The following is a 71,464-nucleotide window of genomic DNA, read 5'->3' as shown; positions in this document are numbered from 1 at the left end:
GTTGGTCTATTGCCAGGGATGGCCTGGCGGATATCCGTAGGTGAAGCTGGGGTCGTACTGTGACGCAGCGGCTATCGCCGCCTGAGCTGTAGCGTGGAGTCGAGCAGCCTCCACTCTCCTTTCGTACTCATCTGCCTCCTCTCTGGTAATAATATATCTTCTTTTTGCCTATGAATCAAAGAAAGCGGGAGCAGGAAGAGCAATATGGACTACACGACGTCTGTCACAGATTAGTCGATACTGGAGAGGTGGTTCAGTCCTCTCAACAAACTAGTGGGAAACCATAGAATCAAAATCTAAATAAGAAGGGGGTAACTCCATGTCACCCTCACGAATGTCTACCTCAAGAAAATTAGCTAAGTGGGTTGCATAAATTCCTCCAAAGAAATCTCTGTTGTGTCTATTCTGATGCAACCTGCGAGCTACAATGGCTCCCAAATGATAAGATTGGTCTCCTAACACAGCACTCCTGAGAATACTGAGATCAGGGACACACATGTGACATGCTTCATCCTTAGCATTTATACATCAACCTATAAAGAGAGCAAAATAATGTACAGCAGGAAAGTGAATGCTCCCTAAAGTGGCTTGTGTTATATCTCTAGATTCCCCCACAGTTATTCTAGCAAGAAAGTCTATATTCAGATTTAGGGGGATCCCTGACATTACCCCATGATGGAAGTTTGCAAGCAGAAGTGAAATCCTCTAAGTCCATGGTATAGGATTTGTCATAAAGGTCAAACATGACTATAAGAGAATTTCATGAAGTTGAAGACTCAAACCTCCTCACAAATGAACTTGTGAGATCATGATACTGGGGGCATTTGTCATCTTCAAAGTCCTCAAGACCGGTGTTACTCAAATATGCGCTAAATTCTTCTTTGATTGCCACTTGATTCATAAAATTTTCCGACGGCCATTCACAGGGCCTCACAGGAGCGTTTCTTGGTGGTTCCTCGTCAGCATCACGTATTGCAAGCCTGGGACCTTGCTTCCTTGAATGACCACCTTGGAACATCCTCCTAAGCATATTGTTTCCTCTGAAAAAATTCTGAAATTTTTAGTAACTTCAAATAAAAGTGAACCAACTTTAATAAAATTGATAGCAACAACTCCCACAAGTGCCTAGGGCCTATATAAAGCGTTGAAACTACTTGGAACCATATAAATTTGACATGCAAGCTCAAGAACATGGTCACCTATGCAGCACAAATTTGCAAAGAATAAAGCACTAGAAAAAAAACTAATTGGACCAATGGAGGAGTCACATACCAAGGAACAATCTCCCCAAACAGTTTTGCGAGAGGTGCTTTGAGCAAGGAGATCGAAAATCACAGCAACGGGGGCTGGAACTCGTGCTTGAGTTGGTTTTTCGTGTTTGTGTGAGGCAGAGGAAGAAGATGGGTGCAGGAATAAGTGGAGGAGGGCCACCGTGGGCCCACGAGGCAGGGGGCGCGCCCAGGGGGGTAGGGCGCGCCCTCCACCCTCGTGGCCATGTGGCAGCTAACCCGTGGTAATTTTTGCATAGTAAATTCTCAAATATTCCTGAAAAAATCATATTAAATTGGCATGGCATTCTGAGGACTTTTATTTTCAGGATATTTTAGTATTGCACGAATAAGTCAGGAAACAGACAGAAAAATATTATTTTACTTTATTTCTACTAAATAACAGAAAATATAAAGAGGATATAGAATGTTGTGCTTCTAGTTTCATCCATCTCGTGATCATCAAAAAGAATCCACTAACAAGGTTGATCAAGTCTTGTTAACAAACCCATTCCGAATAATCCCGGAACCGGAGAAATTTCGAATAACACTAAGTTACCTCAACGGGGATATGAAAATCCCCAACAATAAGAATATCATACTTTTTCTTGACAGTAGGGAGAGGAAATTCGAAACCTCCAAATATTATCGATGGAACTTTTCCAATAGAGTTTATACTATAAACTTGAGGTTGTTTCCTCGGAAAATGCACCGTGTGCTCATTGCCATTAACATGAAAAGTGACATTGCCTTTGGTGCAATCAATAATGGCCCCTGCGGTATTAAGGAAAGGTCTTCCAAGAATAATAGATGTACTATCATCCTCAGGAATATCGAGAATAACAAAGTTCGTTAAAATAGTAACGTTTGCAACTACAACAGGCACATCCTCACAAATACCGACAGGTATAGCAGTTGATTTATCAGCCATTTGCAAAGATATTTCAGTAGGTGTCAACTTATTCAAGTCAAGTCTACGATGTAAAGAGAGAGGCATGACACTAACACCGGCTCCAAGATCACATAAAGCAGTTTTAACATAACTTCTTTTAATGGAGCATGGTATAGTAGGCACTCCGGGATCTCCAAGTTTCTTTGGTATTCTACCCTTAAAAGTATAATTAGCAAGCATGGTGGAAATTTCAGCTTTAGGTATCTTTCTTTTATTAGTAATAATATCCTTCATATACTTAGCATAAGGATTTGTTTTGAGCTTATCAGTTAATTGCATACACAAAAAGATGAGTCTAATCATTTCAGCAAAGAGCTCAAAATCCTCATCATCCTTTTTCTTGGATGGTTTCGGAGGAAAAGGCATGGGTTTCTGAACCCATGGTTCCCTTTCTTTATCATGTTTCCTAGCAACAAAATCTCCTTTATCATAACATTGATTCTTTGATTGTGGGTTATCAAGATCAACAGCAGGTTCAATCTCTACATCATTATCATTACTAGGTTGAGCATCGACATGAATATTATCTTTAACATTATCACTAGGTTCATGTTCGTCACCTGATTGAGTTTCAGCATCAAAAATAGAGATATCATTCGGATTCTCAGGTGGTTCAGCGATAGGTTCACTAGAAGTTCACAAGGTCCTATCATTTTTCTTTTTCTTCCTTTTAGAGGAACTAGGTATATCAATATTGTTTCTCTGAGAATCTTGCTCGATTCTCTTAGGGTGGCCTTCAGGATACAGAGGTTCCTGAGTCATTCTACCAGTTCTAGTAGCTACTCTAACAGCATAGTCATTTTTCTTACTATTCATTTCGTCAAGCACTTCTTTCTGAGCTTTAAGTACTTGTTCTACTTGAGTGGTAACCATAGAAGCATGCTTACTAACAAGTTTAAGTTCGCCTCTAATATCAGCCATATAATCACCCAAGCGCTTAATCGTAAAGGTATTCTGTTTTAATTGTCTACCAAAATAAGCATTAAAGTCGTCTTGCTTAAACATAAAGTCATCAAACTCATCCAAGCACTGACTAGCAATTTTAGTAGGAGGGACTTCAGCTTTATCATATCTATAGAGAGAATTTACCTTTACTACCTGTGTCGGGATATCGGGAGGTTCTTCATTAAATAAGTAATTGAGATCATATACTTCTTCAACAGGCAGTAAATTAAGACCATGTATTTCTTCAATAGGAGGTAAATTCTTAACATCTTCGGCTTTAATACCTTTTTCTTTCATAGATTTCTTTGCCTCTTGCATATCTTCGAGACTGAGAAATAGAACACCTCTCTTCTTCGGAGTTGGTTTAGGAATAGGCTCAGTAATTGGCTCAGGAACTGGCTCAGAAGGTAGCTCGGGAGGTGCCCAATTATTTTTGTTTGCCAACATATTATTCAAAAGAATTTCAGCGTCATCCGGTGTTCTTTCCCTGAAAAGAGAACCAGCACAACTATCCAGGTAATCTCTGGAAGCATCGGTTAGTCCATTATAAAAGATATCAAATATTTCAGGTTTCTTAAGAGTTTGATCAGGCAAAGCATTAAGTAACTTGAGAAGCCTCCCCCAAGCTTGTGGGAGACTCTCTTCTTCAAGTTGCACAAAATTGTATATTTCCCGCAAAGCAGCTTGTTTCTTATGAGCGGGGAAATATATAGTAGAGAAGTAATAAATCATATCCTGGGGACTTTGCACACAACCAGGATCAAGAGAGTTATACCATATCTTAGCATCACCCTTTAATGAGAACGGAAATATCTTAAGTAAATAAAGGTAGCGCGATCTCTCATTATTAGTAAACAGGGCAGCTATATCATTTAACTTAGTAAGATGTGCCACAACAGTTTCAGATTCATACCCATAAAAAGGATCAGATTCAACCAAAGTAATTATATCTGGATCAATAGAAAAATCATAATAGTCCTGATCAGGAACACAGATAGGTGAAGTAGCAAAAGCAGGGTCGGGTCTCATTCTATCTCTAAGAGATTCTTTACTCCATTTAACTAGCAACCTCTTAAGTTCATATCTATCCTGGCAAGCGAAAATAGCTGCAGAAGATTCAACATCAAAAAGATAACCCTCAGGAATAGAAGGCATAGGTTCATCATCACTAACATCATCGTGTTCAGGTTCAATAATTTCTCTTTCTCTAGACCTAGCAATTTGCTCATCAAGATATTCACCAAGTAGCACAGTAGTATCAAGCATAGAAGTAGTTTCATCATAAGTATCATGCATAGCAGAAGTGGCATCATCAATAACATGCGACATATCAGAATCAATAGCAGTAGTAGGTTTAGGTGTCGCAAACTTACTCATCATAGAAGGAGAATCTAGTGCAAGGCTAGATGGCAATCCCTTACCTCCCCTCGTTGAGGGCAAAATAGTAGTTCGATCATCTTTCAAGTTCTTCATAGTGTCCAGCAGATATAAATCCCAAGTGACTCAAAGAATAGAGCTATGCTCCCCGGCAATGGTGCCAGAAACTAGTCTTGATAACCCACAAGTATAGGGGATCGCAACAGTTTTCGAGGGTAGAGTATTCAACCCAAATTTATTGATTCGACACAAGGGGAGCCAAAGAATATTCTCAAGTATTATTAGTTGAGTTGTCAATTCAACCACACCTAGAAACTTAGTATCTGCAGCAAAGTGTTTAGTAGAAAAGTAATATGATAGTAGTGGCAACGGTAACAAAAGTAAAGACAATAAAAGTAATGTTTTTGGTATTTTGTAGTGATTGTAACAGTAGCAGAGGAAAAGTAAATAAGCGTAAACCAGTATATGGAAAACTCATAGGCACTGGATTAGCGATGGATAATTATGCCGGATGTGGTTCATCATGTAGCAATCATAACATAGGGTGACACAGAACTAGCTCCAGTTCATCAATGTAATGTAGGCATGTATTCCGTATATAGTCATACGTGCTTATGGAAAAGAACTTGCATGACATCTTTTGTCCTACCCTCCCGTGGCAGCGGGGTCCTATTGGAAACTAAGGGATATTAAGGCCTCCTTTTAATGGAGAACCGGAACAAAGCATTAGCACATAGTGAATACATGAACTCCTCAAACTATGGTCATCACCAGGAGTGGTCCCGATTATAGTCACTTCGGGGTTGCCGGATCATAACACATAGTAGGTTACTATAGACTTGCAAGATAGGATCTAGAACACACATATATTCATGAAAACATAATAGGTTCAGATCTGAAATCATGGCACTCGGGCCCTAGTGACAAGCATTAAGCATAGCAAAGTCATAGCAACATCAATCTCAGAACATAGTGTATATTAGGGATCAAACCCTAACAAAACTAACTCGATTACATGATAAATCTCATCCAACCCATCACCGTCCAGCAAGCCTACGATGCAATTACTCACGCACGGCAGTGAGCATCATGAAATTGGTGATGGAGGATGGTTGATGATGACGACGATGACAAATAACCCTCTCCGGAGCCCCGAACGGACTCCAGATCAGCCCTCCCGAGAGAGATTAGGGCTTGGCGGCGGCTCCGTATCATAAAACGCGATGATTTCTTCTCTCTAATTTTTTCTCCCTAAAAGCCAATATATGGAGTTGGAGTTGGCATCGGAGGGCCACCAGGGGGCCCACGAGGTAGGGGGCGCGCCCTCTACCCTCGTGAGCAGGGTGTGGGCCCCCTGGTCTTCATCTTTTGCAAGAATTTTTCTTTATTTTTTCTAAGGTGTTCCGTGGAGTTTCAGGACATTCCGAGAATTTTTATTTTATGCACAAAAAACAACACCATGGTAGTTCTGCTAAAAACAGCGTCAGTCCGGGTTAGTTCCATTCAAATCATACAAGTTAGAGTCCAAAACAAGGGCAAAAGTGTTTGGAAAAGTAGATACGACGGAGACGTATCACTGACTCGCGGCTGGCAGAGTTTGCCCGCGTGCGTGGCCTCGGCCAGCGATGCACTCTCCACTTCAAGTTCGATGGCGATGCCACCCTCTTTGTGAGGGTGTTCAGGGGAGACGGCCGCCGCGTTGGGTGCTGCCCTGAAGGTGACGACGACAGTCGTCTGCCCGTCCTTGGCGACAGAAACGGCGAAGACGAGGTCGGGCATGCGCCCGGCGGTGCCCGTAGCTCTCCGAGCTTCAGCAGCTCCCCTTCCGATGGCAGCTCTTCCAGCGGCGGCCGTGACCAGCCACCGCGCCGTCGTGCTCGCTTCGAGGGGGAGGTGGGTCATCTCGCCGCCACGCCCAAGTGAAGCGTGAAGAGGAGACCTCCTGAGCCCCGGAGGGCGAGGCTGATCTTCTTCTTCAGGTTGCCACCGGTCGAGCCGCACCTATTTTGTTTATCTGCAATGGAAGAGATGTATGGGGCCCCGCGAGGCGTGCTGGACTATCACTTTTAATTACCATGATGTTCCTGTTACCCCCATGGTGTGCGATGTTGCCGCGTGTTCATGCGTAGGAATAACTTAGCTCAGCAGGAGAGCTTGTGGCGACGCTAGCCTCGGGAGGCTCCGGTCAGTGGCCATGCCACGGATCTCGGGTCCTGCAAAAGAAACTTGCTGGGGGGTTAAGTTTCAGTCTTCGGCCGCTGGGGCGACCAGCTCGGGCCTAGTGTTTGCGTTGCGATGCCCGTGGGACATCAACGAGGAGGGGTGCTCCCACAGGAAACTGAGGCCGATGGACCTCACGAGATTAAACCAAGCGACGCTCGCGAGGGTGCCTGCGCATCCTCCCTCGCGAGGGTCGCGAACGGAAAGCAGGCTCAAGCGTAGGGCAGAGACAGGAAATGTGGGCTGGGCGCCGCACAAAACTGAAAGCAACTCCAATTAAAGCCTCAAACAAAGAAGAACTAACCAACTGCACAAAGCAAATGAAAAGCCGCGTCCAGCACCTAATCTAGTCTTCGATGTCTTCTCACCAACGTGGAGATAAGTGCTACCACTGGGCGTGGGCGGGAGCCTCCGAGGCCCAAGGGTGGCACTCCGGAGACTCCGGGGCGTATACAGCCCCACTCATTATTACGTGAGAGTGTCATGGGCGATGAGATTCACAGGCATTCGCCTTCTTCACAGGCACCGGGCCTTTTCCAAAACGGTAATCTTCACAGGCATTCGCCTTCTTCACAGGCACCGGGCCTTTTCCAAAACGGTAATATTCACAGGCATTGGCCTTCTTCACAGGCACCGGGACTTTTCCAAAATGGTAAACTTCACAGGCATTGTCCTTCTTCACAGGCACCGGGCCTTGCTCATGGGTAGAACCTCCGGAGGTGTTGAATGTTCCAGGCGTGCAGGATGGGCACCCCCTCCTGGGTCTCCAAGCGCGCGGAGCCGGGCCTGGAAACATGAACAACCTTGAACGGGCCCTCCCACATGGGAGAGAGCTTGTGCAGCCCTTCCCTTGAGAGGACCCGCCTGAGCATGAGGTCTCCTACCTCAAGGGTCTTGGGGCAGATGTTGCGGCAGTGGTTCCGTCGCAACGCCTGTTGATATCTTGCCGCTCATAGTGCAGCCTCCCGATGGCGTTCCTCCCCTAGCACGAGATCCGTCCCCCACATGGCATCCTATTGCGATTCGTCGAACGCTAGGACCCGCGGGGAGCGACGCTTGACCTCGTGAGGGAGGACGGCTTCAGCTCCGTAGACAAGGAAGAATGGAGTTTCTCTAATTTACTTGGTCACGGTCGTGCGGATAGACCATAGCACAGACTGGAGCTCGTCGTACCAGCCCCTTCCTTAGGCCTCCAGCTTTTTCTTGAAGGTCCTGGTCTTGAGGCCCTTCAGTACCTCCGTGTTGGCTCGCTCAGCCTGGCCGTTGCTTCGAGGATGCACCACTGAAGCGTAGCATATCTGCGTTCCAAGGTTAGCACAGTATGTTTTAAAGAGATTGCTGGTGAACTGCGAACCGTTGTCGGTGATGATGCGGTTAGGCACCCCGAAGCGACTCACAAGGCCCTTGATGAACTTGACTGCGGAGCCTGCTGGGATGGTGCGGAAAGCTTCCACTTCAGCCCACTTGGTGAATTTGTCGATGGTGACGTAGAGATAGCGATAGCCCCCTGGTGCCCGCGGAAATGGGCCCAGAATGTCCAGCCCCCAAACCGCGAATGGCCATGACAGGGGTATGGTCTGCAGGCCCTGAGCCGGATGATGGATTTGCTTGGCGTGGAATTGGCAGGCTTCACAGGCCTTTACCAGCTCGACGGCGTCGTTGAGTGCTGTGGGCCAGTAAAAACCGCTGTGGAACGCCTTGCCAACGAGGTTCGTGATGATGAGTGGTGCCCACAGTCTCCACCGTGTATGTCTGCTAACAACTCCTTTCCTTGCTCCCTGGAAATGTAACGTAGGGACACGTCGTTCGGCCTCTTTTGGTAAAGCTCTCCATCTTGGACGTAGTACGCCGTGGCCTGCCGCGCCACGCGCTCTGCGTCTTCCTCCTTCTCTGGCAGGGTCCCTTCCGTCAAGTAGCTCTTGAGCTCCACGGTCCAACATCCCTCCTGAGGCTCTAGTGCCAGGAGCAAGCGTGCTCCGGAGGTCGATCCACAGGCCGGGGCTCCTGAGGCAGGCGGCTGGGGGAGCTCCGTCTGAGGTTGCGCCCCGCCCGATGGTGGTGGCATCACCGAGGGCTTGGAGAGCCTCTCTTCGAAGACTCCGGGCTCCTGAGGCAGCCGCCTGGACGCCTCTTAGCGATGTTGTCAGCTTCCTGGTTGGTGCCGCGCGGCACATGCTGCAACTCCAAACCCCAAAATTGTTTCTCTATTTTGTGAACTTCTGGTAGATAAGCCTCCATGTGCTCATCTCTCGGCTCGTACACCTTGTTGGAGAATTTGACGAGGAGTTGGGAATCGCCCTTGATGACAAGGCGCTCTACCCCTAGGGCCACCGCAGCTTTTAGGCCTCCTATCAGCCCCTTGTATTCCGCTATATTGTTGGACACCTTTTCCCCATGCTGGAAGCAGAGTTGCACGGTGTAGTAGAGCTTGTCCTGAGTGGGGGCTATGAGCACTGCACCGGCCCCGTGCCATGCCGCGAGAAAGCTCCATCGAAGTACATAACCCAGCCATCCGGCGCTTCACTTCCTGGGGAAAGCGAGTGATCCTTGCCTGCCTCGAGCCCAGGCGCCTCTGTCCACTCTGCTACAAAATCTGCAAGTGCAGCTCCCTTAACGACCCTAGTCGTACTGAACTCCAGCTGAAATGCTTGTAGCTCGATGTTCCATTCGGCGACCTTCCTGTTGAGTTGGGACTCCTGAGTACCGGGTATGCTGAGACACCTTGATTGGATGACCCTGGAAGTAGTGTCGTAGCTTCCGTGAGGCCACTAACAGCGCGAGCAGGAGCTTCTGAGGCATGGGGTACTGCGCCCTAGCGTCCCTCAGCACCGTGCTGACGAAATACACGGGATGCTCGACAAGGGCTGGTGCAGCGATGGCCTGAGGAGTCGAGCGTCCCCTGAGGTGCGAAAGCCCCTGGTTCTTGACAAACTTGTAGAGCCCCCTCGGCCTCGTGGACGCCTCCTTGTTGAGGCGGGCTTGTATCTGCTGCGGGCGTGGCGCTCGTGGGGCCTTCCTGCCCCGGGGTTGCCGCAGCTGGTGCAGTCTTGGTCCAGCGCTCCTCCCGAATGGCCACCAGAGCGGCACTTGCAGAGTACAGTGTGGCGGCGAGATAGAGTAGCAAGGGCTCCTGCGGGCGCGGCGCTACCATCATAGGGGGGCTGGTCAGGTACCTCTTGAGGTCTTGGAACGCTTCGTCGGCCTCCGGAGTCCATTCAAACGGGCCCTTCTTCTTCATCAGCTTGAAGAAGGGCAGAGCACGTTCCCCTAGCTTGGAGATGGAACGCCCCAGCGGAGTTACCCGCCCGGCAAGCTTCTGCATTTCCCTGAGAGTTGCCGGCAGGCTCATGTCTTCAATTGCCTTGACCTTCTCTGGGTTAGCCTTGATCCCCCTGCGCGACACGAGGAAACCCAAGAGCTTGCCAGAGGGTACACCGAACACGCACTTCTCCGGGTTGAGCCGTAAGTCCACTTCTCGCAGGCTCATGAAGGTTTCTTCTAGGTCCTGTACTAGGGTCTTCACCTACCGAGACTTTACCAATATGTCATCGACATACGCCACAGCGTTCCTCCCGAGTTGCCGGCCTAACGCGATGTGCATTAGCCGCTGGAAGGTTGCGCTCGCGTTGCGCAATCCGAACGGCATGCAGGTGTAGCAGTACACCCCGCACGAGGTCAGAAAAGTCGTCTTCTCTACATCTTCGACCGCCATCTTGATTTGATGATAGCCTGAGAAGGCATCCAAGAAGCACAATAGGTCGCACTCAGCAGTAGATTCGATGATCTGGTCGATGCGGGGGAGTGGGAACGGATCCTGCGGGCAGGCTTTGCTGAGGTTGGTAAAATCGACGCACATGTGCTTCTTCCCTCCTTTCTTTGGCACAACGACAGGGTTCGCCAGCCACTCCGGGTATCGAACCTCGCAAATGACTCCCACGGCCTCCAACTTGCGGGTTTCCTGGACGATGAAAGCTTGCTTCTCGGTGGACTGTCGTCTTGCCTTTTGCTTTACCGGGCGTACGTTAGGACATACGTTCAGGTGGTTCTCAATCACCTGTCTGGGGACCCCCGCCAGTTGCTTGGGCTCCCACGCGAACACCTCCTTGTTTGCACGCAGGAACCTCACCAGGGTCTCCTCTTGCTTGGGATCCAGATTGGCGCCTATGGTGAAGGTGGCACCGGAGGACCCGTCCTCGTCGACTGGTATTTGCTTGGTCTCGGCCTTGTCCTGGGTGAACAACTGCTTCTTCTTGGTGGGCGCAGCCCCCTTGGCCTTGAGGGGGTCGGCACTGGCGGGCTGCGCCACTGCGGCAGTCTTGAAGGCGAGCTTGAGCGCATGTAGAGCATCCCTTGCGTCTACAGGTATGGCGAGGACACCACTGCTCACGGGCATCTTCATCAGATTGTAAGCCGGGTGGGTTGCTGCCATGAACTGGGCCAAGGCTGGGTAGCCGAGGATGGCGTTGTATGGGAGGCCGATGCGGGCGACATCAAAGTCGACCAGCTCCATGCGGAAGTTGGCTTGGGTGCCGAACGTCACCGGGAGGCAGATCTGCCCCAGGGAGCCGGTGGGGCTGCCCCCGACGCCCGAAAAGGGCTGGCTGGGCCGAAGTCGCTCCAGCGGCACGTGGAGGAGGCTGAAGGCTTCGACCGAGAACACATTGAGGCTGGCCCCGCTGTCGATGAGGGTCCTGGTGACGGCCACTTGGCAGATAGTAGGAGTACACAGCATTGGGAGTGCGCCTGAGCAAGCGGTGTTGGCGGGGTGATCATCCAAGCCGAAGGTTAAGTCGGCCTTGGGTGACGCCCATCCCGGAAGAGCTAGGCGGCGAGCCTGGGCAGCGCCGACCTGGCGGACGAACAGCTTGATGTGGCGGCACGTGGGTGGTGCCTGCGAGCCCCCTAGGAGCACCGCGACGACTGGAGGCGCAGGGGCCGCGTGTCGGGCGAGGAAGAGGCCGCGCAGTTCCTCCCAGGAGCCCACTGAAGACGCCGGCAGATGGGGTAACCACATGCGTGGGACGCCAGCGAGTGCCATGGGCAGCCAGTTGGCCATGACCCGGCCGTCACCTCCGGCCTTGAGGAGGGTCTCCTCATACGCCAGTAAGAAGACTAGTGGATCCTTCATGCCGTCGTAGCGTGGCGGCACCTCCGGCTTGAACTTGTTTGGCCACTGCACCCGTCGCAAGGCGGGGGTCAGAGCCCGGAGCCCCCGGGGCCCTGGGCCGGCCTCCGCGGCCAGAGCGGACGTCGCGTTTCCAACCTTGAGGGCGAAGCGCGAGGTTGATGGAGACAGTTGCTGACGGGGAGAGCTTCGGTGCACCCCTACCTGGCGCGCCAAATGTCGGATTGCGGGTTCCGGCAGACCCTTGAGGTTCGAATTCTGGGGTGCATGCAAAGATCGCTCCTCTACCAACTCACGTCTCGTCGCCTCGCAAAGGATCTAGGCTACACGATGAGCAACACAAGAGATGCAAGGTTTATACTAGTTCGGGCCACCGTTGCGGTGTAATACCCTACTCTAGTTTGTGGTGTGGTGGATTGCCTCTGGGGCTGATGAAGAACAGTACAAAGGAAGAACAGCCTCATGAGGGGTGTTCTTGTGGTGGTGTTGTCCCTTTGGAGGGGTCGATTCCAGCTGCCTCTATACTATGGTGGATAGCCCTATATATAGAGTGAGAGGCACTGGTCCTCTTTCCAAATATTGAGCGGGAAGGGCGCCCACAATTGGTCATTTTGAAGGGAAACATCTAGTACACTTATCCTGACTAAAGTTGGTCCTCGCCTGTCAAAGACTCTGACGATGACACCGTCCTGGGCTCCACGGTGACCTCCTTTCTGCCATTCTGCTGGTCTTGGTCTTGTTGCACCGAAAGGGTAGCCTTTGCCTGATGCCTTGGCCTGTGCTTACTCCCTTTGCACCAAAGGGGAAACAAGGACACTACGCAGGCCGGCGCCCGCCTGGCCTCGATCGTCATGGCTTGCGTCACGGGCACCTCACGAGGTACCCCTGCCTTGATCTCTCCGCCTCCTCGCGAGCCAGCCTGACGAGGCTACTCCTGAGGAAGCTTTCCTGTCGTCCGCCCCGCGAGGCTTGGTCCCTCGCGAGGGTCTTGAGCTTGAGTTAATGAAGATGGGCCGCACTGGGCCACTGCTTGAGCCACGCCACAGGCCGCAGGCAGGCAAGTCTGGGGACCCCCGTTCCCAGGACGCCAACAGCCCCGGAGCTCGACGATGTCGCCTCGCCGCCGCCCCTCGCCTCCCCGCCGCCCGTCGCCGACCCCGCCTCGGATCCGCCGCCGCCGCAGTGCCCCACCTCGCCGGAGACACCACCGGAGCCACCGGTCCCGATCCGATCCGATCCGATCCGCCGCCGGTTTTTTTCGCTTTAGGTAAAAACCGATCGGTTTTTATTTAAACCCTAGTTTCATTTTTTTTAGATTAGATTGATTTTATTTTCCGGTTTAGTTATTTAGCGAATGTTCGTCCGTACGTTCATTTTAACGAACGGTGTTCACTCATTAGCCGCAGATAGCGAACGTTCGTTCGTTAGCCTGTTCATCAGTTTTTCTTTTTCTAGGGTTTTTCCGCGATTATTTTCGATCGCGATTTCTGCCCTAATTTTTGTTTTAGTTTATCTTTTTGCTTGTTTATCGGAATCTGGCGATTCAAGCGCCTAGAGTTTTGTCTCAAAGCCCTCTTTCTGTTTAACCAACTTAAACAGGTTTTTGCTACTGTAAAATTTGTCTTAATCCCAGATTAGTAAATGGAGTTTGTTTCTTTTGCAGTTTGAGTTTCGTTGCTTCGTTTGATTTGATTCTTTTTGCAAACCGGAGTTCTTAAGTTGAACTTTCTGGTTAGATCTCTTATTTGAGTTTTACCCGTGCTTCTAGTTGAGTTCTTATTGTATGCTTGTTTTTTTGCGATAGAGTACCCAGAGTGCGAAGCGTGCTACTACGAGTCTCTAGGTTTCACGGATCATCAGCAAGGCAAGTAACACATTGATCATACCTCTTTACTATCCAGTTTTATTACATTAGATTAGTCCTCAAACAATTTCATGGTTAGGATTTGATTAATATGTGGGTTTTGGGAAGTAGATGAGGTAGTACCTATTGTCCTGTTCATTATCAAACCTTTGGGAGTTACTTCTACGTTGCTTATATTGCTATGCTATGCTTGTAGACGTGGATTGGGTGAGTGTATCCATGGCAGATGTGAGTATTGTTATTTAATGGTTAACTTAAGGGGGCTACTTTAATACACATCTGTGTGGATTGAGGCACCTGGGGAACCCAGTGTTGCCTGTTTTTTTGGAAATCCCGGGGTACCGTGTGATTCTCCTATGGACCGCCACCCAGGCTCAAAGGGATCATAAGATCATTCATGCTAGAAACTTCCGTGTGCAGCCACAAGATATTATGGGCTCTAGCATAGTTGAGTATGTTGCAAGACCTCTTTCAGTGGGGGGCTAGCAGATGTAGGGGAAAGTAGGTGTAACTGTCCACCCAGAGTAAAGAGTTATTGTTTTAGAAAGACTGTGTCTCGTTTCTCTGACCATGGATGTATTCGAGTCTTGTGGGGACAAGTGCGCAAACCTTTGCAGAGTGTACAAACTAATCATGGTTAGCCGTGTCCCCGGTTATGGACGTTTTGAGTATCTAGTTCTTGGATTATCATGTCGATCTCATCACTCTTAATATAATTTGATTGGGTTTAATGATGATGCTTAATTGGGATTGACTTGGGTGAACCTTCTCAATGTTTAACAACCACCAAGATAGTTAAATAAAATTTATTCATTTTTGTAGGGAAAAATTGGCTTTATACAAAACTGTAACCATAGAGCTTTCCACCAGCCAAATATGCATGTAGTGATAGCATTTATTCTGTTCATTACTCTATGTGTTACATTGCCAGCATATTCCATGTGCTGACCCGTTTCGGGCTGCAACGTTCATGTTCCAGACTTTTCAGACAACGAGTAAGGTGCCTTAGGTCGTGATCTTTCACTCAATGATGTCGTTGGAGTTGATGGACTCACTTTATCTTCCAAGCCTTCCACTGTTATCATATTTAGATGGCCTTAAGCCATATTTATTGTAATAAGTTCTCTTTTGAGACATTCGATGTAATAAGTGTGTGATTGCTATTCTGTTATAAATCTTTCAATTACTGTGCATGTCAGCATTACCGATCTAGGGATAACACTGATGCACAGAGATCAGACTGGTTGAGGTCTGGTCGCTACAAGATGGTATTAGAGCACACACTGATTGTAGGACACGACCACTAAGCTAAAGCCCTGGATCACTACTCTCTTCTCATTTCTGACTCCTCTCCCTTTCCTACTCTTTAGGATGGCGGATGCAAGGAACAAGTTCACTCAACCAGATGAAGATACACCTTTTGGACGACATTTGAAGGAAGTTACTAGATACCTGAACATCGGACTACTAAGTTTCACCGGGACCTACATCGCCACTTTACTAGAAGAGGAGCATTGGATGATTCGAGTTCAAGTTCCAGGAAGGACGTTCATGCCAGTCACTAAGCCCATAGATTTTTCCTTTGATGCACCAACCTGGAGTCTAGGAAAGAGCATGGCAGCCCACATCACCATGGGACACATTGGAGAAGTGTACCACAAGGATCTCAAGGATACTATCTACCAGATTTGTGGGCGCCGAGATGAGCAATGGGAGATGATCGACATCAGGAAGGATAGATCTATTGCAGCTTTCATCCAGGAGTTAAACCAGCACATTTGATGCTAGGAGAACCATATGTCCGCAGGCATGATAGATCTGAAGAAGGCAATGACCAGGATCACGGAGCTGGAGGAAGAACTCAAGTCTACACGCGATGGATATGAGGAGGAAATGACGATACTTGTGGAGAAGAATAATGATCTGAAGAAGAAGCTAGGAATATTCATGGGAGACCCCACACCAGGAGGAGATGACAATGATTCCACTTGCCCGGAGAACTACATCATCATCGACGACACCAACTCAGACCCTGACGATAGAGATGATGACTATATTGATGAAGCTGGAGCAGATATCATGGAGTCTTCGACCGATCAATTTTTCTAGTCGACCACCATAATAGTAGTAGTATTCCCCCATGTATATAGCATAGTCCGAGCACTTTTGTAACGATAGTTAGATCGTTGTATGCCCTTATTTGAATTGATTGAAGTCATATGATTGTGTTTGTCTCATATGCTTATGGGCAGTGTTTTTCTCTCTAGACCTCATTCTATTCTATTTTCTCATCTTTTCTAAACCCTCAGATGCCTCCGAGACGCGACAATGGATTTGCTTTCCCACTAGAGCTCACTCAGTTGATCCAGCAGCAGAATGCATTGATGCAGATACTAGTCCAGAATCAGAATCAAGGGAACAACAATAACAAAAACCCACCACCACCACCACCTCTTGATCACTTAGCCCGTTTCTTAAGGTTGAATCCGCCGGTGTTCTCCAGTAGCACCGAGCCAATAGTTTCAGATGATTGGCTCCGCAAGATTGGAAGGGAGTTGACCACTGCAGGATGCACAGATGCGGAGAGAGTGCATTTTGCCGCACATCAGCTTGATGGACCCGCAACATCATGGTGGGAGAATTTCACAGCCACTTACCCCATCGACAATGTCACATGGGACTAGTTTCAGCAGGCTTTCCATACTGCCCATGTTTCAGCAGGAGCTATGGCAATGAAGAAGCGTGAGTTTCACAACTTGCACCAAGGAGGACACACAGTTGGCCAGTATGTGGATGATTTTAGTAAGTTGGCATGTTATGCCCCAGATGACGTTGCTACGGATGCAGCTAAGCAGGAGAAGTTTCTGGAAGGACTGAATGATGAGCTGAGCATGCAGTTGATGGTGGCAACCTTCAACAACTACCAGGAGTTGGTAGATAGAGCTCTCATGATTAAAGGGAAACAGTAGCAGATTGACAACCACAAGAGGAAGTATGGACAAGGGAAGTACAATTCTGAAGCTCAGCAGAGGCCCCGTTTTACTCCGAACTCGGGAGGACCTTTTCAGCATAACCATGGAGGTCACAACCACAATGGAGGAAGTTCGCACAACCATAGTGGCCCCAGGAATGGGAATGGTAATGGAGGAAGCAACGGCCAGAATCGTTCCAACCCAGCAACACCCGCCAAGAAGGATCTAAGCCACATTACTTGCTATAAGTGCGAGAAGACTGGACATTATGCCAATGAATGTCCTGAAGCTAAGAATGGAAATGGCAACGGAAGCTCTGGGAAGAAGCCAAACCCTTTCAACAGGGGACAAGTGAACCACGTTAACATGGAGGAGGTTGAAGCACAGCCAGATACAGTAATAGGTAAGTTTTTGGTTAAGTCATTTACTGCAATCGTTCTTTTTTATACTGGTGCATCGCATTCATACATATCAAGGATATTTGTGGATAAGTATAAACTGCCCACCAAAGTTCTTAGAACACCTATGTTAGTAAGCTCGCCAGGAGCGGAGTATATGGCAAGCCAAGGATGTTTTCAGATGCCATTGAACATAGGTAGGCATGTTTTCCCCTCAGACCTGATAATCTTGGAGTCGCAAGGTTTGGATGTGATTATGGGTATGGATTGGCTATCGATGTATGGAGGAAACATCGATTGCGCCAGTAAGTCAATTTTGCTCACCACCCCAGAAGGAAGAAGGATTAAGTATGCATCCTGGCATGTGCCGAAGAGAACTCAAGTGAATTCCTTATCAGGAGTTGTACAGGAGGAAGTACCAGTGGTGAAGGATTTCCCTGATGTATTTCCAGAAGAGTTGCCAGGCATGCCACCGGATAGAGACATTGAGTTTTTGATTGAGCTTTTGCCAGGCACAGGGCCAATATCTAAGAGACCGTACAGGATGCCCGCAAAGGATTTGGAGGAAATTAAGAAGCGGATTAAGGAGTTACTGGATAAAGGCTATATTCGCCCAAGTTCGTCACCTTGGGGATCACCAGTGCTTCTAGTAGAGAAGAAGGATGGATCATTGAGGATGGTTGTTGATTATCGAGGATTGAATGAAGTAACGATCAAGAACAAGTATCCACTACCGATGATCAATGATTTGTTTGACCAGTTGCAAGGAGCTAAAGTATTTTCCAAGATCGATCTGCGATCAGGATACCACCAGTTGAAGATTCGAGAGTAGGATATACCTAAGACAGCTTTTACCACAAGGTACGGGCTATATGAGTATATAGTTATGTCATTTGGCCTGACTAACACACCTGCCTATTTCATGAACATGATGAACAAGGTGTTTATGGAGTTTCTGGATAAGTTCGTCGTGGTGTTCATTGGTGATATTCTGGTTTATTCAAAGAATGAAGAGGAGCATAAGGAGCATTTGCGTTTGGTACTTGGGAAGCTCAGAGAACATCAGTTATATGCCAAGTTCAGCTAGTGTGAGTTTGGGTTGAAGGAAGTTGGATTCCTCGGACATGTTATATCCGGAGAAGGAATAGCAATAGACCCCACCAAAGTTGTCACTGTGACAAATTGGGAAGCGCCCACGTCAGTTGGAGAGATCCGGAGTTTTCTTGGACTCGCAGGATACTACCGGAGGTTCATCGAGAACTTCTCAAAGATTGCAAAACCCATGACTGAGTTGTTGAAGAAGGACACCAAGTTCAAATGGACTGAGGAATGTGAGGCTAGTTTCCAGGAGTTGAAAAAACATTTGGTTACAGCACCAGTGTTGATTCTGCCAGATCAGCGCAAGGATTACCACGTATATTGAGACGCTTCTCGTCGAGGACTTGGAGCAGTGCTTATGCAGGAGGGAAGAGTTGTTTCATATGCCTCATGACAGCTTAAACCCCATGAGTTGAATTATGCTACACATGATTTGGAGTTAGCAGCCGTAGTGCATGCGTTGAATACATGGAGACATTTTCTCATCGGAAACCATTGTGAGGTGTACACGGATCACAAGAGTTTGAAGTATATCTTAAGGAGTTGAATCTCAGGCAAAGAAGATGGTTGGAGCTCATTAAGATTATGATATGCGGTTGCATTATCATCCAGGAAAGGCTAACGTAGTAGCGAATGCATTGAGCCGCAAGAGCCATGTCAACACACTCATGACCGGAGAGTTACCCAAGGAGTTAGCAGAGGATCTTCGCGAGCTATGTTTGGAGATAGTTCCGAGAGGCTATGTAGCAGCATTGGAGATTCAGTCTACTTTGATGGATAAGATCAGAGAAGCTCAGAAGACGGACAAGGAGATTGTCGAGATAAAGGGAAGGATGAGCAAAGGAAAAGCTAAGGGATTTCGTGAGGATGAGCACGATACCTTATGGTTTGAGGACCGCGTATATGTGCCCAATGATCAGGAGATCAGGAAGTTGATTCTGCAGGAGGCCCATGATTCGCCATATTCGATTCACCCAGGAAATACCAAGATGTATCTGGATTTGAAGGATAGTTTCTAGTGGACCGAAATCAAGAAGGATATTGTAGAGTATGTAGTAGTCTGTGATGTATGTCAGAGAGTGAAGGCAGAGCATCAGAAGCCAGCTGGATTGCTATAGCCATTGTCGATACTCGAATGGAAGTGGGATAAGCTAGGCATGGATTTTATCACGGGATTGCCCAGGACTCGTTCAGGCTATGACTCGATATGGGTAGTAGTCGATCGTTTGACGAAGGTAGCTCATTTCATCCCAGTGAAGACCACTTATACCAGTGCTAAGTTGGCAAAGATATATATGACCAGGATCGTATGCCTGCATGGAGTTCCGAGGACCATTGTATCAGATAGAGGAACCCAGTTTACCTCAAAGTTCTGGAATCAGTTGCACGAAACTTTGGGTACCACGCTAGAGTTCGGTACATCCTTTCATCCACAGACAGATGGATAGACTGAGAGGGTCAATCAGATTCTAGAGGACATGTTGGGAGCTTGTGTGCTAGATTATGGATCTAGTTGGGACGACAATTTGCCATATGCAGAGTTCTCTTACAACAACAGTTATCAAGCAAGTTTGAATATGGCCCCTTTCGAAGATTTATAAGGAAGGAGGTGCAGGACACCGTTGTTGTGAGATGAAGTTGGAGACCGTCAGTTGTTTGGACCAGATTTGATTAAAGAGTCTGAAGAGAAGGTTAAGCTGATTCGCAATAGGCTTAAGGTAGCCTAGTCCAGGCAGAAGAGCTATGCGGATTCTAAACGCAAGGAGACATTTTACGAAGTCGGAGACAGAGTTTATCTTCGAGTGTCCGCACTTCGAGCAGTTAAGTGTTTTGGAGTTAAGGGAAAGTTAGCACCACATTTTGTGGGACCATACAAAGTTTTGGAACGTATGGGAGAAGTTGCTTACAAGTTGGAGTTGCCAGAAGGATTGCCAGGAGTTCACGATGTGTTCCACGTTTCCCAGTTGAAGAAGTGCCACGCAGAGATGGCTGATATTCCTCTAAGAGATACCGTGCCACTGGAAGTGATTCAGTTGGATAGCGATTTGACCTACGAGGAGAAACCAGTGAAGATTCTCGAGTTTGCTAGCCGAGTCACCCGCAACAAAGTTATCAAGGTCTGCAAAGTTCAGTGGAGCCACCTAGGAGCGAGAGGAAGACCTACGGAAGGATCACCCTCACCTATTTTCTAGCCAACCTGAATCTCGAGGGCGTGATTCATCTTAAGGGGGGTAGGTTTGTAACATCCCAAATTTTCAATTTGGAATGTTATACAGTAGATCATCATTGCATATCATATTTTATTGCATTTTGGCTTGATCCTAGAAATTCTACGCAACTCAAGGACCCATGGAGAGAGTTGGGGATTTCATTATTTTCATATTTGAGTTTTCTCAAATTTTGAAAAAAGAGGATCAATTGGTTTTGATTATTTTTCTTTCCTAATATTTCTAAAATAAAATTATATGAGAGGAGATAAAATGACTTCTCCAAAATAAATGAGATATTAGAGGAAAAATATTAGAATCAAATAAATGTTTTTATTTGGATTTTATTGCAATTTTATTTGAATTGGAAAAATAGCACGTTTTCAAAATTGCATTTTTAGGCCAAGAAAATGTTCATCTTGTTCTAAATATTTTATTTAGATGGTGAAAATTTGTTTTGGCATTTTTAGATTTTTATTTATTTTTCTAGAATTTATTTTCGGTGGAATCTTATTTTAAAAAAAATTGTGCTCGCCCGACTGGGCCAGCGGCCCAGCCGAGCCGGGCCGGCCTCGTCGTCCCGCCCCCGCCAGACCGACTCCGACCGGAGTCCGGCCGAAGACTCCGCCGCCGCCGAGTCCGGAGAGGACTCCTCCTCCTCGTCCCCTTTCCCAAGCCGCCGGACCCCCCCCCCCTTTAAATACCCCAGCCCCACCGCCTCACCACCACCCCGCCACCGACGTCGTCGCCGCTACCTCGAGCCCGACGCCACCGCCCCAAGCGGCCGCCGCCTCGGAGCCCGACACCGTCGCCTCGCCGCCGACCCCGCCTCGGATCCGCCGCCGCCGCAGCGCCCCGCCTCGCCGAAGATGCCGTCGGAGCCGCCGGTCCCGATCCAATACGATCCGATCCGCCGTCGTTTTTTTCTTTAGGTGAAAACCGACCGGTTTTTATTTAAACCCTTGTTTCATGTTTTAGATTAGATCGGTTTTATTTTCCGGTTTAGTTATTTAGCGGATGTTCGTTCGTACATTCGTTTTAACGAACGGTGTTCACTCGTTAGCCGCAGACAGCGAACGTTCGTTCGTTAGCCTGTTCGTCAGTTTTTCTTTTTCCAGGGTTTTTCCGTGATTATTTTCGATCGCGATTTCTGCCCTGATTTTCGTTTTAGTTTATCTTTTCGCTCGTTTATCGAAATCAGGCGATTCAAGCGCCTAGAGTTTTGTCTCAAAGCCCTCTTTCTGTTTAACCAACTTAAACAGGTTTTTGCTACTGTAAAATTTGACTTAAGTTCAGATTAGTAAACGAAGCTTGTTTCTTTCATAGTTTGAGTTTCATTGCTTCGTTTGATTTGATTCTTTTTGCAAACCGGAGTTCTTAAGTTGAACTTTCTGGTTAGATCTCTTATTTGAGTTTTACCCGTGCTTCCAGTTGAGTTCTTATTGTATGCTTGTTTTTTGCGATAGAGTACCCGGAGTGCGAAGCGTGCTACTACGAGTCTCTAGGTTTCACGGATCATTAGCAAGGCAAGTAACACTTTGATTCTTTACTACCCAGTTTTATTGTATTAGATCAGTACTCAAATAATTGTATGGTTAGGATTTGATTAATATGTGGGTTTTGGGAAGTAGATAAGGTAGTACCTATTGTCCTGTTCATTATCAAACCTTTGGGAGTTACTTCTACGTTGCTTATATTGCTATGCTATGCTTGTAGACGTGGATTGGATGAGTGTATCCATGACATATGTGAGTATTGTTATCTAATGGTTAACTTAAGGTGGCTACTTTAATACACATCTGGGTGGATTGAGGCACCTGGGGAACCCAGTGTTGCCTGTTTTTTTTTGAAATCCCGGGGTACCGTAGGATTCTCCTATGGACCGCCACTCAGGCTAAAAGGGATCATAAGATTATTCATGCTAGAAACTTCCGTGTGCAGCCAGAAGCTATTATGGGCTCTAGCATAGTTGAGTACTTTGCAAGACCTCTTTCAGTGGTGGGCTAGCAGATGTAGGGGAAAGCTGTCAGGACCCCGACTCAATGCCACATTGATCTAGCATGTAACACCTCATATCACTTTGTGGCCTCACGCACGGTATCCCCACGGGTGTCGCCTTACCTTTGCCCGGGACCGTTTGCGCCTTTTGGCACACGTATATGATAGTGTCGCTAGCATCCATATGATACGGAGCCCGGGCTGACATGGCTAGTCGTAGACCCAAAGTGGCACAAACTTACAGGGACAGGCATCCATGACCCAGCATCGAACGTGTCGGTCATCAGCGAGTGAATCCGGGCTGTAGCGCTGGGCTAGCAGGACTCTGGTGAACCGGGCTGTAGCGGGCTAACAGGACTCTGGAATTCATCGCGTGACATTTCCCCGAGGGGACAGACACAGGAACAAAGAAGGACACATGCCGGCCAGCCTAAGTGTTCCGGAGCAGTAGCAAGCTACCATGGCTCAGTGGAAACACTAGGAGACATTTCCCGGTAAGAGAGGCTACTAAGGGTAAACAACTAGATAGTCAGATCCAACACATACCAAGCATTTCAATAACATACACACAATATGCTCGATATGTGCAAATACAACATGGCATCACAACATGACTCTACAACTCAAGTATTATCCAATAGGCTCCGAGGAGCGAGATATTACAAACATGAGTCTCATGACCCAACATTCAGAGCATACAAGTCAAAGCACAAGCGGAAGCTCAACATGTCTGAGTATAGACATCTACAAATGAAAAAGGCTGAGAAGCCTGACTATCTACTAGATCCTGCCGAGGGCACAAGATCGTAGCTGAGATACCAAGCTAAACATCGAAGTCCATGCAGTACTACTAGTGAGACTGAAGTCTCTCTGCAAAAACGTAAAATAGGCAAACGTGAGTACAAATGTACCCAGCAAGACTTACATCAGAACTAACTACATATGCATCATTATCAACAAAGGGGGTGGTGGAGTTTAACTGCAGCAAGCCAGCTTTGACTCGGTGGCTAACCTGAACTACGACTGCAAGTAACTCTTTTGAGGTGGCGCACACGAGTCCACATATTCACCATATCAATACACCACTATGGATCCGCTCCCGTCTCCCTACGAGAATGCCATCCATAGCACTCACACTTATCTTGCGCATTTTAGAGTATCCACTTTCACTTGTCTATGAACTATGCAAGGGGTCCAAGTTTCCATATCCGAGGAATCCGGCTATTCGAATAGATAATGATAACCCTACAGGGGTGTACTTCTTCACACACGCTCTCACCACTTACCGCCGTTTACATGACATGTACTCGGCAACCTTCAAGCGGAAGCCCAGCGAGGGTGTCGGCCACAACCTGACTAACCACACAAGTCTCTCGTCCAGGTTTATCGCCTATTCGGGTTCCATCCGCAAGGAGATCCGGCCGGGGTGTCACTCACGGCCCCAAACGATGTGAGCAGGGTTCCCAAGCCCACCATCCGGGTGCCACTTGGTACACCGTGCCACTGTGCCTAGTCTGTCCCAAGCCCACCTGTACCGGGTGCCACTTGGTAGACTACTAACACTACCTACAAACACCAGAAACTAGTTGCAACTCCTGGACAGAGATCATGTTGATTAATAAGTCGAGAGGGGTCGAGTTACCGGAACCCAATGTGTGGTAGTAACTGTTCATGGATCACAAACATAGAACTCAGTTCCTGAGGACGGCTGCAATGAGACAACCCACCATGTACTCCTACATGGCCTCTCACCGCTACCTTTACCAAATCGTGTTCACACACTTAGCTCTCAACGGTAGGACATGTTCACACACCTCCGATTCATTCCCGATGAATCAGACCTGACTCAACTCTAAGCAGTAGCAGGCATGACAAACAAGCATGAATGAGTAGGCACATCAGGGCTCAAACAACTCCTACTCATGCTAGTGGGTTTCATCTATTTACTGTGGCAATGACAGGTCATGCAAAGGATAAAGGGGTTCAGCTACCGCAGCAAGTAACAGATGAATCGTTGTTGTCCTAATGCAGTAAAAGAGAGCAGGAGCGAGGGAGTGGGATTTTATCGGAATGAACAAGGGGGTTTTGCTTGCCTGGCACTTCTGAAGATAGTATAGTTCTTCATCGGTGTCATCGATCACATCGTCGGTACACGTCTATCGAGAGGGGACAATTACCGGCAAACAAGGAAGAACACAATCAATGCAATGCAACAATATGATGCATGATCATGACATGGCAATATGCTGTGGTTTGAGCTAATGCAACTAGCAGCAAGTTAAATGAAGTTGGTTTGAACCCTAGGTTCAAATTCAAACTCCACATGTGGTTATTTAAATGCTATTCAATGATTTGTCCTAAACAGTAGCCATAAGTTGTTCTAACATGCATGAAAATGCCATAAACATATTCTTTGGATTTTTCTGATAATTTTTCATATATAAATTATTTGATTTGGAGTTACGGTTGAATTTCTATGAATTTTAGAAGTTTGGGATATTTTCTGGAATTTCCTGAATAAGAATAATTCCAATAATTGAATTAATGCGTCAGCATCGCGTCAGGGTGACGTCAGTGGTCAACGGGGCTGGTCCAGGTCAAACCTGATGCTGGGACCCACTGGTCAGAGACTAGACTAATTAACAGAGACTATTAGTGCTAATTTAATCCTAACTAAAAGTGTCAGTGGGCGTGGGCCCACATGTCAGTGATACAAAGTTTAGTTAGCGAGGTGATTAACCTCTAACAGTGGTAATTAACACTAACTAAAACCTAAACTAACTCTAGTCAGAGGCCGGCCCCACATGTCATCGACATAGGGGGGCCCAGATATGGTCAAAGTGGGTCAAACCCACCGGCGACTCGATGCCGGCGAGGCCTGAGATGGTGGCGCAGCTCGGAAAACGCCCACAGGGCACGGACGAGGCCGTTCTTGGGCTCGTTGGAGAGCTATCGTTGGCGCGCGTCGAGTGGTGGTGGTGGCCGGACCTATGGTGGCCGGAGCCGACGACGGCGAGCTCCAAGGCGGCGGCCGGAGTTCGGGTGGTCGCGGGATCGGTGTTGCAGCTCGCAAGCGAGCCATCTGATGCGTTGGGGCTGCTCTACGGGGTGCTACGAGCGTGTTGGAGTCGCCGGGGTGACCAAATGGTCACCGGAGCTGCGTTGACGGCGAGCTCGGCCGGTGGCGTGCTGCGGGCAGCAAGGGGGCGACGGCTACGGCGAGCAAGAGGCAGCGGGGTTAGGGGGGTTAGATGCAGGTGCTCACAGCGAGTCCAAGGAGCGCGGGGGCGAGGTCGGGGACGTCCGGGAGCTCCCGAATCGGCGGCGATGAGCTTCGGTGGCCGGCGACGGAAACGGCGATGGTGGCGGCGTTGCAGCGCGTCCGGGACCTCGTGGCTCGGTGGAGAGGAAGAGGGGGTCGAGGCGGAGCCTCTGGGTTCAACGACGAGGCGAGGCAGTGGCTGTGGCCACGGCGGTGCTCCTCGGTGGCGACGGCGGCGCTCAGGTGCGAGAGGGAGAGAGAGCAGAGGGAGGGGGAGCACAGGAGAGAGTGAGATCGTCCAGGTGGGGTGCAGGGCGCTCCGTGGCGTCATCTAGGAGCACCGGGGGGGAAGCCAGGCAAACAGGGAGGGAGGAGGTGGCCAGCGCGGGGCAGCCACGCGCCTCCGTCCTTCTGGCGAGGGAGAAAGACGACAGGGAGGAGGCGGTGATGGGCTGGGCCGCTGGAGTTGGGCCAGGTGGGCTGCGAGGTGAGCGCCAGGTAAGATTCCCTCTCTCTCTCTTTTAATTCCATTTTCTATTTTCTGCAATTGTTTTGGCATTATTAAAAATGCCAGAGCATTATTAAAAATCCTGAAAATATTTGTGGCACTGTTGAAATTATTTCCAACAGCCCTCAACTAGTTTCAGAATTATTAGAGCATTTAAAAATATTTATAAGATTTAAATGCCCCAATTCAAATACAATATGAGTTAATTCAAAAATCCAGAAATGACCTATAAATATGTTCATCATCTTTGGCAGAGGTTTTCACCTTTATCAGAAATCATGAACATTTTCAAAGGCATTTTGGGTTTATTGAAAATGATTTTATTTGAGCCTATTTGAATTCATTTGGTGCTAGGGTTTAAACAATCCCCATTTCAGGTTTAACTAAAATTTAAACATGATGCAACACATGACTAGCTAGCTCAGAGCAAACCAGAAGCTAGGGATGTGACAACTCGCCCCCACTAAACAAGAATCTCGTCCCGAGATTCAAGCGTAGGGTAAGATGAGGGGGGACGCAAACTAACACAATCTTCACGATCCAGGGTGCACTTCATCAGCATGTTGAATCGATCACCATCTTGTCTCGTCATCTTGCTCTGAGAACTCCAACTAACATGACAAGAAGAGGAAAGGAAAACTCTAGAAAAATCGATCTTCTCGAAGACCGAACAACTCAGGGTCAAATCATGGGATGAGACATTGACACATCTCTCGAGCTGAGACACGAAGCATACATCTGAAGAAATGGAGTGAGACAGATGACGAGGGCTCGCTAGGTAGACAACAATTCCACACTTAAGAAGGTGGTAAACGATTGTCAACGTAGCGAGGAGTTGAGTTGCCATGATACCATAACGGGGCACCTTAGGGAAGGTGACTTGTAGAAATATCCCCTTAAGTGGCAAAAAGAATTACCTTTGATTTAGAGATCATTGAGATTCTTTATACCAGCCTAAGGCAATTCTCGAGCGGTCATTTGGAGGGGGTCGGTAGAATGACATGCCTGGATTAGAATGGATGATGTGGATTACCTTGTTAAAAACAACACAAGGGATGACTTTAGTAACTGAGGAGAAGCTCAACAGTAGAGAGTGAGTCCACTGTTTGAAAAGTTATAGCATAATCGAGGAAACTGAGAGCAATCCTAGTTAGTGCCGATGATAACACCTAGCACTTGCGCGTGCTATCAAGAACTTGAGCATTTCCATATCCATCAAGGTTTTACCAATATTCGTGTCAAGGACCCTGGCAACACAACGTACTACCATGATGAATGCCGGTAGAAGATGCAGATGCAAAGGAGGATAACACCTTCTCAAATTTCACCTTGGCGGGCCAAGGAGACAAAATCTGGATGATCGACCGAGAGACATTTAGCACTCCGCTTCTAATGTTCTCCTTGATGTGCTAGCACAACCCATTTATAGATATGGTTTGATAACTAGAACATCAAGTAAAAGGTCGGACTTCGGGAGCACAAAAATCATAAGGCACAACTAGGGAGTAAATCCTACGAAGTCCTTATGGGAAGGTGGCCAACTTCTTCAATCAAGATACTACAATAATAGGTCTTTTGGCTGGGTGGTGCTGGCCACGACATCCACTTCATCGGTTATCAAGGGACCAATATTATAGTTCTTGGGAAATGTTCCAACCATCATATCTGCCTGAGATTCAGATCTGGTTGGTGTCAGGATATTCCAGACTCATCGAGTCTAGGAATAAAAATGAAAGTTTGCAACACAATTCGACGAGATGACGTTGTGAGATTCTCGGGAAATGAACTACGATAGCAAGCTCCAAAACATGAGCTGGTTCTGCTACACACATGTGACATGATGTCCAAGACAAACATAACCACATAGTGGTCTTATGATAAAACACTACCGAGTTCTGGTTGGGAACCATCATTGGGGATATCGAAGTCCTTACATAAGTCATATGATTAGCTCTTATGAAGAAACTTCTTCTCCTTGAACAAATCAATCAGTGGCTTGGTGTGCTAGGGGATACATATGGAATGAAGATGATCAGTCTATCAGACCATAGAATACTTCGCACATGCATGACTGGCTTGGGATGATTCCAGAGGAGCAAAAACAAACTTTCTCGAATTCACAGTGGCAACTTACATCAAATGCACGTGAATTAGAGGAAGTCACTTCTTTCATCCGAACATATGCTTCATGCACGGGACATGAAGATAATGCTTATGGAAGTTTCCAATACTAGCTTAATGTCCAACCAAATCATGAAGAAGATAAGGATGTTGTCGATGGGCTCAACAACAATTCATCCAGATTCCCATGGAGATGGAATTCCATAACTCTGTGAACAAGGTGATAGTATTGGTCAGACCCAAAAGACATAATGGTGTATGCTCGAGGAATCAACCACGAGTGAGACAACATTACGAATATCGTTGGTTCTGGTCTGATTTGATGATAGCCCATACTCAAATCAAAGGTTGGATAAAATGATAGGTCCATTAACTGATCACGAGGGTCAGTCGATGAAAATATCAACTTTCTTCAACACACATACAAGATATCCCTTAAAATGAACTAAGTCGGACAAGCTTTTATAATCCAACTCTCTAAGTTGTTGTTCAGCTTAAACAACTAGCTCAGGGGTATCCAACACATATTCTTGGAGAATGGGTGGTTTGGAGGAAAACCAACATGATCACGATCTCAACATAGCGGTCAGGTGACAACCTGGTAATACTTCCGAGAAGATATTCGGAAAATCACAAACCACCGATATGTTACTAAGCTCGAGAACAATCTTGCTTTTCAGGGCAAGACGATATGATCAAAGAGCGAGGGATTTGGAATAATCCTAACTCATTGATCGAAGGGTGCACCGAAAATAAGGACTAGGTAGCATATTCAGTCTTAGAATGATGATTCAAGAACCAACATACTAAGAATGAAATTATTGTCCTTTAACTACCAAGCAACAAGGTTGCTAGGAGTATTGATTTCACACATCATGATTCACTTGTCGGCATTCCGGTTGCAACAACATGGGAACCGAGAAATGAATAATGATGGAGAGAGTATCACTGTATCAAGAGTTCATAGGATGGTGTGCAATTCCCATGATATCCTTGATATAAAGATGGTAATACTCCAAGGTGGAACAGAGCAAAAACTGGATTAGTATTTTGATCTGCGGAGTATGACTACTTTGACCCAATTCTAGATATGGATGAGGTACTAGAGTTTGTTTCTCCTAGTCATTCTAGAATAGAATGGCTTGACGGACCACAAGAGTAATAGACATCGATGAACGAATGCACACATACTCTTGACTATCAATTGATAGACGAGGGTCAGAAGACAACTAAAGAGGGACAACTCAAAGGAACATACGGTTTTCTGAGTTGTGGATGCATAGATTAGTATGTCGAACCAAGTTCAACAAGTTTCTTCCGGGTAATCCATGCAGAGAGGTAGGACTGGCAGGGTCGCAATATAGAATAGAGAACTCATCGAGATCACTCTGGTTGTGATCTTTTGGTTCAAAGAACTTCTGCCATAAACGGTTCATAGTATTTGGAAGAAGGAAATACCACGGACCTCGAGGACTAACGCAAAGGTTACTAATAACCTAAGGGAGCTAGGAATTACTATCAACATGAAGTAAGTAGGGTGAATCTCGGGTTCAAAACCCAGGAATAGAATACCTACTACTAAGTGGCATCACGGGATGCTTTCGAGAATGATGGCCAGAATCATCACACTGGGAACACAAATCATGGCTAGATTACTAGATGATCCCCTAAGACACCTAGGGTCATAATAATAACTCCAACATATATGTCGAGGTAATAGAATACCTCAACTCAGCATTTAGTGTGGTTAATCTGGCCCAAAGGGACATCGAAACGGAAGGAAGGGATTTGCAAATGCTTCAGACTATCTAGAAACCTGGGATGACTCGGACAGCATAACGACTGTAAATGCTCAAAAGAATTTAGACATGCTACAAAAATGGTGGCATCGCCACTCAGAAGCACAATATCAAGGTTTCGAGATCAACAATTAACATACGGAAGTAGTATGAACTGAACTGAGGCTTGAATCCACCAATCTATAAGTCTACGAATTAGTAACACGTGATCCTGGTGGAAAGAAGAGATAGCCTAGTTCCTTAACCCCGTAGGAAGGATAAGATTACTCGGATCAGAAGGGCATAGGGTAAATGAGTAAAAAGAGCCTTACGTTCCATCCCACAATCAATTCCCTTATGTAACTAAAGAGTTTCTAGACTCAACTTCGACCAGTTTGGCTTGGTAATCCTACAGGCAGTCAAGCTCTGATACCAAAGCTGTCAGGACCCCGACTCAATGCCACATCGATCTAGCATGTAACACCTCATATCACTTTGCGGCCTCACGCACGGTATCCCCACGGGTGTCGCCTTACCTTTGCCCGGGACCGTTTGCGCCTTTTGGCACACGTATATGATAGTGTCGCTAGCATCCATATGATAAGGAGCCCGGGCTGACATGGCTAGTCGTAGACCCAAAGTGGCACAAACTTACAGGGACAGGCATCCATGACCCAGCATCGAACGTGTCGGTCATCAGCGAGTGAATCCAGGCTGTAGCGCTGGGCTAGCAGGACTCCGGTGAACCGGGCTGTAGCGGGCTAACAGGACTCCGGAATTCATCGCGGGACATTTCCCCGAGGGGACAGACACAGGAACAAAGAAGGACCCATGCCGGCCAGCCTAAGTGTTCCGGAGCAGTAGCAAGCTACCATGGCTCAGTGGAAACACTAGGAGACATTTCCCGGTAAGAGAGGCTACTAAGGGTAAACAACTAGATAGTCAGATCCCACACATACCAAGCATTTCAATAACATACACACAATATGCTCGATATGTGCAAATACAACATGGCATCACAACATGACTCTACAACTCAAGTATTATCCAATAGGCTCCGAGGAGCGAGATATTACAAACATGAGTCTCATGACCCAACATTCAGAGCATACAAGTCAAAGCACAAGCGGAAGCTCAACATGTCTGAGTACAGACATCTACAAATGAAAAAGGCTGAGAAGCCTGACTATCTACTAGATCCTGCCGAGGGCACAAGATCGTAGCTGAGGTAACAAGCTAAACATCGAAGTCCACGCGGTACTACTAGCGAGACTGAAGTCTCTCTGCAAAAACATAAATTAAGCAACGTGAGTACAAATGTACCCAGCAAGACTTACATCAGATCTAACTACATATGCATCATTATCAACAAAGGGGTGGTGGGGTTTAACTGCAGCAAGCCAGCTTTGACTCGGTGGCTATCCTGAACTACGACTGCAAGTAACTCTTTTGAGGTGGCGCACACGAGTCCACATATTCACCATAACAATACACCACTATGGATCCGCTCCCATCTCCCTACGAGAACGCCATCCATAGCACTCACACTTATCTTGCGCATTTTAGGGTATCCACTTTCACTTGTCTATGAACTATGCAAGGGGTCCAAGTTTCCATATCCGAGGAATCCGGCTATTCGAATAGATAATGATAACCCTGCAGGGGTGTACTTCTTCACACACGCTCTCACCACTAACCGCCGTTTACATGACATGTACTCGGCAACCTTCAAGCGGAAGCCCAGCGAGGGTGTCGGCCACGACCTGACTAATCACACAAGTCTCTCGTCCAGGTTTATCGCCTATTCGGGTTCCATCCGCAAGGAGATCCAGCCGGGGTGTCGCTCACGGCCCCAAACGATGTGAGCAGGGTTCCCAAGCCCACCATCCGGGTGCCACTTGGTACACCGTGCCACTGTGCCTAGTCTGTCCCAAGCCCACCTGTACCGGGTGCCACTTGGTAGACTACTAACACTACCTACAAACACCAGAAACTAGTTGCAACTCCTGGACAGAGATCATGTTGATTAATAAGTCGAGAGGGGTCGAGTTATCGGAACCCAATGTGTGGTAGTAACTGTTCACGGATCACAAACATAGAACTCAGTTCCTGAGGACGGCTGCAATGAGACAACCCACCATGTACTCCTACATGGCCTCTCACCGCTACCTTTACCAAATCGTGTTCACACACTTAGCTCTCAACGGTAGGACATGTTCACACACCTCCGATTCATTCCCGATGAATCAGACCTAACTCAACTCTAAGCAGTAGCAGTCATGACAAACAAGCATGAATGAGTAGGCACATCAGGGCTCAAACAACTCCTACTCATGCTAGTGGGTTTCATTATTGTGGCAATGACAGGTCATGCAAAGGATAAAGGGGTTCAGCTACCGCAGCAAGTAACAGCTGAATCGTTGTTGTCCTAATGCAGTAAAAGAGAGCAAGAGCGAGAGAGTGGGATTTTATCGGAATGAACAAGGGGGTTTTGCTTGCCTGGCACTTCTGAAGATAGTATAGTTCTTCATCGGTGTCATCGATCACATCGTCGGTACACGTCTATCGAGAGGGGACAATTACCGGCAAACAAGGAAGAACACAATCAATGCAATGCAACAATATGATGCATGATCATGACATGGCAATATGCTGTGGTTTGAGCTAATGCAACTAGCAGCAAGTTAAACGAAGTTGGTTTGAACCCTAGGTTCAAATTCAAACTCCACATGTGGTTATTTAAATGCTATTCAATGATTTGTCCTAAACAGTAGCCATAAGTTGTTCTAATATGCATGAAAATGCCATAAACAGATTCTTTGGATTTTTCTGATAATTTTTCATATATAAATTATTTGATTTGGAGTTACGGTTGAATTTCTATGAATTTTAGAAGTTTGGGATATTTTCTGGAATTTCCCGAATAAGAATAATTCCAATAATTGAATTAATGCGTCAGCATCGCGTCATGGTGACGTCAGTGGTCAACGGGGCTGGTCCAGGTCAAACCTAACGCTAGGACCTACTGGTCAGAGACTAGACTAATTAACAGAGACTATTAGTGCTAAGTTAATCCTAACTAAAAGTGTCAGTGGGCATGGGCCCACATGTCAGTGATACAAAGTTTAGTTAGCGAGGTGATTAACCTCTAACAATGGTAATTAGCACTAACTAAACTAACTCTAGTCAGAGGCCGGCCCCACATGTCATCGACACAGGGGGGCCCAGTCGTGGTCAAAGTGGGTCAAACCCACCGGCGACTCGACGCCAGCGAGGCCTGAGACGGTGGCGCGGCTCGGAAAACGCCCACAGGGCACAGACGAGGCCGTTCTTGGGCTCGTTGGAGAGCTCTCATTGGCGCGCGTCGAGTGGTGGTGGTGGGGACCTGGGCTGGAGCCGACGACGGCGAGCTCCAAGGCGGCGGCCGGAGTTCGGGTGGTCGCAGGATCGGTGTTGCAGCTCGCAAGCGAGCCATCTGATGCGCTGGGGCTGCTCTACGGGGTGCTACGAGCGTGTTGGAGTCGCCGGGGTGACCAAATGGTCACCGGAGCTGCGTTGACGGTGAGCTCGGCCGGTGGCATGCTGTGGGCAGCAAGGGGGCGACGGCTACGGCGAGCAAGAGGCAGCGGGGTTAGGGGGGTTAGTTGCAGGTGCTCACAGCGAGTCCATGGAGCGCGGGGGCGAGGTCGGGGACGTCCGGTAGCTCCCGAATCGGCGGCGATGAGCTTCGGTGGCCGGCGACGGAAACGGCGATGGTGGCGGCATTGCAGCGCGTCCGGGACCTCGTGGCTCGGTGGAGAGGAAGAGGGGGTCGAGGCGGAGCCTCTGGGCGCAACAACGAGGCGAGGAAGTGGCTGTGGCCACGACGGTGCTCGTCGGTGGCGACGGCGGCGCTCGGGTGCGAGAGGGAGAGAGAGAACAGTGTGAGGGGAGCACGGGAGAGAGTGAGATCGTCCAGGTGGGGTGCGGGGCGCTCCGTGGCATCATCTAGGAGCACCGAGGGGGGAAGCCAGGCAGACAGGGAGGGAGGAGGTGGCCGGCGCGGGGCGGCCACGCACCTCCGTCCTTCTGGCGAGGGAGGAAGACGACAGGGAGGAGGCGGTGATGGGCTGGGCCGCTGGAGTTGGGCCAGGTGGGCTGCGAGGTGAGCGCCAGGTAAGATTCCCTCTCTCTCTCTCTTTTAATTCCATTTTCTATTTTCTACAATTGTTTTGGCCTTATTAAAAATGCCAGAGCATTATTAAAAATCCTGAAAATATTTGTGGCACTGTTGAAATTATTTCCAACAGCCCTCAACCAGTTTCAGAATTATTAGAGCATTTAAAAATATTTATAAGATTTAAATGCCCCAATTCAAATACAATATGAGTTAATTCAAAAATCCAGAAATGACCTATAAATATGTTCATCATCGTTGGCAGAGGTTTTCACCTTTATCAGAATCATGAACATTTTCAAAGGCATTTTGGGTTTATTGAAAATGATTTTATTTGAGTCTATTTGAATTCATTTGGTGCTAGGGTTTAAACAATCCCCATTTCAGGTTTAACTGAAATTTAAACATGATGCAACACATGACTAGCTAGCTCAGAGCAAACCAGAAGCTAGGGATGTGACAGAAAGTATGTGTAACTGTCCACCCAGAATAAAGAGTTATTGTTTCAGAAAGACTGTGTCTCGTTTCTCCGACCATGGATGTATTCGAGTCTTATGGGGAAAAGTACGCAAACCTCTGCAGAGTGTACAAAATAATCATGGTTAGACGTGTCCCCGGTTATGGACGTTTTGAATATCTAGTTCTTGGATTATCATGTGGATCTCATCACTCTTAATATAATTTGATTGGGTTTAATGATGATGCTTAATTGGGATTGAGTTGGATGAACCTTCTCAATGTTTAATAACCACCATGATAGTTAAATAAAATTTATTCCTTTGTTGTAGGGAAAAATTGGCTTTATGCAAAACTGTAACCATAGAGCTTTCCATCAGCCAAATATGCATGTAGTGATAGTATTTATTCTCTTCATTACTCTATGTGTTACATTGCGAGCATATTCCATGTGCTGGCCCATTTCGGGCTGCAACGTTCATGTTGCAGACTTTTCAGACGACGAGTAAGGTGCCTTAGGTTGTGATCTTTCACTCAGTGATGCCGCTGGAGTTGATGGACTCACTTTATCTTCCAAGTCTTCCGATGTTATCGTATTTAGATGGCCTTAAGCCATATTTATTATAGTAAGTTCTCTTTTGAGACATTTGATGTAATAAATGTGTGATTGTTACTCTGTTATAAATCTTTTAAGTATTGTGCGTGTCAGCATTATCGATCCAGGGATGACACTAATGCATAGAGATCGGACTGTTTGAGGTCTGGTCGCTACAAACTCCTTTGCCAGTCAGTTGTCACTGCCCTGCCCTATGCTAGGGTGTTGTTGCCACCATCTGCACCGCAACGCCACTTCCAATCCTCCCTTAATTCCATGGTCCAACTCCGTATTTGCTTTCTGAATATGTGATAGTATATGAACACCACATACACAATATAAAAAATAATTGCTTATAGTGAAAAGAATGTGCGTGTGAGTTTATAAGGTTGAATGTATGCGCGTATATATAATCGCTTGCATGTGTAGTGTGTTTTGAAAAAACAAAAAAGTGGTGCCGACGTGGGCAAGTCCGACGATGTCCAGCAAGCGTCCCATTTACATCGTGAGCCACAGCCCATGTCAGAATTCCAGCGGTGGTCGTCGTATTCACCTACGAGTGAGCGATGCCGGTTTGACGGTTTTGGAAACCGCTGCGCGAGACACGGCGGCTAGGCTATCGAGCAAGTTCACGGCAGCAGCTGATGTGGGTCGTTTCTCCGCCGCAGCACACCATCGCCGCGGGAACGTAGCCGTTCCTTCTGCCGGATTCTAGCGCATACCACAGGCGGGCCGCCACCCCGTCACATCCAAAACCAGCGTCCACTGCCCACAGGACACGACACCACGGAACCCGACCCCTTTAAAAAGCCGCGGACGCCTGCTCTCGGACGGTAACAAGTCAACACCACATCCAGAGTACACACAAATCCCGAGCTACCGAAAACCGATTCCTTTTCTTACCGCACCGCGAAGCCAAGGCGAAGGCGAAGGTTATCATCGGCGATGTTCCTGGTGGGGATAGTGGCCGAGCTGCTGGAGGACTACACGATGCTGGTGGCGGAGGTGCTGGAGCAGCTGCTCGACGGCGCGCCGTTCCCCCGCCGGATGCGCACGCTCATGCTGCGGAGCCTCCCCTTCGTGGCCCCGCCGCTCGCGCCGCCGCCGCCGCCGCACGCCCTCCGCGTCACCACCCGAGGCTGATCGATCCAGCCGACTGCCTCTGCTAAGCCTCGTCCGATCCCATAGGTTCATCCGGATTGCCTCTTTCGGTTTATTCTGTTGATTCGTTTGGTGTACAGACCGACTGTACTACTTGTACTATGATGTCTCTTATTATCCAGCGGTGGAAATGAGACTGAGTTTTCCATGGCTCCTTTGTAAATAGTTCTGGTGAGATCAAGGGGCCTTTCAATTTGAGCTCCTTTTTCATGTGGATAATGCATACTACTAGTAGAACTGTGGATGATGTCTTTTGCTGGATGGGAACATGAGTTCATGACTGATTGTCTGGACGAATGGATTTTGTCGATCCTTTTTAAACATGACACTAGGTGACCAGAGATGGCCACTGAAAAGAACCGCTGGACTGTTGTGGCTGGTTTGCGATACTTAACGATGGATGCTCTGTTTGGCATTCCTTTGGTCGGCCACAATTTAGGGTTTATACATTATACACGTCGTATCAATATTTTCCATCAGTGACGCATTTCGTGATACACTGGTTGTCTGGTTCGGAGATTAAATAAAGTTTACGCCTTTGGCTACAGGAATGTTAACGTTAACGTAATCAGGTCACAACGTTTTAGGGGGTGTAATGATTTTCTTCCTAGTTTGTTTGGTTCGTGCGGGGTAAAGGAATTGGATACCATTGCTCCAATGCATGAGGAATATCTCTGCCCGATGCCCTGTTGCTCGCCGGCCACCCTTCTCCCCGTCAACGACCTGCTCGGCCTGGCCGCCCTGAGCATGCGCGCCGCCGTTCTCAAGCACCGCCGGCCGCCGCTGAGGATGCGCGCCGCCGGTCAGTCCCCGATCCGCGCGCCGCTGGGGCCGATCTCAGGCACCGCCAGCCAGATCCCAATCTTCGCCCGCCGCTGTGGACGTGCTTTTCCAGCCCCCAAGAAAAGAATCGAACAGCAGCCAGAAAAACGCATGAGAAAGAGGGAACAGACAACAGGCAGATGTGGGCGGAATCAGATTTGTACAACGATGTAATCTGATTACACGGGATCTCATTACGGAGAAGTTGAAACAAACAGAAACTAACGTATTCAGATCCCGTCGTTATCAGGTTACTTACAGATAGCCGAACCAAACACCTCCCTAGTTTCAGGGATTGGGTCGCTGCCCTGTTATCCAAATCTTCCTCGGTCCTCAACAGGATCTCTGGCGCTCCCATTCTTCATAGCAGGGGCCTTCGGCAGTGGGGGTCTTCTATCCCCGCTGCTCTTTGTGTTGGCCATCGATCCTCTCTTTGACGTGGCCATTGAGCAACGACTACTTCACAAAATTGGTGGGAGGGGTTCCACTTTCTGCACATCGCTCTACGTGGACGACACCGCTATCTTCGTTGCCCCCATTAAGCAGGACATATAAAATTTGGCTACCATTTTGAGTTTCCTTTGGAGAGGTGATTGGCCTCACCACGAGCTTCCTCAAGAGCTCCATTGTATCCATCTTAATGATATTCTTCAGAGCTTCTTCGCCAAGCGCACTTCATTTCCGATCAATAATTTTGGGCTTCCGCTTTCAGTACTAAAAGGCATGCATCATCAACCTCTGGAAGATAAAATTGCGGTCAAACTCCCCCCTTGGCAGGGTGAGGGACATTACCTCTCGCACTGCGCTAGTCAAATCGGTGCTTACTTCTCATGCCATCTATTACATCACCTGCTTGTCGTCTCCTCTGGGGGAAGAAGTGTTTACAAGATCGAGCGTGCTTTTTTATGTTCGCCTAGTGACAAGACCTCCGAAGCCAAGTGCAAGTTAAATTGGAAATTTGTTTGTTGACCGACCCATTTTAGGGGTCTCTATATGTTGCACCTGGATAAATTCGCAAGGGTCCTGCGATTGCGATGACTTTGGTTAGAGTGGACCGACAACTCTAAGTTGTGGATTAGTACGGGAAACCCATGCGACGAGATTGACATGAAGCTTTTTTATACTTGCACGACCATTTAAGTGGGCAATGGAGCCAAGAAGCCTTTCTGGGACTCGGCATGGTTGGATGGCAAGCGGCCATTAGATATTGCCTCCCATGGCGAACCTTCATCAACGATTTTCCTGGTGGGGATAGCGGCGGATCTATTTGAGGACTACATGATGCTAGTGGCGGAGGTGTTGGAGCATCTCTCAATGGCATGTCATTCCCCCATGGAATGTGCACGCTCATGTCGTAGAGCCACCCTTCGTGGCCCCATCACTGTTCTCGTCACCGCCACCGCATCTCGTCCATGTCACCAGCATTTTTGAAATTCCAACTCCCTTCGGAAATTCTTGATCTCCTTTCTAACATTGCAGAAAGACTCTCCGCTCCAGCATCGAAGATCAGAAGCTAGTCTAGCCATCTGGAACCGATCATCATGCACCATCGATTCATGGTTGTTCAACTTCCGTGCATCATCAATGATTGGTTTTAATTGTTCATGGGTATCCCACATCACTTCATAGCGAACTGCCTGCTTTGGCCCGTCTTGATTTATATCGTTCTGCAACCACAACAAGATTCATATGAAGTATGAATACTGAACAAGGAGACAAGCTGCCGTATCTGAAGGCTGCTTGCAAGAGGGAAAAGAGTGCATATCAGGAGTTCCCGAAGCTAGTACGATCTCATGATACGGCAGCATCCGGGCCATCAAATGTGAGATCTAACGGTCTCCTGCAATGCTCCCACAAACGGACCTCTTGGAGTCACCTAACTAGTAATTACATGCATGCCTCAAATCTCTGAAAATGACCATTGGATCTCAAATCTAATAGCCTAGGTGACCCCGTATCATGGAGCATATGATCTCTAGGAATTGTTTGACCATCTGTGTTGTGCAAGGTGGTTAACTATCAGACATGATAACCTAGGCGCAAAGAGTTTCAACTTCATAGTTAACCAAGCCTTCAACACAATGGGCTAAAGGTTCGAGAAGTGGCCCCTAGGAAATGGTATTTTTTTGGTAGATGTAGTAGGGTATTTTGTTGCCGGCGGTGGATTTCCAAATGAGAGGACTCATATTCCGCTCCTTCAGCGTCGGCGCTCACGCGTTCCCAAGTGGGCCGGGGAGCAGCAACACAACAAGTTCGCTCCCTGCCCCCCTGCTCGGCCAAATCCTATTCAGCGCCTTAAGCGCTGGATGTAGTGCATTTGGTATAGGGCGCACACCCCTCACACCCCTTATGTACGCATAGTTTTATAACGGGCCGGCCCATCCCACTTCCTTCTGTTTCTGCAAAAAGTTTGTTCGAGCCAGGGCTCGAACCCGCAACGCTCTTCCTACAAGTACGCCGCCACAACCACCAGACCAAATAACCTTGTGTGTTTACGTTGTCGGTTGTTTGTCCTTTTGTTCCTTTTTTCATCTTTTATAAAATTCGTGAAAAACCACTGCGAAAGAAATTCCTGAACTTTTTCTTGAAAGTAGATGAAATTTTTTATAGTTGTGAACTTTTTTCTTCAAAGTAGATGAACTTTTTTCAAATTTTATGACTTTTTTTCAAAGTACCGATTTTTTTAAAGATTGATGAACTTTTTCAAAATATTATTAACTTTTTCACAAAATCAATGAACTTTTTTTCAAAGTCATGAACTTTTTTGGAAAATCGGTGAACTTTTTTCAAATTCATGAACTTTTTATAAGTTTGATGATTTTTTTTCGAAAATCAGTGAACTTTTTAGAATCCATGAGAATTTTATTTTCGAATTCTTTTTCTGAAATTTCAAAAACAAATCTCAAAAGTCAATGGCCAATGGTTGACGATCTACCACTACCAGTCAACCACGAAGAAACGGTCGAGCAGGGAAAGCAAGGGAAGCGCGCAACGTACGCGAGCTCGTCGGCTCGTTGTTGGGCCGGCCCAATGTAGCCAGGCGCACGGGCGCTGGTTTCCTCTACGGGCGCATAAGGCGCCAGTGAGGAGCTCTCCCCTGCTCGCTCCAGGTATTGTGTCGCTCGCTTCGCTCTCTCAGGCGCTCGCTAGTGTTTTTTTTCATTTTCTTGTGTTGTTGGTCTGGTAGAAAATACTTTTGAAAAAAAATTGTGACATCAGAAAAGGTTTAAATATTTTACAAAAAAAAAGTTCATCCATTTGAGGAAAAGTTGGCGAATTTGAAAAAGTTCATAAAAATGGAAAAAGTTTGCAAAATAGAAAGTTCACAAAATTTTGAAACTATTCATTTGATTTTGAGGAAAAGTTCATCATTTTTCAAGAAAAGTTCACAAACTTAAAAAAGTTCATCAATTTTAAAAAGAACTTCAGCAGTTTTGAAAAAAAAGGTTCATCAATTTTGGAAAAAAAGTTCAAAGAATGAAAACAAATCATGGATTTAGAAAAAAGGTCATGAAATTGTAAATGTTCACGCATTTAAGAAAATAAAAAGAGAAAGAGAAAAAAAGGAAACAACTTTTTTTCCGCATTGCATTTTAAGAAATAAAAAAAAGGAAACTCGCACATCAGGTCTGGTGACCTACCTGGTTAGTGCGCTCGATACTAAACCGGGAGGACCTTGGTTCAAATCATGTCGTGCATACTTTTTTGGGGTTTAAAATAGGAAAAAAGAAGAAGTAAATGCGTCGGCCCCAGAGCGGAGGGGCGTGGTGTGCGCCAAGTTGCAAAATGCACTGTAACGCTCGCTTAAGGCAAACACGCACTCTCGCGCATGCCATGCGCTGGTCGGGTGGGTGCCACTGGTTTCTTGCTCCTTTTGGTTTTTTAACTTGAAAAATGTTCATAAAAACTTGAAAAATGTTCACAAACTTGACAAAGTGTTCCAAATTTCAAAACAAATATCATGAATTTGAGAAATATTTCGATTTCAAAGAATGCTTCAAAATTCAAAAAGTGTTCAAAATTTTATAAATTGGTTCTTCCATTTTAAAATGCTCCTAAATTTGAAAATTGCAATCTTATTTAAAAAATGGGCATGAATTTTAAAAATGACCATGAATTTAAAAAAAATATAGAACTTAAAAATGTTCATGAATTTGAAATTTATTACTATATCACAAAAACTGTTCAGAAATTAAAAAAATGATCCCGAATTCAAAATATGTTCATGAATTTTCAAATTGTTCTGTATTTTTCCAGATATTCAAGAAAATATTTCATGAATTGGATAAAAATCTTCCCATATTTGAAATAATGTTCGTGATTTGGAAATATGTTCTCGCACTTCAATTTTTTTGGAAATTCAGAAATGTTTCTTGGATTTCAAAAAGTTCATAAATTAGAAAAAATCCTATATTTCAAAAGCTATTCATGCATTGCAAAAACTATCATGAATTTGGAAATTATTTGCGAATTCAAGAAATTGTTCACTATATATTTTTAAAAAGCTCACATAAAATTTCACAAATTTGAAAAAACAATTGCGGTTTTAAGAAATGTTTGCGGATTTGAAAAAGGTTCACATAAAAAACATGGATTTAAAAAATAAAAAGGAAAACAAAAAATATAAAAAACAAAGAAAAGAAAATCGATTCAAGGAAGATTATATAACCATTTCAAAACCTGTGTGGTGGAAATACGAAATGGGCCGACCCATATAGCGCAGGCGCTCGACCGCTTGCGTCCTGGTTAGCAATTAAACCCATTAAGCTACGCGTGAAGGGCGGCCAACCAGCTATGCCGCATGGCACAAGCTGATTGGCCGTGGTGAGAAATCTTTTGAAAAAAAATTAGATAAAGGTGGGGATTATTTTTTTAAATGTATTTTTTCTTTTTAGATGGAGGTGAGGACCTCTGGTATCTTTTAAATGGAGGGTTATGCAAAATGGCGCTCGCTGATAGGCTACGGCTGTAATTTCTTTTTCTTTTTTACTTATTTTTTTAGATGAAGGTGAGGAGCGATGGTAATTTTTTTTTCTTTTTTTAGATGAATGTGAGGATTGTTTAGATGTTTTTTAGATGAATGTGAGGATTATTTTTTTTAAAACGGAAACGTGCGCGCATGTTCCTCTCAAACGACGCCACCGGGTGGCACCTCAATCAATAGTTGTTTTCAATATCCAGCGGTACGCGGAGAATAGGATCCGGCCATGAACGAGAGATTTATGAACTCGATGTCTTGATCAAATGATCGGCGGTGAGATCTCTTTATAAGGTACTTTTTTAACGCACTACAAACGCAGATGCTCATATATACACACACACTTAACCATATGAACGCATGCGCGTAAACGCACCCTACCTTTATGAGCATTTTCAAGATATTGAGCCGGCACCACATCTTGGGATTGGTGAAGTTGCCATGAACGCCTTCGTAGTTGACAAGAACGTCTTCTTTCATTGAACATACACCGTCAATGTGACTGAAATAAATTCAGGAAAATGCGACCATTGATGTCTAGGACTTGAACTTTGTGGGTTGATTTCACCACAACAAACCTAATCATCTGAGATACTCTCGGTTCACGGATCTCTACGGATACTAATTTAATTAATCCATACGTCGACGTGGAAGGCCGTTTTAACATTTCAAAACTTTTGCTAAATGATCTATGGACATGGATGTAATTTTATATTATTTTTGTGTTCTATATACTGCCATGACGTGATGAATAGATCAGAAGTTTTCTCGAAAATCCATGTTAGACTTCATTGCAAGCGTTTGCCAACCAACAGATTACCGAACAATCTGCCAATTCCAAAAGACAAGAACAGAGCACATTTATTCGATATGTAACATCATGCGCTACTGTACCAAACTACTAGCAACTCCTGGCCATTCCTGCAGTGCAACACACACGCGGCCACGCATGCAGCAGGCATTGCGACAAAACATCACGCTCGCGGCCTGCTGCTGTTACAGCCGGATCATGGGGAAGAGCTTCTTCCACGACTTCCTACTCCTGTACGCGGCGAACGCCCGCAGGTAGTGCTTCTGGGCGTCCCCCAGCCTAGCGTCCTCGCCCAGATCCGGCTGGTCCGCGCCCCAGAACCGCGCCGCTCGCCGCTTCCGCCGGACGGCGGCCAGCACGTCGTTCCGGTTGCAGATCCCCCACACCGTCACCTTCTGCTGGTGGTAATCCACCTGAACCGAGTGAATCCCTGCAAGTAGCAGCAAGCTTAGTATTCATGCATGGCCGCCTCAACGTACCCATTGCTCAGGCAGTTTCCCGTAGAAATGTCCTATGACATGATGCGTACCTTTCAGATTCGACAGCGCCTTCTTGATCTTCTTCTCGCAGCCGTAGGAGTAGAGGGGCACCTTCATCTCCACGTGCTGCGCCTCGATCGTCCCCCCGGCCAGCACGATCTGCAGATCCCCCATCGTATTCTAGCGAATAGTGGTGTGTCTTCAAGAACTCGATGTCAGCTGATCAGCATTCAGCGGTGTGCAGATAAACCTCAGGAACGGCATACACGGCGCTTATATACACAGGCTAAAAGGTGACGGAGCTAATTGGATAGTCTCGCAGATCCCGCCGCATGTGCGCAGGGGCCTCGTCATGGCACCATCGACCTCGCTTTTGAGCGCGCTTTCATTTCTGACGCACCATGATCGAGACTCGGAGTCTGTTCGGGTGCAAAAGAGATTGGTACGTGGTGGGGGGGATTGCGTGGAGTGAGTGGCGGCCTGTCGGCGTAGCGTTGGGCTGACGAGGCCGGGCGTTTGCGCCCATGTGAAGTGTTGTGGAAAGCGGCGGATTTGGAGGGTGGGGTGGAGGCGACGGCGTCGTGTTGGGAGGATTTGGCTTTTGAGATTGCCGTGGAAGGACGGCCTGATTGGCTGATTGGTGGGAGGGGCGTAAAAGTGTTGCACGTGTCACGCTTAGATTTGTTCTAGGAGCTTCGTGTTTGTTGTTTTTTCATGTGGATCGTGGATCGTCTTCTGTTTATTTCCATGATGACTCGTCAGTTGGAAACATTTTGGATCATGATCTAAGCTTTACTTTCTTTTCATGGTTTCACGACCTTGGAAAGGTGTGCCCATGCCTTTTCTTTTCTTTTGCGTAAATGAACTCGATGGATTATAAAGTTCATGAGAAGTATAAAGTATCTCAAACATAATAAAAATTACTTCTATATAGAAGTTTGTGAACCACCGATCGACCACTAACGTCAAAGTGAGTCGTCGAAGCGCCGTTGTCGTCGCTCCTCATAGGAGCTGGCCTGGCCTTGTTGATGACATTTGGAAATTCTTTGTGCAACGCCCTAGAGCAGCAATAGTCACCGTTGAACCCTTGAATTGATCTGAAACGCCTAACACCAAAGTTCGCCGTCTTGTGTGCACGCCGAGAAATCATAACCTCGTCGCTCCAAGAAGACGACGAGAATCTATGTCAGAACTTCGTCGACTCCGTCCCAACGAACGAACTCAGGGAGGATCAAAGCTTGGAAAACCAGCTTCAAGCTGAAGAGCTGCACCTATGTGGACTAAAAAAAGACCTAAGCTAAACTACTAAGCCGAATCGAGGCGTCGGGACTTCCCGCCTTGCCGTCGGCCGCCAGAGCGGCAGGCAGAGGGAAGATGAGTCCACGGGCTCGCCGGGGAGCTTGGAGGCAACGAAGCTTCGCCCTAGCCACCGCCGTGGGAGGGGAAGAAATATATTTGTTTTTCTTAAAAGTATGCCCATATTGCATAGCTTAACGGAATTAGTTTGAAGTGAAATAAATAAATTCAAATCCATCATCTCCAGTATCAAACAAAATGACTTCTAGTTTGTCAAAATTGTCTAAACTTAGTCCATTGCCTCCACTGAAATTGGTTCCTAGTACAGCAGCAACCCAGCCAGCACAAAGAACCGTACGGGAACAAACTTTGTAATTGGGAAAAATGGAAGATAAAACCATATTAAAACTTCATAAAAGTAGAAGAATACAATTATAACAGTTAAACCAAAATTAATACAAGTTCTAAACAATGAAAAAAATACAAGAAAAGGTTGAAAAAATAATGGAAAAAATAAAGTTAGAATAAACTCAATTCTTTGTAGTAATGTCCGTAAAAATGGGGAGGATTGTGGCAAGCAGGCCTCACGGCACGCATATCCCTCGGGTGTGCTTTTATTTTGGCTTCCAATTTTTAAATTTGTATATCTTTTGAACGAAAAGTTCAAATTAAGTTTTGTTTTCATATTCGTGTTTCTTGTAACAAGAGCTTCCAAATAAGATCCATTTTAAATATGCTTCAATTTCTTTTGAAAATAAATGTTAAGTTTCAACTATTGAAGGTTAGTACGAGCAACCGATAAAACCACGATTTTTTGTGCCAACAACCGACAAGAAAAATGTCTTAAAATTTTATCTATGAAACTTAGTAAGAGCGAGCGAGAAAGACACAAATTTCAGATGAAAAATTGTATGTTTCAACGACTGAAACTTAAATCTTACTATGAACTCGTGCGAGATCCAACTATTTTGTGAATAAAGAGACACGAGCGGCCGAGCAGGACTTGGCAGGTGAGTGTCTCTGCACCTACGTGCCCCTGTGAATTTCCGTCCATAAATGAACTACCATATGCTATCTAAACTTGCGTGGATAGCAAAAATCAAGATTTTACATAGATAGCAAAAACATAATTTGGTTTGAGCTCTATTGCTTTAGTAATAGTGCTTTCGATATTCACTATACAATATTACAAAAAAAGTGAGGCATATTACAAAATAAGTGAGACATACGTGTATTTTGTTTCTTCATGAGAAAGAAAGAAAGACTCTCAGGCGTTTAGTGTTTGTTCGTCTCCCACAGGTATTGTCATCCATCTGCCTCGTCTCATGCGGCCTTATGGCCATGGAGGTGCAGTGGATCCCTGCCCTTGCCGATGGGAGTGCTCATACTTAGTCTTTAGGTGTTTTTTAGTTTGTTTAGGGTTTGTGTCCTGTTCAGGAAGGCAGGATGGTAACGACTCCCTGAAGATGGAGTAAGGTTCTCCCTGCCTAGTCCCCGTCCTAGCGACGCATCATATCATCAGAAGGCGTGTGGAGGTGCTTCTCTAGCAAATCTCACGGGATTCGACCGGTGTTTGTCTTTGGTGAATCTGTATGGATCTAGCCTTCATTCGTTTGCGTTCATGTGTCTACAGGTTGGATTCTTTCGATTTACGCTTCTCTTTATCGTGGTGGTTGTTGTTCTGGTACACTGTTCCTTTGGGGTCTGAGCGTGACAACTTCCCGACTATCTACTACAATAAGGTTTGCCCGACTCCGGTGAGAGAGTGGCGATGACGGCGGTGCGCCTTCGGCTCGCTCCAGTGCTTGTAGTTGTTGCTAGGTGATCTATGGACTTGTTGCACTGACGTGATGTTTGATGAATAGATTGGAAGAGTTTTTTCTTTTTGCAAAAATAACAAAACAAGTGATTCCCACAAACATATTTTCTCATTTTATAAACATGCCACCTCACAATGTAATCACGCATGAAAAAAGACATGCCTCATTATGCAATTATGCATGTGAAAAAGCCCACATCAGCACTCGCCATATTGGGTCGACGGGATCTGAAATTCCTACTCAATACTCACCATAGTTCTAGTTAACTTTCTTAAGGGTAGTTATATCTTTTCGTAGATGTCTTTATTCTCAATTATATATTTTTTTAATCATTTTTCTAGGCAGTTTCACTTGAGAAGAACACTTCTCTACGACCATAGGCTCTGGTTGGTCTATGATGATTGTGCAGACAAAACCTACAAGAGAACTACCAAAGAGGCTTCTAATGTAGGATCCTTATCATAAGAAATCAAACTAAAAAAGACAAACGGCAATACAAAACCACTTCATTTCCGTAGTGTAGCTTGCATATGGTTTGGTTTTCACTTTCAGATACCCTCAATGATGTATCTAATGTCTCACACTGCTTCAATGATGTATCCATCATATCATATCATCAATATTTTGGAAATAAGTTAATTACATTAATCATAATTTGAAAATGATATTAACTGCATTAAAAATAATTAATCTTGAAATCAACATCAATTGCCATTAATCTTGGAAACACTATTTTTATTAAGAAAATAATATTACTCCATCTTCAGGGAGTACTATCTTCAGGGAGTACTATCAAACTGGACGTGCATTGCACGTACACGATTACTAGTAACTAGGCTTTAGCTTTAAAAATCAATCTTAAATTTTTGCATAGTTAAGCTACATCCAATAAGTTCCTTATCAGAATCGGGGTAGATGGATCCAGTGGCGGAGGCAGGGTGGCCAGCCAGGGCCCGGGCTCTGCCCAAGATTGGCTATTCCTTTGTACTTTGAATATAAACAGTAAAATTTCATTTAGATTTTAAATATTGAGCACCCCTCAACATCATGAATTAAGGATTCCTGCCTCCCAGTGGAGGGATCCACATGACCTAGTAGGATAGATTGCAGTAAGAAAGCAGTAATTTTGATGCTTCGTCTTTCTTAGAATATTTTTGTATAATTGCCTCTGTTATTCTTGTTCTATAGTGTAATTTGTTTCATTCTTTTAACGGAAATATACCTTTTAAATAGTAGACATGATTTTTTTTAATATAGTACAGTCAAAGTCGCTCACATACATTCATCCCTATGAGCAAATGCACGCACACTCTACGTCTCTACACCTATGAGCACCTCCAAGAGACTGAGCCGACATAGCATCTTGAGATCTTATGAAGTCATCACAGACGCCTCGCAGTCAACGGGAATGTCTCCTCTCACTGAACGAACATCACCGAAAGCCTAAAATAAATACAGGAATAATGCGAGTATCAATGTCAAGTCTAGGACATGAACCCTAATGGACTCAGGATATCACTGTCCTCCTAACCATCACGTTGGTTCGCACGTGAATTTCTTTTCAATAGATATAGGTATGCAAGATTGTTCATTTTTAGTTTTGTTTTTCCAAGCCTTGTTGCAAGTTTGCAACATTAGTATCGCCCTATATACGTTGACCGATGACAACAGCAAAGGTAAGCAGAGAACTACACAGACACGTACGCAACGATGTAAGCTCTCTAAATCGGCAGACACAATGAAAAATCGCAACACAATAAACCGTCTAGTCCTAGGAACTCGACCGCCTACCTTTTGGCTTCACCTATAAAACCTCGAACCGAAGGCGCATGATGCCGCGCGATACGAACAGAAGGAAAAAGGTAGCGCCATTCCTACCCTTAGCACTGCTATCATGGCCACAAAGATGACTGCCGCGGCGATGGCCGTCGCCATCCTGGCCACGCTGGCGGCGGCCGTGGCGGCGACGGACGGGACGGGGCCGAGGAGCTACTTCTCGTCGTGGGACGGGCCCGCGTGCACGGGGCGCATGTCCAGCGCGGGGAGCTGCGGGTGCAGCCCCGTCCACTTCCACGGCGGCCACGAGTTCAACTTCCGCGGCGAGACGGCGACGCTCTACAGCGAGCACGGCTGCGCCGGCACGCCGTACCAGGTGTTCGAGGACACCCAGGCCTGCGGCGACTTCGGCTGGCGCAGCATCCACATCGACTGCTGAGCGTGACCACACCGACGTGCGAGCAACCCGGCCAAGACTACCCCCGAAATAATGAAGTGCACGCGTCGTGTGTGAAGTGTGATGAATAAATGTCTGAATGTGTGGTGAGAAGCTGTTTCGGCAGTTCAAAAGGGAGATAGAGATAAGCTGTTTCGCGCCACATTCCAGCTAGTACATGCCAATTAACAAGGTTTTGTCCAGAATAAAAGTTCCATGTCGATCAGTCTTATAGCAGAATAACAATGGTACGCTACTGAGCTCCAGCGATGAAACGTGCATCAAGCTTAAGTTCAACAAAATACAGGGCATCTCACGACAGCAGCCGGGCCATACTAACGCAGGTGGAAGTTTCTTCAGCAAAGCCCAGGTGACACAAACATCACGCCGACACAGAACTCGTACTATTTCAGGGCTCCTGACATCTCATGAACGGTATTTGGACCTTGATTTCTGCATATAGAACACGAAAAACGTTAGCTCACACTTGCCAGCAACCGGATTTGTCAGCCCTTTGGTATGACATGTCCGTATGATGAGAGGTTTTCAGAAGGCTTTTGGTAATACCTGAAACCTTGGCTTGCTTATGTGCAGCGAGTCCATTTTCACTAGATTATCAGCATCGTCGAGCTCGATGACGGCCTTGATTACTGCATTTGATAGATCTTTATCTTCATCGGCATCAAAATAGCAATCTCGGTCTTGCGCATCTTTGACTATATTCTGCCAAACAGACTTGCTGTTGGATAAAGTCGTCCCGTTTCCTACTATCCATAAACAGTGCCTGGCAAGATCAACAACAAATAAGTTACTCCTGATGGCAATAAAGAGCCTTTCAATTTCATTCAAACTACGTAGTTTTCAACCAACAGTTATTCTAACTAAATTGAAATTTTGTGAAATAGAAGTTATACTGCTGGATTCATATTTAGCACCGTATTATCCTGGAATCGAGCAACAAAAAACTTACTTAGCTCTTGTGAGAGCCACATTGGTCCTCTGCATGTTTGTGAGAAATCCAACAGAACCAGCTTTATTGCTCCTCACTGTTGATATGATAATAATATCTTCCTCCGCGCCTTGGAAACCATCCACAGATTTCACTTTCACAGAGAAACCGTCATACCTATCATAGGATTTCCCAAGCTTTTCAGAGATTGCTCTAACTTGAGCATTATATGGGGACACAACACCAACTGAGATTTTGATTCCTGTAGAGAATGACTCTGCAATTGAGGGAAAAGAAGAACTATTATACATGCAGTGAGCCAAGGACAAGCTACTAGTAGTTCAGAACTCAGATTGTATGTACATCACAGAACAGCATACTAAGTGTTTCATCTTCCGCTAAAAAATACTGTGCATGTAGGCTTGCATGTAAATTTAGTACTCCCTCCGATCTGAATTAACTGACGCAGCCTCTATAAATATAGAGGCTGCATCAACTAATGCGGATCAGAGGGAGTAACATTTTCTCCCTTATGCCCACATTTCTCTTCCCCCCCCCCTCCCCCCAACATTTATGACTGCAAATTCATACTGACTTCATCTCTCTTATTCGCAACACATTAATACCATGGGTAGCAGTCATTCTCCTCAAGTACGTCGCGGTAGGTTTGCAAAAAAGTCCCCGTATTTTTCAGTATTCAACCCGCAGTCCTTTTGTAAGTGAGAAAACGTTTCGATCAGGAATTTTGCAAATAAATCCCTACAGTATATGGTATTAAATCCGCGGTCCTTAAAGTGAGAAAAAAAAGAAACCCATCGGGATCTCCTCTCTCTCCCTCGCCTCAGCCGCCAGGAGCGGCGGTCAATCCGGTGCCGCGCCGGCCGCGGGCCGCCGGCCGGTGCCGGCGAGCGTCCGCGCCTTCGGAGTCTTCCTCTGCGCCTTTCTGCATGGGGACGCGTTCGGAGGAGCTCGCTGCCAGGTTGGCGGCCGGGGGCCCCGGCGGCGTCGGCGGACCAGCAGGAGGAGGATGCGGGGAGGGGCAGCACGAGCGGGTGGTCGCGCTCCGCGAGATCAAGAACCAGACCTTCGGGAACCAGACCAAGAAGCTCCTCTACCTCCGCCTGGGTGTCGTGTTAGCGGTCGTCACGGCGCGTCACCAGCCATGCTCGTCCATGAGCGGCCGCGGCGGAGTACTTTGCTTGCGGCGTAGACGATGGCGCGCATGCCGTGCTTGCTGCTGGAGCCGTGGGGCACCTCCTCGCCCACCCCGATAACAAGGTCAGCTTCCTTCAATTGCTTGTTTCCTTAATTTCGTGTATGCTTGCTCGGTTTGGGGATTTGTTGATCAATTGGGAGAATATTTGTTGCGTGCAGAAGAGCTGGTGGGAGGAAATGGGTGGCTACCCAGCAACTGCTTGCTGGTTGCGCCAATTTGGGGCTTGCTAGCAATTGTGCTTGTCCCTGAACTATAGACCAAAAAGAGACAATGCTAACTTAATGAATGTTTTGTGTGGGAATTAGTCTGTACATTAGCCACAACCGGATCCAGATTGAGGTTGGCGGTCGATACCAACGCCGTCCTGGATGGCGTGCTCGAGATCGAAGGCGGGGAACTCCAGAAGGCAGACGGCGGCATTGCCTCAGTTGTAGCTGCATGGGGAAGAGGAGGGGTGGAGGAGTAGACGCTGCATCTCCATCCGCCGTGATGGGAGTGATGGCGCCGGCGCTCGCCGTGTCCGCCGTCAGCTCCATCTTCACGATGTTATCCTCGATTGGAAGTTCGAGCGCCCTCACAACAGGACTTACTCCACCCCTTCTCCCTCCCCGTTCCCTTCCCCTGGGGGTTAATTGAAGTATTTATATTTCCGTATTAGTGTGGTTCAACTTGCTATTGGGCATATGGTGTGTTTTCTGAATTTTGGTCTGAAAGATGATTTTGTGAGTTCAAGCTTTTGTGCGATTCCTGATGTTGTGTTCCTGCCAAATGACATATGTCCTGCACTGAATTTTTCTGACGCTATAATCATGGCAGGAGCTTTGTACTGGGAAAGCATGTCAGAATTATCTAGAATTGATGGACTTTAGTTGGTGTTTGTTTGCTGGATGGAATTAGATTTGTGGATATATCAGTTTATGGGTGGCTACTTGATTGGTGAATTCACCTGCTATATGAACACTATTTTTAATAAATGGTGTGCATCTAGAGATGTATAAGAACAAGTTTGAGGATAAAGATTCATATAAAGAATTATGTAAAAAATTGTGATTCTTAATATCTTGAGAACTAGCGTATATTTTTTCCACTACATTAGCCTTCAGATTTTTCTTGGATTTGCTTTCTGCACTAATGTTTTCAGTACCATCCTTCTTCCGCGATGCTGCTGCATGCCAGGATTCGCAGTGGCACCGCCGCAGCCAGCGAGGACACAAGCTCACGAGGATTGTTGCCGCTTCGGAGGACATGGGAGCTGCCATAGCCAGCGAGTACGTGAGCGCACGTAGGCACCATCGCTTTCGAGGATGCGAGAGCCATCTCAGCTTGAGAGAATGCGCATACCATCTCCAGGTATATAGCAGTAACATCTCTCCCTAACTCCACTCCGATATGTAACATTTTTTTCTCTCCTATTGTGAGATTGCAGTGTGTGCAACAAGTGTTCCTCTAAACGTCTGAGCGTAAAGACTACTCATGGGTGATGCTTCTGTGACCAGACCTCTATGTATGTCCTTTGCGGCCTTTCCTATAAATAAATTATAAGTATATGTCATTGCCATATTAATTGTGTACTTCTCTATTAGAAAATCACAAGATAGTTTCAGTGTTGTTGTTCTCAATCATGTTACCCTTAAGTGCAAGACATCAATTTGCTCTTAAGTAAAAGGGAAATTTGAGCAGGAAAGGTAAGCAATTCGAAGCAAGCTCCCGAGATAAATTTTCTTTTGGTTTAGCTAACGAATGCCTTGGTATAGGTCTAATCTCTCCTTCCTAGAGATGGTTCTTTCTTATTTCTTTTACGGGGACTTACTTTTGTTTCTTTAATTAGGATACCTTCACCTGGTATTTTTTGTTTTAATTAATGAATATAGATCAGTTGCATTGTTTTGTCTCAACCAAGCTAGCCGTATAGTAGAAATTCAGCATGCACACAAGGTGATCTGGTTGAGTTTTACTAGGTAACCGTACCATTGTTGTCTGCATGCTGAAAAGCTTATGGGTATGTACTGAAACTAAATTATACTCCCTCCGTCCGGAAATACTTGTCATTGAAATAGATGTATCTAGATGTATTTTAGTTCTAGATACATCTATTTTCATCCATTCTGATGACAAGTATTTCCGGACGGAGGGAGTAGTTGTTAAGGATTATTTGCAGACAGGTCAAGACCGGAAGATGTCATCATTATCCCTAAACTGAGATGTCTTCAGGATTGGAAATGTCACGAAGGCCCCCGTACAATTATAGGTACCAACATATAAAAATCCAAGAATTTCCCGCTAAGAGACACTCGACATGCAAACTTAAATCATGCTAGAATTCGTCAAATACCATGTTTAACCTGAATTAGTTACTTGACATGTGCCTATCTTCTTCTTTTTCCAAATTATGTGTTCAATTGTTCATCATATTATTGATGGAATTAATTTTGCATCGATTGTTTGCACCACTTGATAATTACAACGAAAGTTATGGATGTCCAATCTGGCTGGTTGTTTGTCTACTACTAAAGCTTGTACATATTTGCTTAAATTTGAATACATGTCAAAAAAATCTCCCGTTGCCACACACACATCCGTGGCAATTGTTGAAAGCTCTGAATGCTTCACTCTTTGTTCTGATGCTTAGGGATATTGGGTAGAATCCAGTGTCACTCATGATCCTGGTTTAATAGAGGAACTGAATTGATCATGATTTTGAATGTCAAATGTCACACAGGGAAGGGCCTGAACATGAACTTACTTGGTAATGCCCATTTGTGTAGATCGGTAGCCTGTGGCATCTATTTTGTCCAATCGTCCGCCACGAACAAATTTTCTTTGTTGGGTGCTGGTGGTTCTACTTCCAATGTTTTTGTAGGACATTGCTCGGTTAGTAATGACTTTGAATGTAAAGCGTGCTATGAAGTACATGATGCGCTGTGTAGTTCCCTCAATTACGTGAAGAAGAAGAATGGCAGCAAAGACTTATGGTATGATACCTTAATATATTTGATTGTCTTGATACCGTGTTTCCTTTCTTTTTCATATAGGAATTACACTAGGTTATTTTTACTATGAAACACGAATTCCACTGTTATCAGGGGGTTTGAAACCTAAGGCAGAGTCACTGTTTTCTCCCTCCAGGGTCAATTTTGTTTTTCTCGCTTTAGAATATTTTCTAACCATGTATCTAAAACTTGCAATATGCTACTTACTAACTATGGCCTTGCATAGGATGGAAGATACACTCATCGTCACACATATGTTTTCACTCATCGTCAAGCATTGCACTCCCAATGTCCATATATTGTTCAATTACCACTGATGTCGACCTAGGTTATAAACCAAAATAAGACAATCCTTAGCATGGTTTTCCAAGCTATGTCGCTCTTTGAGACATGCTTGATAATTACAAAAACATTGGAAGTTGAAAAATGTTTATCCTTAAAGACTTTATTTTATAAGTTTATTTGTCACAATCAAATATATGCCTCTATATTTGTTCAGATTCCTGCAATATGCTATATTGAAAATTGATTTGTTAAATTTGCATGGCCAGATGGTCATATGGATAGAAGTATTAGCATAAAAAAACCCAGATATTCCACAAATGAAGGGCCTTCTTTAACTGAATTGAGTGTACGCAATGCAAAGCCTTCGCCCAAGAGTATGACAATGATGCTGAACAAGCCCTCAAACCTATGGCATTTAAATAAACTGATCGTGAACTGAAGCTATGTGAACGATGGGATATTTTTGTTCGTAGTAATAAAAATATTATTGCAGTAACTTACATTGAGGTTACATACACAGGGATAGAGAGAGAGAGGACATGACGAACGTTAAGCGGTTTGTAGTTGGGGGAGGGGCGGATCTGGAGCCATGCTTAGGGCGTGTGCTATTTGTTTTCCCGTTGCAACGCACGGGCAATTTTCCTAGTTATTTACAAAAAAAAAAGACCACAACTGAAGAAGTAATATTGCTGGTTACCTTTGAACAACCTCTGCACTATCCGCGAAACTGCAGCAGCTTCAATTGTGTTTTTCAGGCTACGTCCGTGCTTCTCAGTTGTTTCATGTCCTCCATCTGCATTTATGAATGAGTATGACCCAAAGATTTTGCTTGCTAAGAATCTCTTTTCATAGCTCTTAGTAGTGACATTGGGACCGTCAGATATCTTGCCATCGTAAAACGTAACAACTGGAAACTTGCTTATTTCTGGATGCATCCTGTATTGCACATTGAGAAGGTGCTTACTATAACCCAGCATACTTAACCTCTCAAAAACACTTCTCCCGAATTTAGCATTGTCAGATATCTACAGAATCATATTACATGTCAATACATTGCTCTCAAAGGAAAAATTGAAAGAAGAGAATAGCCAACACATATAGCTTACTTTGCTTTTCACCAGAGCAGGTAACTGATATTCGTCTCCAATAAAAACAGCCTGCTTTATGCCTGGCAGCTGCAAGGGAATTAAGGTCTCACACTCTTTAAGCTGTGCAGCCTCATCAACAATCAGCAACTCCAGAGGATTCAACTTAACAGAAGAAGAATCGTCCATGAGCACACCGTACAACGTGAAAGAACTGGAAACTGTACAAAGAATGCATTTCGCGCTCTGCAGAAGATGCAGTTGAATTTCCCTCTTGGTGTAATAATTTGGAAGCTCCAAGTTTTTGCGAAGATATCTTAATTCTTGCACACACAGGGATCTGGCCAGCTTGAACTTGGATTTACTGCATGTGTTAGTCCGCACACAGGCTAGCTTCTCAGGCCAGGAAATAGGATTACTGTCCTCTTCTACTTTGCCCTCAAGAAGTTCCTCTGACCATATATCATCATTACCCCTGTCACGATTTATAAAAGCATGGAGAATTTCGATTAATTCAAGCACTTCCAGCATACACTGAAAACTCTGTTCTGCTTCAGAGCTTCTTGGATAATCATTATACAGTATCTCAATGCAACAACACAAATCCTCAGAAAGTTTGTTGTATCTATCTTTCAAATACTTCTCGAATGGTACTTCTCTGAATGCCTCCATCATAGCTTCATAGTCATGCCATCCTTCCTTATGGCACTCTTCTTCGTCACCTTCAGACCTGTTATGGATTGTCTTGCAGAACAGAGAGAAAGGTGCGACAACATGACCTAAAGGATAACGAGGGCGCAAAGAATGTGCATCCTTGCGCTGGAGGCGTTTGTCCCCATGCTTTTCAGAAATCTCCTTTTCCCTAAGAATATGCTCAATATGCAATTTGTACCTGGTCACAGGATTCTCAATAAGATCTATCAGTGAGCACAAGCAATGCCTCCAACCAGTATGTGGTACGAAACATGACGACAACCGCTTTGCACGTGAGTCAAGGAATACCGTGGAAAGATCATGATCACCATCTATTTTCATCCTCTCCTTATTTCCAAACAGGACAATGTTATTCAGAAAGCAGACGCTACCATCTGAGGACTCTCCAACAAGCCTGACAATTCGAGATGCAACTTCCAATACGGCAGTATTGGTTGGTGCACAGGTAAGTGTCTTTAAGCCCTTGATGAGCATTGCCCACAGGATAGTGCTGATAGTTTTTGTTTTACCTGTCCCAGGGGGCCCCCATATTAGTTTTAGGGAAGGTGAGTGGTTCTCCATTACTGAGACACAGTCTGCTACTGCATTCAGCTGTGAATCATTTAAGTTGAACTTCTCAAGGCCAAGACCATCAATTGATCTATGAGTGAAGCATTGAGATATCTCCGAGCATGACGAGAGATCATCCACTACCTTCAAGGGCAGATGGCAAGTAAATCATTTATCTAGAATAATGAGTATAAAAACATTTCATTGTGAAATAAGGTATGGGAGTTGTCTCATTTACATTCAGAGGACATGGTTACTATCACTGTCAGGTTCAATGTGATATGAACTGTAAGCATTAGCAAATTAATGTTAATGCAGAGAATTTTGCATGGAGCCACGGTTGCCAAAGCATAACCAGAAAGTAAGAGCTCGTGCCTATCCATGTAGCAAGTACTAACTTTTAATACATATAAAAGTTGATATCAGGTAGAATAAGGTATCAAAAAGGACCTAAACTTATTTTTGCATATTAAACAACTGGCCTACCCTTTGCTTGTATCGCCACACCAGATCGACGATGCCAGTACTACTGTTTCCGTTCTGATGCTCTCCTTCCGCATAAAGGCAACCCCATATACGGTTGTATGTCTTCATATTTATGAGAAACACAGCAAATGATGGCCCCGTAGGAATTTTTGTTTCTGGATCTACTTCAACAGGAATAGTGGATGAAAACCGAACAATACAACAATTGGGTGGGATGTCTCCGTCTTCTTTGTCTCCACATTTTAGAACTGAACCTAAAACATATGATCCCTTATTTTGTGTCAAATCAGACACATGTTGTGGTTTCTGCAAGGACACAACCATGATGTCCCCTTCTTTGGGATCGTATGTCTCCCTCGACTTCGGATTCTTTGATGGCTCGGAAACCTCAAAACAGAATATTGATTTCTCATCATCAAGTTTCTCCACCCACATTATTTCTATAAAGTTTGCCTGAGCATAACCGTCCAATGATGAAAAGACATCAGCATGTACTTCTTCAATCAGAGGGCATTTGAACGAGTTCAAATAAGTGTGCAATGACGTGAAGGTATCCGGTATGCTTTTGACCTGCAATGAGTGTCCAGATAACTTGATTAGTTCTCATATGAAGTAAAATTTAATAAGAGACAATGATCGATGTGAAAAGAACGATGCAATAGACAACTAGGGTGAGGTCCAGTAGGGGATACACCATATCGTCTACCCTATACTGGAATGCAAGTACCCAGCATAATGAAAAAAAAATAGATAACTTTGTTGAGAAATCAGGATTTAGAACTGGACTAATACCAGAAGAAAATAACTCCCAAATTTATTAACATGACAAACATGCCAGGTGCACGAAGAGTATAAATATACGGCTAAATGGCTCCTGAGCTCATCTGTTCCCGCGCATGAACAGTAAAATCAAAAGAAATACTAGAAAAATTCAAAAAAATCTGAATTTTTTTGGCATGGAAGACGGTTTAGTGCGTGTGGTTCGTGCCAAATTTCAGCTCATTTGGACATCTGAGCAACTCTCAACAAAAAAAAATTAGGGTCTGTGAAATAGTTTACTGTTTGGCACTGTCCGGGGCAGATTTTGTTATTCTTGCTGAGAGCAGCTCAGATCTCCAAATGAGTTTAAATTTGGAACGGACCTCACGCACTAAAATATATTTCACACCAAAAAAATCAGGAATTTTTTGAATGTTTTTAGTATTTTTTTTTTCGATTTCACTGTTCACCGAGATCAGATGAGCTGGGGAGCCAAAATGGATATTCGTATAATCTAGAGTGTACATAAGTTACAGTCTTATGATGGGTGGTTTCATCGGCCACCTGTGGATATTTCACCGAGACAAGTGCGATTGGTTGAAAGATGTTCCTATTTAAGGGGGAATTTCTGCTTCGCAAAACAACGAGCATCTAGCGTGCAAGCTCCGGTCACCACCAATAAAGCACAGCTGAGTAGAAACTACTACTAGTAGAAATGAGAGATACTAGTGGGTGCGGGCAGCGTAGCAGCCGCTGCCTCCATTGGAGGAGCTCGACCCATCATCTCTCCGGACAACGAGGAAGCACAGGAACGAAAGAAAGGGGGAACGTTGAATGGGCCTTGCTGAGCGACGAGAGAGAGCCTAGATGGCGATTACCACACAACTCGGCCGTTCGGCCTCTGTCTTTTGTAAAACACAGCAGCAGTTTAATACACTTGGATGCTACCCTAAAAAAAAGTACACTTGGATGCTGAACTACTGTAGTACTTCAGTATCTCAGTTATCTTGATGACAGTGGAACTCGATCATAAGGTCGTATAAAATAAAGATACCACTTCCAGATTACGTTCAAAAGAGAAGGTATATCATGTTGCTATCTACTCCCTCCGTCCGGAAATACTTGTCGTAAAAATGAATACAAATGGATGTATCTAGAACTAAAATACATCTAGATACATCCATTCCTCGGACAAGTATTTCCGGACGGAGGGAGTAGTAAAGAGATCTAAACCCCTGCAAAACATAGAAGTCTTAGAAAAGCGAAAATCAGATGGCGCAAATTTATTGAGAGAAATCTACAATAGGAGTACATTTTTTTGTGAAAAAAAAACTGTAATAGTATAAGTAGCTCTACAGATTATGAGCACGTAGAACCTTTCGCATGGCGCATCTGAACATTCCCAAAAATACTATAGTCAAGGTCTATATATTTTCGCTGCATATTCATTTGATTTTGTTTTACTAGAAAGGAGTACCATCTGTTCAGCTAAATGAACAGCAGGATGGATAAAAAAAAATCAACCAAGCCCGGAAGAAGGAAAATATGTGGAACCACAGTGACTGAGTTAAAAAATGCATCTTACAAGCAAGCAAGGTGAGAACTCAAGATCAGTCGTACGTCACCTGCTGCCTGAGGAGGTCCCTGTTGAAGATATCTTCGATGGACCAAGAGAATACTCTGCTCTCCAGGCAGCCAAGAGAGAACTTGCTGAGCTTCCGGTCATCTTTCGCCACCGCATCCCAGTAGCTACGCACGGCCTCCCTCTTCATTTTGGCCACCCTCTTCTTCTCGGCCGCCAGCTTGTCCTCTGCACTCATGAACTCCTCGTCTCTGTCACCCATGGTGCTCTATCCCCACTGCCCTCCTCGATCGCCTCAGGGAGACTGCGAGAGTGTGTGAGGCCGATTGTATTCCCAAGCATAAAGTGGAGTGGTGGCAGAGTAGAGTAAATGTGTTTGGGTGGGTATCGGCCGTGGGGGTTCCCGAGTTGAAAGTAAATGCAGGTGCGAGATTGGCCGTGTGTGTGAACCGTCTCACTTCCCCATGAGCGCATGCGCCTGATTAGTAAAAGTAGCAAATCCAACGAAAGATTTGCCGTATATGGCGCGATACAGCAGGGAGTTTAGGCCCAATATAAAGAGTTAAATACATCATGAGTGCCTAAACTTATCCGTTGCCGTCAGTTTAGTGACTAAATTTATAAAATACATAAAAGTGGTGCTACAACTTGTCGCATGGTGCATATACGGTGCCTCCGCCCGTATGCCACCGTATTTGCTCTCTGTGTGGCGTGACAGCTGGCGGCTGGCCCACAGATCAGTGGGTGAGCGTTGCGTTAGGTGAAATGCGTACAAGTTTTTTTTTTTTGCAAAAAATCCGGTGAAATTTAATCAAAGTCACAGACAAGTCATTGCTTTGCATGCTAATAACAGGAGAAAAATATACTGCGTCATTGAATTGGTTTCGACCCTGGGACCTCCAGGTTAAATAGCACGCACGCTAGACGCCAAGACTCTGCAATTTCCATTATATATTTTTCAAGTTACTGTTTGGTTTTTACAATATATGTAAAATTTCCAATATACAAATATGCTACTGTTGTCTATTAAACTATTTATTCTATTTTTATTATTTGCAGTTCGAAGAGGTAAACATGAACTGTTTGTAAAATTTATGTGGATTTAAAAAGTTCAATGTATATAACGAAATATTGCGTAACTTTTTTGTATCTTCATTCAGGACCACAAGTACGGAGAATTATTTTGTATCTTCATTGTATTTCTAGAATACATAATTATTAAAAAAACAAAGTTGTATTTTGAAAATTGTTCAATACTTATTAAAAATGATTGTGTAAAAATAATAAATTCTATAAATGGGTTAAAACATGTTAAACGTGTTTGTAGAAATGTAAGAATAATTTTACACAATAATTATTTTAAAACATATAAAGCATTTTATGAAATAGATGTTGTAATTTTTTTTGAATGCGTGACGGGCATTTTTCAAATACACGTTTACAATTTCTTAATACAAGTGAGAATTTTCCCAAAATATCTTGTTTTTTAGGAAAATGCACTAACACTTTTTCAAGTTGATCGCAGGTAATATGTTGAGTTGTTCTCTTTTTTCAAATGTGATAATTTCTTAATAATTTTTAAATTTTTTTGCGAGTCAACCTTTTTCTTTTTTATTCCCTTTATTATTTCGTCCGATATCCCTAACAAATAGTAGTGCATCTAGATAGTGCACAGATAACTGTTCTTGGCTTATTGGTTAGCACATGTGCACGTTGTGCGTGAGGCAATGAATTTGAATCCTGTTGGTGCGCTATTTTTTTTTTGTTATCATACTCTATTTTATCCCACATGCTGACATGCACGGCCTAGATCTAACAGGTGAGATCAATGCAGTTTGGCATGTTTAAATAAAATATCAGGAGCTTTTGTGCAAATTATCTTAAGTACAAGGAATTTTTTGTAAAACAACCAGCCCACTCCTCTCACAGGAATTGACATGTGGGTCCACGTCATGTTGGCACACCATATGGGTTGTGCATATGCCCGGATACGGACGGAGGCACCGTATTTGAACGTTCGAACAAGTTACGGCACCAGTTTCATGTATTTTACAAGTTTAGGCACCAAAGTGATCGCATCAGACAAGTTGAGGCACCAGTGGTGTATTTAACTCCAATATAAAGGATTCCAAGGAAAAATTCTTATAGGTGCATTGGATTGGTAGGAAACAAGAACAACCACCAAAAACGGCTTTCGCCCCGTTTTATATATGAAACAACACATGCGTATCAAAAGAACAGCGGAACTGATACATGGTGATGAGGGGATCCTCTTACAAAGTAGATCAAAAGAAGCAAGAAAAACAGGAGAAGTCACACCCTACCACAAGGCACCCTAGACATTTTCTATGATTTTGGAGAAAACTACACATTTAGTCAAAGCTTTTTATTTATTGTTTCACGAATACGCTCGAGTGTGTATCTTTTTGTTGATAGGTAGAAAAGAAAATACAAGGTTGTAACCTCAAAGCGGCATATACTGAGAGGCACCGATGGGGTTACGGATGAGCAAAGGGGAATGGGGTTGCTCGGCCCCGGTACACAGTGATCAAGTTACAAGGAGGATCATAGCTAGTATCTTGGCGCCTGCGCGTCCCCATCGTCGGGCTTCATCCTTGATGTTGGATAGGAGTTGAGCGTGGGAGGGTTGTATGCCATCAAAGACGATTGTGTTCCTGCGCTTCCAAATGGCCCATGCGGTGATGATGGTTAGCAAAGCAAAACCCTTGCGGAGGTCTTGTGGGGCAGCCATTGTAGCATCCGGACACCAGAAGAAGAAGAAATGGGTCATGCCATCCGGTGTCTGCACAGGCAGTCGGCAGAAGGATAACACATCGTGCCATGTGACACGCGAGAAAGCACAACCGGCGAGAATGTGGTGGAGGGTCTCGTCATCTTACGAGCAGAAGCACACAGTGGAGTATGCTGCATTCCTCTTCGTGCTAGGTGATCCGTGGTCCATCACTGGCTTTGCGACGCCAGCCGAAGGAAGAATTTGATGTTAAGTGGTGCCCAACTGCGCCAAATTAGCTGCCAGAACTATGTCGTCGTGGAGTCGTGGAACAATGCCCGATAGCATGAGCTCGCTGAGTAAGATTCGTTTGTTGTCCAATGCCAGGTTAGAGTATCCGGAGCCATTGAGGGAGTCCTGGATTAGGGGATCCTCGGACAGCCGGACTATATACTTTGGCCGGACTGTTGTACTATGAAGATACAAGATTGAAGACTTCGTCCCGTGTCCGGGTGGGACTCTCCTTTGCGTGGAAGGCAAGCTTGGCAATTCGGATATGTAGATCTTCTTCTCTGTAACCGACTCTGTGTAACCCTAGCCCCCTCCGGTGTCTATATAAACCGGAGGGTTTAGTCCGTAGGACAACAACAATCATAATCATAGGCTAGCTTCTAGGGTTTAGCCTCTACGATCTCGTGGTAGATTAACTCTTGTAATACTCATATCATCAAGATCAATCAAGCAGGAAGTAGGGTATTACCTCCATCGAGAGGGCCCGAACCTGGGTAAACATTTTGTCCCCCGCCTCCTGTTACCATTAGCCTTAAACGCACAGTTCGAGACCCCCTACCCGAGATCCGCCGGTTTTGACACCGACATTGGTGATTTCATTAAGAGTTCCACTATGTCGTCACGATAAGGCTTGATGGCTCCTTCAATCATCTGCAACACGATCCAGGGTGAGGTTTTCCTCCTCGGACAGATCTTCGTATTTGGTGGCTTCGTACTGCGGGCCAACTCGCTTGGCCATCTGGAGCAGATCGATAGCTACGCCCCTGACCATCAGGTCAGGTTTGGAGGCTTGAACTACACCTAGGGATGGCAATGGGGACAAAACCCTATGGGGATACCTACAACATCCCCATCCCCATCTATTCCCTATCATCCCATCCCCATCCCCATTTACATGACTGGGGATGAAATTTCCCCATACCCATGCCCCACTGGGGAACGGGGCCCCATTAGGGTCCCCATCCCCATAAACAAATACTCATATACATAATATGTCACCTTATAATCAACATACATACATGGTGTTGTCCTTGTCCTGCTAATGCCTATCTAGCTCGTATTGACTTCTTGGTCATGGTGGCAGCTGAGGTGAGTATGTGAGATAGGTTTAAGGTTTTTTCCAGAGCTTTTTTTTGTTTTCGCAAGTTTGTTTTTGAATATTTTAAGGTTGACCGCAGTATCATAGTTACTAACCGGGTCCCCGATGGGTATTGGGTCTGGGGAATAGGATATCATCCCCATCCCCGTTGTACCCTATGGGGAATACAATATGTCGGGGATATACCCCGCGGTATGACCCGGCTGGGACTTGGCATTTCACTGGTAACCCGCCGGAGGTTTGGCGACTTACGAGTCTAGCGGCTCACTGGTCTGACGACTCACGAGCCTGGCGACTCACAGATGGCCCCGACGGCGGGTCAAACGGACGACAAAGCCCAAGGCCCAGTAGGGCGGATCATGCGATGGCGGGCCGACTTAAGAAGAAAGGTGTGAGGAATATTTCCCATACAAGGAATCAAGACCCGGACTTGTATCCGGTTTGTAGTAGAAGATAGGCTAGTCCTAGTCCTACTAGGACTCCACATGTAATCCGCCCCTCTAACTTATATAAGGAGGGGCAGGGCTCCTCAAAGAGGAACAAGCAAGAAGAAACAATCTCTAGGGCTAGACAGAAAGAGCCGGCTTACCAGCGACTCCCTCATGATCATAATGAGACCTAGCCACAAACAACATGTAGGGTTATTATCGGATGATGTTTCCCAGGGCTCGAAGTTGTCTAAATCTTTGTCTTATGTTGCGTCTCTCGATTCCACCCAACCCCTCTCAAGCTATCACATAGATGTGTTGGCCTCGCGACTAAGTCCTAATACTAAGGACATCTACCGTGACAATTCCACGACAGTTGGCGCCCACCGTGGGGCCGCGCACGGTGGTGTTGAGTTTTTGGAGGGATCGCTAATTGGGATCAAGATGATGAGGGTTGCGTGCTGCGTGCCGTTGCGACCACACGATCCGTTGGACCGGATCTATTTTCGCTACACCGTCGTCAGAAGCTGGAACAGAGAAATTTTTCTGCGGCAACACTTCAGACGCCGCCGCCGGGTCACTACAAACCCTATCTCCGTTGTGGGACAGGAAGGAAAAACTACGCGTAAAACAGATTGCATCCGAGCAGCTGATGTATGCGGGTTTGAGAAGCAAACAATCTAACTAGCTACTTACGTCATCACGGGAAGACCCAAATTACTGCTTCAGTCAAAGTACTAATTCAACTAGCACTTCTCACGTGCTGGACGGAAACCAAGGTGAAGACAAGCCACCACATCAAATTGCCAGGGTATTAGATGCAAGTGCCGGTACTCAGATCCTCATGGGAAAATTAGTATTAGGCTGGTTGTAATGGGAAGTATCATATACTAGTATCATGCATATGATACTAGTGTATGATACTATCTTCCTAATGCATGGTATCATATTTTAGTATCATGCAATACTCTATTTATTGTCATGCATGACACAAAGTAGCATAGCATTTATTGTGATATAGTATCATGATATGATACTACACCCTCTCTTTCTTTATTTAATGTTATGACACCTAATCAAAATTGTCTAGTTGACATGCATGATACTAGCTATGATACTACCATTACGACCAGCCTTAAAGAAAAAAGAGAGGGAGCACGACCCGAAATACTCAGAGACAGATACGGTTACGACTACAGTTTCGTTTCGAGCGGCCTGCCGCGGCCGTACCTTGAAGCCGCCAGCGCCTCTAGCGCACCTCCTGAGCCGCCGCGGCCACGCCTTACTCGAGGACCGCCGCAGCCTCGCGCCACCTCGAGCGCCGCCCCTGTGTTACTCCTCGGCGAGCCGTTTCTGTTATTTCGCAGCCTCAAAAGCCGTCGACTCTGCCAGGAGCTCACCGGTGATTTCCTGACGTGCCTCACCCCCGCTGAGCCGCCGCGGAATCCGTCTCTGATCCGCCGTCTTTGAGTCGCCGGCGCCCCGACACCCTCCTCCGGCTGCACCCAAGTCGCTAGGCGCTTGATCAGAAGAAACCCCCTAGAGTCACGCACGGATTGATGGCATCCAATAAAAAAAATTACTACGGACCGGAGGAAGTCACGGACTCAAATTTTGCCTTTGACTCGTCTCCGCATCAAGCAGCCGCGGCCGGAGCAATGTTGTTGCCGTGAGTAGCCGTCGCTTCCTTGGGTCACCAGGGCCATGCGACTCGCCTCGTATCTGCTGCTGTGGTTGCAGCCGCGCGCTGAGCCGGCTGTGTATGACCGTTCGCAGCTCTGCCTCCGAGCCGCTGCTAAGGCTCGCTTCCATCCTCTGCTGCAAGTCGCCCCGGTGGCCTCACTTCTACTTTGGCATCCTGATTCGTCGTGAGCCGCCCGCTTGCTGGCATCTCTCTTCATCCGCCTCGGCCTTGCTCAAACTCCGACCTGCCATCGCAGCCGCCGAACGGATGCCTTTGTCGCTGCTGTGCTCACCAGCGTGAGCCGCCGCCACCGCTGCAGTATCGTTGTCGCGTGCCCGTCCCGCGCCGAGGCTGCCTCTACCTCTGCCCGGAACTGCCGCTCGGGCGCCACCGTCCGCCACTGAGCTGTCCCGGCCATGAGCCGTCTACGCGCGACCGGCCGCTTTAAGTCGCCGGCGTGTCGAGCCGCTGCTTCGCGCTTGTCCGAGCTGCCGCGGGCTTGCTTCGCCTCTACTGTAGGCCGCCGCTACCTCAAACACAGCAGCGCCAAGCCGCTGCAAGCCGCCCTTGTTGAATCGCCACTGCTACCATAACCGGTTCTGCCTCTGCTCCGTGGGTTTCACTGCTGCTATTTGCATCAGCTGAATGAAGTTTGATCAGATATTGGGACGGCACATTGAGTGTTTCCTACGTGCATAGGAGGGTGTTGCATGCTCTGTACGGTTCGATCCGTGACTCCATAAGATGACAAGATTGCATGAAGATCAAAGCAGAGCGCCGTTGGTATTCACGCAAAAATTGCCATGCAGAAATTCATTGGGTTTGACCGGCTCTAAGTGGCACTTGATGCAACTCACGTGGGATTAAGATAGTAGCACTTGTTGCAACCCGTGTAAAGGCCATGGTCCAGGAATACTAATATAGACGATTCACAGTTCCGTCTGCTATTTTCATCATCAGTACAAAAATGCCAGTAATTCGGCGTCGTCCGTATAGAACTTCAACAACGTCCGTCTGCGTCATACTAGACGACGGATACGCGGACCACGTTCCAGCAGTTGCAGATCAAAACCACCACCTCTATCATCGGTGTTACAACCCTCCGTCTGATGATTTTCGACAAAATATGTTAGGTTCTATTATTTTCATACATCTTATCAGTACATATTAAATTGTTTGAGAACAATTAGTCTGCTTTGTACTATTTTTTGTTTCGCAGTACCATTATTCATTGCAAAGGTCCTGCGAAGGGGCATAGTGCCCGTCCATGCCATGCTGCTCGACGAATACATGTGCAAATCGCCGCCCTGCTACATCAATATGACGTGGTTGACTCGCCCGTCCACGCGGTTTACTGCGCCTACGATTGATTCGCCCGTCCGCGCCGGCTTTCAATGCCGTGACCGGCTCATCTGTCTGTGCCGCCTCTGATGTTGCAGTCGTTTTTACCGTCCGTCTCTCGCGGGCTCATCTATCTGTGCCGGCTTTCAACGCCGTGACCGGCTCATCTGTCTGTGCCGCCTCTGATGTTGCAGTCATTTTTACCGTCCGTCTCTCGCAGGCTGATCTGTCTGTGCCGGCTTTCAACGCCGTGACCGGCTCATCTGTCTGTGCCGCCTCTGATGTTTGCAGTCGTTTTTACTGTCTGCATGAGCTGTTTATTGAGTATGAGCAAGTCACTGCTTGGGAAGCCCCGGTTTTCTTCCAACAAATTGGAGGCAAATTATCATGAATTATCAGCCGCCGTCTGCACTGGATGGCTCAATGGGTAGGTGCACAAGTCGCCGCCACTACGGGTTGGTTAATTTCAAATAGCCAGTTGGAAGGAACCATTGGCCGAGTTGATGACACGGCTCATATGGGATCATTTATAACCCGCCGCAGTCACCTCAACCTTCTGTGGCTTCAGATCGCGTTATCAACGCCAATGATATACACCTTCTGCTATGGTCAAATATGGAGAATCTCAAGCCAAATTTTTGAGTCATCTTGAGACTCGGGGGCTACAATGGTATGGCTCGACAAAATTAGCCGGTTTCAATGAATTCAAAAACTCCGGGTCATTGAAGGGAAGATAACCCAGCCCTAGAGGCTACTGCTTTATTGGCGAATATTTAAAGGCCGTTAGTTCCGGCTCAAAATGAAGATTCCGGTTTAAAATACAGCTCAAGAGACATCTCTCTCCCGCAAAGCTTTGAAGCTCTCAAAACCGGTTCAACATCCGGCTCAAGGTAAATTTGTCCCTTACAAAGCTTTGAGGCTCTCAATATCTGGTTTAAGAATTTGCGGTTCAAAAAGAATTAATCCCTCGCAAGTTCGAGTTCTCAGACAAATTAATGGTTACCAAAGAGAACTTGCTGCCATGATGCACGGTTCAAAACATGGGTATCCTAGTTCTCAGACAAATTAATGGTTACCAAAGAGAACTTGCTGCCATGATGCATGGTTCAAAACATGGGTATCCTACCTTACGGCTTATCTTATTATGGTCACTTGGGGGCTTCCTGCTCATCCGGCATAGCTATCAGTACCCTCTTGATCGATGCAATGCCAAAACTTATATGGTCACTTGGGGGCTTCCTATTCAAACATAGGTCATATTCGAACCAAAGAGAACATAGCTGTCGGTACCCTTTTGATTGGCACACTGCCAAACCCACTTGGGGGCTTCTTGATCGTATCCGAATCATAGCTCAACCCCTTTGGGTCCGACATGGATCGTATTCGAATCAGCGTCGTTAAACAACTCTTAAGGTCATTTGGGGGCTTCCTGTTCAAACATAGGTCGTATTCGAACCAAAGAGAACATAGCTGTCGGTACCCTCTTGATCGGCAACGCCAAAGCCACTGGGGCTATATGATTGTATTCGAATCTTAGCTTAACCCCTTTGGAACGGTTTACTGATCGTATTCGAATCAGAAGCCTCAAAATTTTGTCCGTTTCTTGTACAGTTTTTTTGCAATCGCAGTTATTTGACTTTGTCTTGAGACTTTTTTGATCATATTTGAAAGCATCTAGGGAGTGGCTTTGATTCCACCGGCTTAACCTTGATCAATAAAGTTGTCAGCACATAACAAACATCATATGTGCCGGCTTTTACAGAATTGGGTTCTCACCCTCATTGTCCGGGTCACATAAACCGGCGGTATCATTTAAAGGATCATAGGGATCTTGTAATGTACTTTTGTGCAGGATAAGACTACATTTGGGTGGTTACCCGCCCTGGCTTTTGACGTTAAGTCGCCAGGGCATATGTTGTTTAAACTCCGTGCAGGATTTGCAGAACTATGACTTAGATAAATGCTTCAGTCCAAGCTCATCATTGAAATTGGTGTCTCAAAAGGGTTATCAATTATTGATTTTCTCAAGGGCTATAGGCCACCGGGTTACAAAAATTCCGGCTCACAATGAATGCGCATTAATTCGTCATCGGCCAAGAGCCGCCAGGTATTTAAACTCCGGGTTTACTTGTCAACCGATGAGGTATTCAAATCTTTAATCCAAAACTGGCTGGATTTTCATGATGATATTGAATGATTAAAGCTTTTATACCGGATTATATTATTCAAATCAATAGCTTGGTAAATATCCCCATGGGGATGTTTTTCACCCATCCCCACCCCCTAATAGATGAAATACCCACGGGTTTGGTGGGTATGGGGCCCCATTGCCATCCCTAACTACACCGTCGACATTCGCAGAGACTTGATCTTTGACAGATTCGAGTCCCTGTCAGGTGCGCCGAACAGTCACGACGAGCATGACTTAGATCTGTCATCGGATGGTGTTCGGGAGATCACACCTGTGGCTGCCATGACCCTTAATCCGGAGTAGATCATGTCGTCCGAGGACGGGTGGATGGACCCCGCCACAGAGGTCGCGCGTTCATCGGTGATAGAGCTGAACACACACTTCGCCTCCGACGAGGCCTGTGTCATCGGACCCTCGGACTCGTCTCCGGCCATAGGCTCCGAACCGCGTGCATCCGTGCCTATCGGATCTGACTGGGCACCGATCATGGAGTTTACCTCCGCGGATATCTTTCACTACTCGCCCTTGGGCGATGTGCTAAATTCATTAAAGTCTCTCTCCCTGTCAGGAGACCCTCGGCCGAACTATGTCCGGCTTGAGTGGGAAGCGGACGATGAAGAAATTCATTCCCCACCCGCCACCCACTTAATAGCCAATGTCAATGACTTAACCGACATGCTTGATTTCGACTCCGAAGACATCGACGATCTGGACGACAATGCTGGAGAGGAACAGGAACCACCGCCCACAGGGCACTGGACAGCCACCTCATCATACGACATATACATGGTGGACACACCCAAATTAAACAATGGCGAGGAATGGAAGGATGCAATGGAGGATAACCCTCTTGAGAAGCAACCAAAGCGATGACATCGGCGCCGCTCTAAATCCCGCCACAGTAAAAAACTGCGATAACAGCGCAAGAAAGAATAACACCCTAGTTGACTTCAAAGGCAACGACGACCCATGAACCCAGCGATGGAGCAGGATGAGCTAGGGGACGGCGAACATAGTCCGGGGCCACTGTCCGATCATAGCGACGGCGGAGATAAAACTCATAAACCTGTCTTCGAAGAGGAGAACGGTCTGGGCGACAATGCACTCATCATCCTGGAAAGGCAGTTGGAACAAGAGAACCTCCATAGAAGGCTTATCGCCACCGCTAGGAGCTTGAAGAAGCAGAAGCAAAGGCTTAAGGCCGCGCAGGATACGCTCAACCGCAGATGGAACAAAGTGCTCGAAACTAAAGAAAAATACGGTGGCGACCGCCATACAAAGAGCTACCCTAAGTGCAAGCTGCTGCCCAAATTCGACGACAAGGCTATAGAGCCCATTCAGCCGAAAAATAAAACGGCCGATTAGCCGGACCGACCACCCCGTTGTTGGGGAACGTAGTAATTTCAAAAAAATTCCTACGCACACGCAAGATCATGGTGATGCATAGCAACGAGAGGGGAGAGTGTGTCCACGTACCCTCGTAGACCGAAAGCAGAAGCGTTAGAACAACGCGGTTGATGTAGTCATACGTCTTCACGGCCCGACCGATCAAGCACCGAAACTACGACACCTCCCAGTTCTAGCACACGTTCAGCTCGATGACGTCCCTCGAACTCCGATCCAGCCGAGTGTCGAGGAAGAGTTCTGTCAGCACGATGGCTTGGTGACGATCTTGATGTTCTACCGTCGCAGGGCTTCGCCTAAGCACCGCTACAATATTATCGAGGAGGACTATGGTGGAGGGGGGCACCGCACACGGCTAAGAGATCAATGATCAATTGTTGTGTCTAGAGGTGCCCCCTGCCCCCATATATAAAGGAGCAAGGGAGAGGGGGCGGTCGACCAGGGAGGAGGCGCGCCAACGGGAGTCCTACTCCCACCGGGAGTAGGACTCCCTCCTTTCCTTGTCCAAGTAGGAGAGGGGGAAGGAAGGGAGAGAGGGGAGGAAGGAAAGGGGGGCGCCCCCTCCTTGTCCAATTCGGACTAGAGGGGGAGGGGGCGCGCGGCCTGCCCTGGCCGCCCCTCCTCCTCTTCACTTTGGGCCCAAGTGGCCCATTAACCCCCCGTGGGGTTCCGGTAACCCCCCGGTACTCCGGTATATATCCGATAACCTCCAAAACTTATTCCGGTGTCCGAATATAGTCATCCAATATAGCAATCTTCATGTCTCGACCATTTCGAGACTCCTCGCCATGTTCGTAATCA

The 71,464-nt window shown here is 46.1% G+C and overlaps 4 protein-coding genes and 1 pseudogene across 4 annotated transcripts; 1 reads left to right on the top strand and 4 right to left on the bottom strand.

Moving 5' to 3' along the window:
• Positions 1 to 36,149: 36,149 nt before the first annotated feature.
• On the top strand, positions 36,150 to 36,762 carry LOC123041744 (uncharacterized; annotated as a pseudogene).
• Positions 36,763 to 43,024: 6,262 nt separating this feature from the next.
• LOC123041743 (heavy metal-associated isoprenylated plant protein 28) lies at positions 43,025 to 43,882 on the bottom strand. The gene is made up of 2 exons (XM_044464309.1): positions 43,602 to 43,882; positions 43,025 to 43,502 (listed from the first exon to the last, which is right to left on the bottom strand). The coding sequence occupies exons 1-2, from the start codon at positions 43,723 to 43,725 to the stop codon at positions 43,258 to 43,260; spliced, it is 369 nt and encodes a 122-aa protein (XP_044320244.1). The 5' UTR covers positions 43,726 to 43,882; the 3' UTR covers positions 43,025 to 43,257.
• A 5,273-nt stretch (positions 43,883 to 49,155) lies between these two features.
• LOC123039323 (probable helicase MAGATAMA 3) lies at positions 49,156 to 50,244 on the bottom strand. Its single transcript, XM_044462534.1, has 4 exons — positions 50,238 to 50,244; positions 49,850 to 50,105; positions 49,447 to 49,663; positions 49,156 to 49,332 (listed from the first exon to the last, which is right to left on the bottom strand). The coding sequence occupies exons 1-4, from the start codon at positions 50,242 to 50,244 to the stop codon at positions 49,306 to 49,308; spliced, it is 507 nt and encodes a 168-aa protein (XP_044318469.1). The 3' UTR covers positions 49,156 to 49,305.
• A 4,285-nt stretch (positions 50,245 to 54,529) lies between these two features.
• Positions 54,530 to 57,050, bottom strand: LOC123039322 (uncharacterized). The gene is made up of 4 exons (XM_044462532.1): positions 56,925 to 57,050; positions 55,426 to 56,811; positions 55,017 to 55,344; positions 54,530 to 54,537 (listed from the first exon to the last, which is right to left on the bottom strand). Exons 1-4 carry the CDS (start codon positions 57,048 to 57,050, stop codon positions 54,530 to 54,532), a joined length of 1,848 nt encoding a protein of 615 aa, XP_044318467.1.
• LOC123046223 (uncharacterized) lies at positions 56,852 to 59,805 on the bottom strand. The gene is made up of 2 exons (XM_044469530.1): positions 59,538 to 59,805; positions 56,852 to 57,723 (listed from the first exon to the last, which is right to left on the bottom strand). The coding sequence occupies exons 1-2, from the start codon at positions 59,754 to 59,756 to the stop codon at positions 57,124 to 57,126; spliced, it is 819 nt and encodes a 272-aa protein (XP_044325465.1). The 5' UTR covers positions 59,757 to 59,805; the 3' UTR covers positions 56,852 to 57,123.
• Between the last annotated feature and the right edge of the window lie 11,659 nt (positions 59,806 to 71,464).

Source organism: Triticum aestivum, chromosome 2B (assembly GCF_018294505.1).
Source record: "Triticum aestivum cultivar Chinese Spring chromosome 2B, IWGSC CS RefSeq v2.1, whole genome shotgun sequence".
Classification (NCBI taxonomy): domain Eukaryota; kingdom Viridiplantae; phylum Streptophyta; class Magnoliopsida; order Poales; family Poaceae; genus Triticum; species Triticum aestivum.
The sequence above is the reverse complement of the archived record's forward strand: the minus strand, read 5'-3'. Positions and strand labels throughout refer to the sequence as shown.

Bases quoted from the DNA above. Each gene is read 5' to 3' on its own strand.
- LOC123039323 (XM_044462534.1), bottom strand. The intron at 49,664-49,849 runs GTAAGTTTTTTG...TGATCTTGCCAG, and splicing joins GTGGCTCTCACAAGAGCTAA to GCACTGTTTATGGATAGTAG. The intron at 49,333-49,446 runs GTATTACCAAAA...TTCTATATGCAG, and splicing joins TAAGCAAGCCAAGGTTTCAG to AAATCAAGGTCCAAATACCG.
- LOC123046223 (XM_044469530.1), bottom strand. From the start codon at position 59,756: ATGGGTGACAGAGACGAGGAGTTCATGAGTGCAGAGGACAAGCTGGCG. The intron at 57,724-59,537 runs GTGACGTACGAC...CACTCATTGCAG, and splicing joins GGGACCTCCTCAGGCAGCAG to GTCAAAAGCATACCGGATAC.
- LOC123041743 (XM_044464309.1), bottom strand. From the start codon at position 43,725: ATGGGGGATCTGCAGATCGTGCTGGCCGGGGGGACGATCGAGGCGCAG. The intron at 43,503-43,601 runs GTACGCATCATG...TGCTACTTGCAG, and splicing joins GGCGCTGTCGAATCTGAAAG to GGATTCACTCGGTTCAGGTG.
- LOC123039322 (XM_044462532.1), bottom strand. From the start codon at position 57,050: ATGGATAGGCACGAGCTCTTACTTTCTGGTTATGCTTTGGCAACCGTG. The intron at 56,812-56,924 runs GTAACCATGTCC...CTGCCCTTGAAG, and splicing joins CATTGAACCTGACAGTGATA to GTAGTGGATGATCTCTCGTC. The intron at 55,345-55,425 runs GTAAGCTATATG...ATGATTCTGTAG, and splicing joins CTGCTCTGGTGAAAAGCAAA to ATATCTGACAATGCTAAATT.